Genomic DNA, 60,923 nt, shown 5'->3' on the forward strand with positions numbered 1-60,923 from the left:
TTAGGTTTTTAGGGGTTTAGGATTTGGGGTTTACAGTTTACGGTTTAGGATTTAAGGGATTAGGGGGTTAGGATTTATGATTTATGGTTTAGGATTTAGTGGTTTAGGGTTTAGGGGTTTAGGGGTTTAGGGTTTAGGATTTAGTTTTTTAGGAGTTTATGGTTTACGGTTTAAGGGTTTAAGGGTTTAGGGTTTAGGTTTTTAGGGGTTTAGGGTTTAGGGGTTTAGGGTTAATGGTTTAGGGTTTAGGGTTTAGTTTTTTAGGAGTTTAGAGTTTATGGTTTATGACTTTAGTGTTTTAGGGTTTATGATTTAGGGTTTAGAGTTTAGGGTTTAGTTTTTAGGGGGTTTAGGATTTATGGTTTATGATTTTAGGATTTTAGGGTTTATGATTTGGTCTAATTAATTCAAAATAAATTAGAATAATAAATATTAACATTAAAATAAATACAATTATAATTAAAAACTATTCAAATTTCTAAAATAACTATACTTATAAATATACCTCAAGCCGGAAATAAATATGAGTATCTCTCCAATTACTTTCGTCCATGCAAATTGTAAACCTGCACAATCAACATTAAAAGATTAATCAACACTTTAATTTAATATAGTTAAGCAAAAAGTAAAAAATCATATTTTTGTTCAGAATCAATTTTGAACTTGCCATAGTGACCACTGTTCGCGGCCAGCAGGTAGCCACTGATTGCGACCAGCAGGTAACCGGCGCGGCCAGTGGCCAGCATGGACAGCAGCAGCAGCCGACAGGGCCAGCAGACAGCGCAGCCAATGGCCACCAGCCGGCGCACCCAGCCGGCGCGACCAGCGGCCACCAGCCGACGCGGTCACTGGCCACCAGATGCCACGCCCACCGACCACCGAGCAGCGGCTAGTGGCCAGCAGCTGGCGCACCTAGCGGCTGTGCGTGGAGTAGATCGCACGATGGAGGAATAGAAGGGAGGAAGATGACATACCTAGCTTGGAGACTGCCTTCGTTGAAGAAATCCGGTCAAAAATGGAGTTTTCCGACGATGGATGACGACGAAAGGAGTAGATCGCGCGAGAGAGAAGGAGAGAAAGGAAAACCCTAAATGGGTAAGTGGGAATCGGGGCAGATGTAGGGTTTTGAGTTAATTTTGGTGATGAAATCATGTTTCATCGCCAATTTGGCAAATGGTTAAGAGGGAATCTGGGCAGATCTAGGGTTTTGAGTTAATTTTGGCGACGAATTCGACGACGAAAACGTGTTTCGTCGCCAATTTAGCGAATGGTAAAAGGGAAATCGGTGCAGATCGAGGGTTTCTGAAATAATTTTTGCGATGAAATAATTTAGTCGTCAAATTCGTCGCCAATTTGATGACGAATTCTAAGTTTCGTTGCTAATTTGGTGAAAAAACACAGTTTCATCGTCAATTTAACGAATGGTAAGAGGGAATTAGCGTAGATCTAGAGTTTCTGAATTAATTTTGGCGACGAACTATGTTCGTCGCCAAAATGGCGACGAAAATTTAAATTCGTTGCCAAATTGACAACGAAACACATATTCGTCGCCAATTAGGCGACGTACCATGTTTCGCCACCAAAATTTAGCGAATTAGCGATGAAAACTTGATTCGTCGCTAAATTTGCGACGAATATGTGTTTCATCGCAAATTTACGACGAAATATTTTTTAGTCGCTAATTTGTGATAAATTTTAGGATAAAAAATTATTTTTCAACGACATTTTCAACGAATTTTATATGTTGCAAAAGTTGCAACAAATATAGTTTTGTTGTAAATTTTGTTACAAAATAGCGACGAAAATTAATTTTGTCGTAAATTTCGTTGCAGATCTACGACGAAAAATTTTCATCCCTAAAAAATTATTTTTTTTAGTGCCTAGAAGACAATAATACACTACTATGACGACTTTCTGCACGTGAACAACTCATCCAGTATGTCGTCATAATATCGAGGAGCTGCACTGACTTCTACGTCTCATTTTTATTTTTCTAGTCGGTAATATTGTTATTTTATTTTTGTAGGTGACACATATATAAATAAGAGTAAAAAGCAAAAGAATATTTTTAAATTATATAAATCGTCTTTCTTTTTATAAAAAAAAAGTCAAGGACACCCATCATATATTTTTAAATAAAATAAGATCATTTTATTTTTTCTAATTCGATATTTAATTTTTAAAATTGATTAATTTTAAAACTGACAGTACAGTCTCCCATTCTGTCCAACATGTAAATTGAAAAATATTCATGATTCTCTATTCCGAATGATCAACGTTCTAAGTAGAGCTGTCAAACGGGCCAACCCATGGCGGGGCGGGCTAACCCATGGCGGGCCCATCATTTGGCGGGGCGGGGCGGGCTAACCCACCAATTTGGCGGGTTGAGAAATCTCCAACCCAACCCAACTCAAGGCGGGCCGCGGGTTAGGCGGGCCAACCCGCGGGCCTGTTAAAAAATAAAAAAATATTAAAAATATTAAAAATTTTAAATTTAAAGTATAATTTAAATTGATTAAGTTGAAAGTTTTAAGTTTGAATTGTAATTTTTAAACTTAAATTGTATTGTAAATAGATGAAACTCACTAATACATTAAGTTTTATACTTTAATTTTAAAATTTAAAATAAATAAATAAACTTTCTCAATCCGCGGGCCAACCCAAGTCCGCCGTGGGCCAACCCACGCGGGTCACGGGCCTAGGCGGGCCAACCCACCTCAACCCATCTTAAAATGGGTTGATAAAATTTCAACCCAACCCGCCTAAATTACTTAGCGGGGCGGGCCAACCCGGCGGCCTAACCCAACTTGACGGCTATAGTTCTAAGTTTATTATCTCATTAAAAATAATATTCTATAATATAATGTAATTAAAAATTAAATTTTAGATATATGATTAACTATTAGAGTGCTGGCCGTCGTCCAAAATCATGAGGATAAGATCAATCATCTATGAAGGGGCCCAAGCACGGGTTGATCTGCGTATGATTTTATGGACACTGCGCTGTGTCGAATTCGACCACGGACAATTTGTTCAACCCAATTAATATCTCTGCATATAATACGCATTTTTTTCTATGAAAAATTTCGAAATTTGGAAAATTTCACACGGTAAATTTTGAAAATTTAATCGCCATAAAATAGGCCTGATATATTTTTTATGTACGGACATCCACGTCAACCGTACATTTCGCATTCTACGGCCTCGATTCGACGACAACACGTGGCTGTGGTTCCTGCGCGATGCCGACGTACCTCTGTAGCTTCCAGTCCTCGATCGCGCTGCTCCACCACCCCCAATTTCTAGGGTTTCTTCCTCCATTTTTTTTTCTCAGATTAGCCCTCCCAGAAGTCTTGATGGTGGATTACCATCGAAGCAGATCTATCTCCTTGCTTCTCCCTTGTCTCTCCTTCCCTCGGAACCGAACGATTGCTCATATCCTTTAAAAGTTGGAACTTTTTTTTTTGGTCTACAGCTAGAGCTTTGTTCGTTTTTGATCTCAAGCTTTTTTTAGCTGAAGGAGGAAGAGGGATGGGTTCAAATCCTGGCCAGGCCTCCGAGTTGAAGACGGATCACCTTGTGCGTCAGTCGGCCGGTGGCGAAGGCCACTTGATCGCCGCCGCTGACGCCAGGGCACTGCAATCGTATGGACATGACAGGGGCAATGGCGGAGCCGGTGATGGTATGGAGGAAGATCTCGACGGTGCTGTTGAGGGGGAGGCTATGGAAGGTGATGTGGGTCATGATCACGGAGGCTTGGGAGATCAAAATGCCATCATCGTGCCTCCAGTTGCTAGCAATCAGCTGACGCTCTCGTTCCATGGGGAAGTCTATGTGTTCGACCCTGTGTCACCTGAAAAGGTGACAGTTTTGCGAGCTGCCACCGGTTCTCCACTAGATAGGCATCTTCTAGCGTTATGCGTTGTATATTTTATCGGTATCTACTATTTTTTTCATAGGTTCAAGCTGTTCTTTTGTTGTTGGGGGGACGTGAAATTGCTGCCACCTCGGCCTCAATGCCATCAGCATCTAATCAATTGAATAAGGTACCTGGTAGACAATTTTTTTTATGTATTGCTGGACGGGCTGGGAGGGTGCTTAATTTTGCAGCTCTCTCCTGGTGCATTACAGCGCTTGAATTTCCCTCACAGAGTTGCTTCACTAATGAGGTTCCGTGAGAAGAGGAAAGAGCGCAACTTTGATAAAAAGATACGATATGCTGTACGGAAAGAAGTTGCTCTTAGGTAAGAAGTGATCTCCCGCACCAGTTTTGTAATTATCACTTTCTTTAACAGAAAACATATTATGACATATTAACAAGATTATTCGTGAAAATTTTGTCAGTATAAAGTCTATAAGAACCTACTTTTTCGGGTCTTTATTGCCTTTTCAGGAACTTCAGTTTGGCTGAAAGTTTAATTTATTTCTCAATTTAGTCTTGCACTTTGATTGTTGCAAGTTAGCCTCTGAAACTTTCACATATTGAGAATGCAAACAAAACTGATGTGTCTTTTTGCCCAATTTCTCGTCATCAATGATAAATTGAAGGGGCAAGTGAATAAAAATTCATGATGAAATATAGTCAATCCAAAGTGATCGGTAAATTGAGAATATTATAGTTGAGAAATATTTTGGCACTATGCCCTAGGTAGCCTATTCTACCTATATGTCAATTATAATGTGGAAATTTACAAAAAATAATCCCTATATATTTACAATATAACAATTAGATCCTCAAGCTTTGCTCAAGTTGGTTTAAAGTTACAATAAAGTCTTAGATGAGTCAAATATACTTAGTTTTGGATCTCTTAATGATAGTTAACAAATATGCTAATAGCTCACCGGAACTAACAAAAGATGCAATCATCTCCTCAGATTGGATATTCTCTCAACAAAATAACAATCCATCTCTATATCTTTTTCCCTTTAATGAAAGATTGAATTGGAGATAATGTGCAAGATTGGTTGATTATCACTATATAGCTTTATTAATTTGGTAGGACCAAAACCTAACCTGCCTTAAACTTTATGAGCTAAATAAGCTCAAATGTCAAGGGAAATAGCCATGAATATTAGCCTTTGTTCTAGCCACTATAGTATATCTTTTGCTTTTCCAAGATATTAGACTCTCCCTAAAGAAATAACATGATGTGGATCATCACTTTGTGAGGGAATTTGCCCATGTTGCAATGTATGGGTGGCCTTTTTGTGGCATGGTCTTTAAATATCAAATAATCATTAGTATTGCCTCCTAATGACATTAAGATGGAGATGTAGGAAAGTTTCTAGTCATGTTTAGTAATGGTGACATAATTCAATTAACTAATCGATTGACAATATTTCCTAGATTAGATAATGACTTCCCTTGTCTTTCTATTAATTTGACATTTGGACCTATAAAATTAGGAAGAGGGTTAAGACCTAACATACTAGTCTCTATAACTAGAGGTTGATGAAAAAAATCAATAGATCCAACATGAACCAAAAATCAAATTGTTTTGACCTGAAATTTGAGATTTTTGGTTTGGTTTGCATTTCAGGGATGTAAAATGCTCCCTTTCGAGTTTGGGTTGTATAGTATATAGTGATTATTTATAAAGTAGTAAAAGAATCAAAATGATTGATTTTTTTAATGCTTTTGAAAAAAAATCCAAGTAGCCTAAAAACTCAAAATACCTAGAAAAAAAATTTAAAAATTGAAAACACATAATATTTTATTTGACTTGAGATTTTGTGTTTGAATTTTTTTTTGATAAATTTGAGTTCAAGTTTGTGATTGAGGATTTTTATATGCTAGACTTGACTTGACTATTTCAAACTGTGTCAGAGTTTTGGATTTTAACTAGAGCAATAGTGCTTTGGTACTGTGCCAATGTTTTGATGTATTAGTGCCGGTGGAAAATTGGAGAGGAAGGAGGAAGGACTTAGGAAATGAACAAGAAGAAGAGAAAACAATATTGTATTGACAAAATGTATTGTACTGACATTATACTGACAAAATGTACTGATAATATTCTATAAGTTTATTTGGAATTATACAGTTTTGACATTATATTGTACTGACAAAATGTATAAAAAATAACAAACATTATTTCAATTTATCTTGATACATTTTGTTGCATGTCAAGGGGTGCGGAATATACACATTTATTAACATGATTGATGCAATGACATAGCATAAATTAGCTGTATCAAGTGTAGCATATTATTGAATTTCGGTATTTATTAGGACCTTGTCAGTCAACATAGAGGAGAGAACATAACCACTATGATAGAATAATATGCAATCTTGGTTAATTGGTGTAATCCTTTAGATACATGCATTGCATCAATCACCTCTTAATATGCATATCTTGGTCCTTAAAACAATTCAATTATTTAGTGAGTTTGCTTATAAATAATAAGTTCAAATGAAATTCGAGGATGTAAAGTACATAAGAAAGTGATACAAACTTGGTGAAAATAATTTTCCTAATGCCCTTTATCATATAGAAGGATCATTGCCAAAAGTGACATTGCTAGGATGGCTTGTAGATGTAAGATTAGAGAAAGATGAAATGTTACTAGACGTATACTCAATAGCTCTGAATCTAAATGATATTTGTCATGCATGTCATGAGCTGGGAAGGTGCACTCTTAGAGGCATGTAATGTAAATACTCCTCAAATATTGCATTGATTTGGAGGGTTACTATCCTGAGAATTTTTGCTTAGACAAAGTCTTCTTTTAGAAGGGATACAAGGTGGAATTTTGCCCTCGCATGATTTTCAATGATGCTGTAAGTGCTGAGAATGTCATGCTAGAACTATGGAAAAAGGTGGGCTTGTTGAAAATCCCACACATATTGCTTTGTGGGCCAAGGCGCGATGCAATACTAAAATTGAACTCTCGAACCATTCAAGACCTAGTAATAAAGTTGATGAAACGAAGACGATGCCACCTAAGGGAAAAACTCTCATGCATAGATAGACAAATTAAAAATTATATTAATTTGAAGATAGATTTCTTTTATAGGATCGATTCAATAGAAACTATGTAAATAAATATTCTAAATAAATAAAATATGCTAATCTTAATAGTGATTATAATTATTCCTTATTTATTATCAAAATAAAAAGTCTAACTACCAAATGAAAAAAATCTCCAATTTATTATTGCACACACACCAATCTTGAATGTTTTTCAACTTCTATTCTTTTATTGTGCATGCATTAATTTGGAATTTTTTGAATTTATTTTCTTCAAAATTATATATTTTTTGCATTATTTGTTTTTGTGTCTGCATTATGATCATTATAGGGTCTTGCCATTTAAGCTTAGTGCTCAGCTTGGTAGATGGCTTCTAGGTAGCCATCCTTAATAACAAGGCCACATGAAAGAACAATCTATTATATGTTGAAGAAAGAATTAACCACCAACAAGTATCTTGAAAGAATTAGAATGTGGTTTGGTTTATCTATAAGAAGGTTTGAAAGAGATTGTAGAGGACTTGTTTTGAAAAAACAATCTTTGGACGAAGGCTATCTTATTCTAGGAGACTATTGTCACAAAGGTTCATTGCTAGAAGATAGCCTTGTGAGATTGTTTGGAGATTGTGGAGATTAGGAAGGGGTGAGGCGGGTTCCTTTATTGACATGTTTGCCTTGCTCACTCTGATGTGCATCATGGAGATATTTATATGTTAAGGGGGATTCCTCTTCTTCTCCTTGTGGTTTGTAGGTGGAACTCACAAGGATTCAAACAATGCATTTAGGGATCTATTTGATGTGGTAGAGAGAAGGCAACCAAGTTTAACTCGTACATGAAGCTTAGAATTAGCATATAACTATGGATCCTTCATTGCAACCTAGGCTATACTTCCTTTTATAGGGAGATACTCCTTGTTGTGACAATTCACTACAAAGCAATATCCATAATCACGATGGTAAGATGTAGCACAAAATAAATATCACAAGACTATAAAGTAAACATGCATTTTATTCATTTATGAGTTAAAATGTGTAACTTGTATAAGAAAGGAAAATGCTATGAGGAAACTATCACTTTGTAGGCAAAAGCATGGTTTAAAATTTCGACCTGTGTTGGAGTTTCGGTCTTGGATTAGAATAATACAGTTTTAGTATCGTATTGTGCCATGTCGATACAGTTTTGGTATTTTTTAATTTTTAAATATAAATGTATATTAATTTTATTAATATTTGATTATTAAATATTCTCATTATTGATGTTGTATTTTGAGGTGTTGAGTTCATATTTCAATATTTTTTTATAAGATAATGCCTATTAATTTTTAATAAAAGTTATTTAAAAAATAAGTAATTCTGAACATACAAAACTAAATCTAAAATTATAAAATTATTGAAAAGCTCAAAGATAAATTTAAAATTATTTGAAGGTCTTAAATTATTTTTTGAATGTATTTGTAAATTTTTAATTTTTAAAAATTTATTTGAAATGTTTAAGACTTTTCTTTTGGAAAAATTTTAGATTATTTTAAATTCACATTTAAGTTTCAATATATATTAAAAAATTTAAATTATTTTATAAATTTTTAAAATTATTTAAAAAATTAAATTAATTCTTAATATTTTAGAACTATTATTAATAATATATTATATTTTTTAACTATTATCTATAATTAACAGTTATATAACAATTGATAGTTTATTTATAATAAAAAATACCTATTTAAAAAATAAAAATTTAATCTTAAAAAAATCACGCCAATAATCGTGAGTGCTGCAACCTTGTGGAGGCTCCACATGGTCTCGGTACCCTCCACCCCTCGCAGAGGGTTGTTGTAGGGTCGCGACACCCTCCGTGACTTGCGGAGGGCTGCAACACTCTCTGCACCCTCATGAAGGGCCGCTGTGGGGTTGTCGCACCCTTCGCGAGGTTATTGGGTCGCGGTGCCGGAGTCGTGCCAAAATGGTAAGTACTGCCTATTTCGAGCGGCATGGATCCATATTTCAAACAATGGGCAAAAGTACATCAAGCTTTTGCATGAGTAAAATGCTAAAAGAAATTTAACAAAATTATTATTCAATAAAAGTAGTTTTTAGCATGTTTGGGAATTTCTAAGTGACTCTATTATGGCTAAAATTGATTGAACCGTAAATACTTGCCACTCTTGCAAATTAGAGGCCAAAAAAACATAGATTGAGCACAAAGTTGCTAAGTGGGAAATATAAGGGATTTGCATAAGTTTCAATTTTAATTAAGAATTCAAGGATCAATATGCGTTATGATTCATATATTAGCATTTGGGTTCCACTTAACTATATAATAATTTTTCTCTTAATATCACTTGTAATTAATCAAACATGTAATAATATCCATATTTATCTATTTTTACATTTGTTTAAAGTAAATAATTGATTAAGCAGAATTACTAGAGTCAAATTCATAGAATATAGAGTATGAAAAGTGTCGTTTAATATATATGTTGAAGCCTTCATTACTGAAAGAAACATAACATGTGTAAAAATAATTGCCCGTAAATCATACCATGTAGGCTGAACCTGTGTTGCTTGCATATGGTTAAAAGCCCTGATCATATGATTAGGTTTGAAGTATTCACTTTTTAACATTTGTTTCACCATTTTATAATAGTGGTCTATTCACTTTGGTGGTTTCACCATTCAAATGTATTTTTCCATTTTGACTATTTACTTTATATAGTATTTTTTCCACATTTAAGGTATGATTAGTTTTGAGGAATTAACCTATATGACCATTTAGTAAATCTTGCACTAATTTAACACTATTAAAAGATCACCATTTACTGGTTTATTCACTTTGGTGGTTCACATTTAGATGTGTTTTCCCATTTTGACTATAGTATTTTGCACATTTAAGGTCTGATTGGTTTTGAAGTATCATTAGTTTTGAAGAATTAACCTATATGACCATTTAGTATCTCTTGTGCATTTAATAGTGTATTAAACAATCACCATTTAGTAAATGTTGTGCTAATTGAACAATCTATTAAATGATGAGTTACAAGGCCTAAGTTTTAGCATATAAGAAGCATGAAGGCTCGTAATAAAAATCAACATTAAGCATGCAAGGTGAAGCAATTTAAAAAGATAACTCTCAAAAGATGAGCTGACAAATCATCATATAATAATTTAATAACTCACTCTCTAAGTCTCCCTATGTGAAATCCTATATGATAATCCACAATGGCAATATAATATCAAAGTTAAAACAACTTAGCATTAAACATTATCCAACCTTATAGACTCATGATTTGTTTAGTTTCACCTCTTTCGCTTATTAATTATCACTTTTATCCCCTTTTTAAAACAGGAACAACAATATAATGATCATTATTACACAATTCAACTTAATCATTCATGCAACAAATGGACAATAATTTAATGATTATTGTCACACAATTCTTCTTAATCATTTATGCTCAAGGATGGTTATTAAAAGATTAAGGAATTTACACATCTTGATTATGCACCGGTGAAAAGAGTGAAAAGAGTTGGAGAAAAAGAGTCAAATGAGATCAATGTGCTCTTGGATGAGCCTCTACAAAAACAAACATACAAACACCGAAGAATGAGTTTAAGATTACACTAATCAATACTAAACCTACACATCAAAACATTTAGTACATGGATCCAACCTTGATTTCAACTTCCACATCCTAACTTAAACTAAAATACAATACATTGGTGCATGGATCAAAATTTTGAGCTGTATTGCGTGATACGGCTTAGTGGGAAAACTTAGTGGGATAAGGCTTGGTTGTTGTTGTTGTTGTTGTATTGCGTGATACTGGCGAAATTTTTCATTCTGCCGACACCGACATAGCACCGGCACATCGGTTCCGGCCGGGAGACGCCTTTGGAGGCGTCGCCTAGGTGCGGCGACGCCTCCGGAGGCGTCGCGCGGCCTCGGCGACACCTTCAGAGGTGCCGCCTGGGCCCGGCGACGCCACCGGAGGTGCCGCCTGGGCCCGGCGACGCCACCGGAGGCGCCGCCTGGGCTCGGCGACACCATCGGAGGCGCCGCCTGGGCTCGGCGACACCACTGGAGGCGTCGCCCGGCCCTGCACGTGCCTGTCGCCCGGCGACGCCTTCGCGCGCGTGGCCTGCACACGATCGAGGGCGAAGTAGCGATTTTTTTTAGGGTTTTTTTAACTTAGGGTTTAATTGAGGTTTTAATAATCAATTCCTAGCTATAGTTGGGGATAATTTAAATATGCTTTATTAAAATCTATACAATTATCTTATTATTTTTAAAAAATATTTTATTTTTTATTTTTAAAAAATATTTTATTTTTTATTTTTATTTAGATTAAATTTTTTATTTTAGTTAATATATTTTATATTTTAAAAATACTGAAACCACACTGGCATGGTACAATACGGTACCAAAACTATATCGTTCTGGTTCGGGACTGAAATTTCGGCATGACTCAATATTTTAAACCTCGCACTGGTTTTAACAAAACAACCTATAAACCTTGTAAAATAACCATGTAAACATTAATGTGCAATGAAAGGAATGATTATGATCAAAAGATAAAACACTCAAGGATAATCCATAAGAACAGTGTCTATTCAACACAATTGAACCAACATTAACCATTGAAACAACCAAAATCAGCAATTTAAAGCAAAATATAACTCTTACCCTACAACTCCCTCAATCAAGGAAGCAATAGAAGGTTTTGATGAAGGATAACATTTTGATCTCAAATAGGGAAATAACAAATAGGGAAATAACAGCAGAGGAAACCTTATTTAAGTTTAATTAGTTTTGGTGGACCTCTAATTCAATGGATTGGATCTAGAAATCTACTCAATACTCCAAATCTATAATCAAAGGGAGGATAAATAAGATCAAATCCAAAAGGCAAAGAATCGACCATTGGATAGCTTGTCGATGTTGTCCATGACTTAAGGAGATGCTGCACTCGCAAGTAGAGAAGGAAGAGAGATTGAGAGAGAAAGATAGAGAAAGAGGGAATATCTAGGCTGTTGGAGGAGAGAGAAGCATTGTTGTTTGTTGGCATGATGATCATGCTACTCATGGTTGAGGTCCAGTGTGGTGTCGTGGGGACAACACGACATGAGAGATGAGAGAATAGGGATAGGGAAGAATAGTTTGAACCACTGGATGCATTGCCACTTGTTGGTGGCTTCGATTGCACTACCCCTTGATCAAGATCTGGGTGGTGATGTGAGGTGGGCTACATGACAAAATAGGTGAGGGAGATGGGTTGGGTGTGGGTTATGGTGGGGAGAGGAGAGAAGAGTAGATTTCCTAAGCGATCCTCTCAACTCAACTAAACCCAAATTGAGACATGATTGAACTAGCTCAACCCAAATCAAATTTGGTTCAACCCTAAACGTGTTAAAACAAATCCAAGTTGAGCTTGATTTAAACCCACTTAATCTTGATCACAATGTCCACTTAATGAACTTAATAAAACCCTAATTAGACCTCAATTAGACTCCTAAAAAGAAAATGTTGGTTTGGTGCAGCTTTAATGAATTAAAATTCAAAATTAAATTACAACTAGGAAATGAAATGGAATTGAAATACAACTTTTTTGGTGCTGGAGAACTTATGTGTTTGAATGAATAGGGAGACAACTAGGGTTGATGAAGGCTATTGTCACTAGAAAGAGATCCCTCAAGAGATGGAGGCATCTAGATCTGTGGGTACAATCTGTGGTTAAGAAATTCCAGCAAGAAGATCCAGTCGTGGGATCAAGGCATACCTAATGAGATGGACTTTGCAATGGAGAAGTATGCCAATGCTTGAAGCAGTTAGGCTATAGTACTCTGATAAAAAATATTTTGATACAATATCATAGGTACTGACATATGCCTTTACCCATATAACAATTATTTTGTGGAAATTTACAAGAGATTTTTGAAAATTAATGATATTACAATTAGGTTTTCAACTTTGGATATGGAAATCTAATTGGTCTGTACCTCCTCAATTTTATTGTGATGCTAATAAGCATGTGCTGCCAAATGTTTGAATAATTAGTCGATGGTTGCAAAGTCTTGGAACAAAATATAGAAGTTGGTAATCAATGTATTCAAAAGTGATTCTGGGCAATCAGCCCATTACCTAATGCCTAGGCAGTAAGTGAGCAGTGAGGTGGTTAACATTAAAACATTATTAAAATAGGATCATGCACTAAAATTTAAGATTGTAAAGATAATAAAATAAGTTTAATTGAATTCAAAATAATAGTGGAAAAATGCAAGGAGTTTAAAAGGATAAGATAAAAAATAAAGTATAAAAATAATGAAGAAGTGGATAGTGATACCTTGTTGTGAGGATGCTGAACTTGTTGAGAGAAAAATAGCCACAAATTTAGAAAAAAAAATTCTAGAGTAAGAATAAATGTTGGAAATTTAAGTATATATGAATGGAAAACAAAAGGGATAACAAACTTAGAAATGGCTAGAAAATGGCAGATGTTGGTGAAGAAGTTCTGACATTGTTGGAAATAGTAGGCTTGTGTGAAATTAGATGTTAGTGGAAAATAAGAAAATTTAGGACTAACTTTTATCATCAAACAAATTCAAAATAAAAAAAATTACCCTAAACATAACTGCCTAAATAGTTTGCTTGGGTCTCCTAGGCATCTGCCTGGGACACCTGGGCATCCATTTTGGGCTGCTTATGCAGTCTGCTTAGGCCACTTATGTGTTCCTTCTGTACTGCCCCGCAAAACTCCTGCCTTTTAGGAGCTACCTACCACATATGTGAAGTGCCTCTGGCCAAAAATGCTTAGGTGGCTGCCTAGGCTAATGTTGGTAATAGTTCATGAATTGTTTATAAGCGTTTCTTTTATATTGTATAATATGGTCATAATTGTAGTGCGTGAATCATGATGCAACCAGATTCTGAAGGATTGTATTTTGTTTTACTTAATGCTGGTTTGATGAATTTGCATTTTTTTTGTATATGTATCACGACCCCAATTTATCTTTTTGTAGGATGCAGCGAAATAGAGGTCAGTTTACTTCATCAAAATCAAAGCCTGAGGATGCCAATTCAGATGTCACAAATTGTGAGGGAACCCAGCATTGGGGTTCAATTGAAGGTCGGCCACCGTCGTCAGCTGTGTGAGTTTCTCTAATTTAGAAAGATCTAAAAATTGGAATGTGAAGTCTCCTAGTTGAATTTTCAGTAACAGTTTGCAGGCTTTCATTCAGTTGTAAACTTTCTGATGAAGTTGTACGTTATTTGTTAATTTCTTTCAAATTGGGAACTTCATGTCTGAATATGACTTGTCTATTAATCTAACATGTAACCTCATATTTATGTTATTTGTTAGTTTCTTTCAAATTGGGAACTTTGTGTCTGAAATGTTATTTGTTAGTCTATAAAAACTTTGCTTGCTTACATTTTTTCCTTATTTTGTAACCCTGGACAATATTTTTTGTCTGGTATCTGCAAGTTGTAATAATTTAGACTATGCCAATGCTGAAGGTTTTGTTTTGCTGTTTGATTGAAAACTTCAGTTGCCATCATTGTGGTATCAGCTCAAAATTGACACCAATGATGCGCCGTGGACCTGATGGACCAAGAACACTATGCAATGCTTGTGGACTCATGTGGGCAAATAAGGTAATCTCTTTGATTGTAGATCAATTGGCTTTTGGTGTGTCCATGTTAGATGCTTGTATTTTAATTTTTATATAATTGCTACTTATTCTTTACTTAAACCAATTGACCTTGTCTCATCTCTTTTATGTTCACGATTATATTTATTGTTCTTTTACCTCGTGCCCCTTTTCTTTCTCTCCGTTATCACGGCTAACAAGTAACAAGCACCAATACTCATGCCCCTTCTTTGGTTTTTAGTTAATTGTTTGTTTTTCCAGAGGTTGACAAATTATTGAGGTTGCTTAAATGGTAGTCATTGTGGTCAAGTTTACTGAAGTCTAGTGATAAATATGAGAGATTAGGCAACTAAAGTATACCTAGATGGATAATATGATGGGGTTGGGTTATTATTTTTGGACCTATGGTGTAGTGCTAACGATTTGTGTCCCTCAACCAATGATCTCACTAGGTTGGTTATCTTAGTCGACAATCTCATGAGAAAAAGGGGAAAAAAATACAATTAGAAAATTATATTTTTCTTGAATTGTCAAAACATGGTCACACATATTCAAGCAAAATTGATTGATTCAGTTTGTGTAAAAGTAGAGATATTAGTATTATTAAGTATAAAAAAATGTAAAATAATATGGAATCTTGCTTTATTACAAGAGATAAACCCCTATTTACACACGAATATAGAGACCTATTCTAGGAGAATTATTCTATAAAAAAAAGAGAAACGGAATATTTATCCCTAACAGAATATTTATTCCTAAATATTTTAACACTCCCCCTCAAGTTGAAGAATATAAATCATATGTACCCAGTTTGTTACATATGTAGTCAATTCGACGACCTCTCAGTGGCTTGGTAAATATATCTGCTAGTTGATCCTGTGAGTTAACAAAACTAGCAGATATTTCACCAGATATGACTTTTTCTTTGACAAAGTGACAGTCAACTTCAATATGCTTTGTCCTCTCATAAAAAATTGGATTCGAGGCGATATGCATAGCGGCTTGATTGTCACATATAAGTAACATTTGTGTAACCTCTCCAAATCTTAGCTCTTGAAGCAATTGTTTGAGCCATATAAGCTCTTGACTGGCTATGGTTATAGTTCGATATTCTGCCTCTGCACTGGATCTTGCCACAACATTCTGCTTTTTTACTTTTCCAAGAAATAAGGTCATCTCCGACAAATATACAAAAACCTGAAGTAGATTTCCTATCAATGGGAGATATTGCCCAATTTGCATCAGAATAGCTTATGACTCGAGTATGTCCTTTGTCTTCGTACAAAAGATCCTTTCCTGGAGCACCTCTGATATATCGGATAATGCGTGTCACAGCATTCCAATGTTTCTTTGAGAAACTGCTAGCTTGCTGTCGTTATTGGGCAGCTGAGAAGAGAAGTGGCTGATGTTGCTGCTTGTGTTGAGAAGAGAGGAGATGCAAACAAGCAGAAGAAGACGGTGCGATCCGTGCGTCGTGATCTGAAATCCAGAGACCCTAGCCGCGTGAGGAAGACGTGCTGCTCGTCATGTCGAGGAAGACGTGCGACGAGGAGAAGAAGACGACGCGATCCTTGCATCGCGATCTGAAATCCGGAGACCCTAGCCGCATGAGGAAGACGTGCTGCTTGTTGCGTCGAGGAAGACGCGCGACGAGGAAGCCGCTGCGATTGCTGCGTCACGACGTGGAAAACGCATGACAAGGAAGGCGGCGGAGGAGAAAAAAACGCGAGCTTCGCCTTCGCACGGAGGGAGAGATCACCCTCCTGTTGTTGCAGAAGGCGATGCGTCGTTACGGCGGGAGGAAGACACGTGACGAGGAAGACACACGACGAGGAAGCCGCTGCAATTGCTGCGTCGCGATGAGGAAAACGTGCAACGAGGAAGGTGGCGGAGGAGAAAAAAATGTGAGCTTTGCCTTCACGCGGAGGGAGAGATTGCCCTCCTGTTACTGCAGAAGGCGATGCGTTGTTGCGGTAGGAGACGCGTTGCTTCCCGTGATCCCGGTTCCTCTGCTCATGGGAGAGGAGACGCCACGCGAATGCAGGGATGCAGCACAGGAATTTCGTCGCGTCGAGGAAGACGTGCGACGTGGCTTCCTATGCTCGGGCTCGAGATTAGGAGGAGATGAGGGAGAGCGTTGACGGTTTCGCGCGCGATGGAGAGCGCGATCGGAGGTGTTCGGATTTGCAGTCGGTCGGGCGAGAAAGACTCGGTCGCTGCTGATGGAGGAGGCGGGGCGTGGCTTGCTGGGAAGAAGAAGCGAAGGTGGCGCCGCGACGTAGCTCCGTAGAAGAAGCGAAGGTGGCGCTACGACGTAGCTTTCCCTGGTCGGCGACGCTTTGGAGGGGGAGGCGCCGCGAGACAGGGAGGAAGAGACGCGCGCGTGTGCTCGTGTTTTTCCAAGACACGATGAACACGCGCGAGGTGGAAAGGGAAGAGGAGAAAGAGAAGGAAAAATCTAATTTGGTGGCTCTAAATGGAAAACCTAAACTGGAGGAGGGAGGAAAACCCAAACCTAACCAGGCTCTGATACCGACCGCGAGACAGGGCTGATCTCTCGCGGTTGGTAAAGACGGCGAACAGAAACGCACGCGAGGAAAACGCGTGGCGAACAAAGAGAGAGAAGGAAGAGGATTGGTTTGGGCGGATAACCCTAAACTTAGCCTCGCTCTGATACCATGTAAAATAATATGGAATCTTGCTTTATTACAAGAGATAAACTCATATTTATACACGAATATAGAGACCTATTCTAGGAGAATTATTCTATAAAAAAAAGAGAAACAGAATATTTATCCCTAACAGAATATTTATTCCTAAATATTCTAACAAAAAATAAAATTAGTTTTTGTATGAATTAATTTATTTAGTTGGATTGGTTTATTTGTTAGAAAATATTGTTTATCATTCTCCTTATCCAAGAACTATACCTCAACAAGTTAAAGAGGATTTGTCTCAAGGAACAATGCATATGCTTCATTGTCATCTCTTTTCTCTTCCAAAAAAGTAAGGAAACTTGAGATAAACTATGACTTTCATCTTTAAAAATGTTAATGTTGATGATCAAAAAACTTAAGCGGTGATGAAAGTGATTCATCTAAAGAGAAAACACTTGGATGTCTTTCCATGCAATGATGTTTAAGTTTGGAAAGTAAAAAATAAAATTAGAATTAGTTTTTCTAACATACATTGGCGGAGTGCTTCTGGAGGATTTTTTGGAGGATATAATCTTCTGTATTATAATATTTTAGTCTTGAGATACTTTAGTATATATTTTATAATAATGATTACTTAGCATCATTCTTCTAACATTAATGTGATTTCTCTTTTCTACAAATTTTTAGTTTTGTGGAAATAAATAGACAAAGAAACCAAAATAATAGGTTAACAAGATTTAATCTCTCTAGATATGGGTAGTGAGCTAGAGAATAGAAAGTTGTGTTGCTAATCTAATTAGATTATGGGGATACATACCTCGTATTGGAAAGTGACTAGTTGTCCAAGCCAAAGAAAAGAGGTTCAACAAATAAGATTAGATTCTTCTTCAGATGCATGATTCATGAATCACACATTCACTTTTCTTTTACATTCCTCTCAAATTTTTGGATATATATTAATTATATAATGTCTTTAAATTTTCTTCTCAAGCTTAGTCCAAGACAAGTCATCAAAAGACCAATTCTTTGGACTCATTTAAAAGTTCTTTAATATTAAATGAAAGGTGACTAAATGAGATGTGGCTCCTGCTATTGTCTTGTAGGATATTAAGGTTGACATCACTTCCTCTGGATTTTTTTTTTTTTTTTTTAGTTTCACATTTAGTTGCGCCTGAGTGGGAAGCTGAGGGGTTTAATTTGTTGTTTGTGGTTTTCATTTTGTTACATGTTTATGTTTTTAGAAATAAGCATAATATTTCTACTGTTGTGTTTAAAGCCATAGGTGTCCTTTTTTTATTGCATGTGATAGGAAGGCCATACTATTAGGCATGTCTTTTAAATGGCTCAAACTGACCAACAACAAACTGTTCTTTTAAAGCAAATTGGTATGGTTCAGTTTGGGTTTACTGAAGCATGATAAAAGTTCAGTCTGTTTGATTAATTGTATACCATAATCATAAAACTAAATTTATCTTTTTTATAAATAATAAATAATATACTTATCATTGAGATTCACATTGAATAATTCATTGTTCGTAAACTTTATGTAAAAGTACACAAAATAACATTCAATTCGACATGTTATATTTAAATTGAAAATTCTGTCAAGAAAAATAATTTAATAATAAAATTTTAAACATTATGATGTTTAGTTGCAAATTTTGTTCAGTATGAACCAAACTGAACTAAACTAACAACTCCTTTGATTCAGTTTGGTTGGATCTAAACTGAATGACCACCCCTGCATAGAATCAACTTAGATCAAGGATGATGCGTGCTGCCTTTGTGGAATACATCGTACCATATTATTGCGATAGTCTGATAGTCTCCCATTTGGATGGGCATTGAGTACTCGAGGACTGATTAAGAGGTTTGGTCCACTCAGGGAGCTTGTCCTAGTGATTACATTAGTAAAATTATATTCATACAACTTTCTACATTCAATGGTATTTTTATAATTATTCCTAGATTTGATAAATGTATGAGAGATGCTTATGCACTTGTACATGTTATCTAGAGCAGGTATCAATAAATATTATGCACAACAATCTTGTAATATCTTCATTCTTTGATGATTCATCTAAAGGATAACTTATTTCTGTTTGGTCCTTTTCATGGTTCACTTAAATGATTGACTTCTCTTTATATCTCTAATGGTTCACCTAACTTACTTTTTTTTTGCTTGAATTATACTAGTATTATATCTTTCTAAACATGTGAATTGTGAGTCAGGATGCATGCTAGCTTTTGAGATAGTATGTTGAGGCGCTCTATTTTTGCAAATTCGACAATGTATCATTCTATCTCCATCCCCCATATTGGATTACTTGGTTCTAAAATTCTCTCTTTTTGCAGCTATATCTTTCACACTGGATGATGGTATTTCTCATCATACTAATATAAGATTTTATTTGACAATTAAAAATGCTCATAAAGTAAATTGCACAATAAATTTGAGCAGATAATTTTTTTAAAAAAATCTGGACACTATCTGAATCTTGTACCAAAAAAGGTATTTGCCACACTTCCACTTTGCAATTTGTAACAATTATCCTAAAAATTAACATGGCATTGCCTTTGCAGCTTAGAATGAGAAAATGCCCACATAAGTATGATTTTGCAACTTCATTTTTTTTTGTCTAATTTCATTTCTTTGCTTTTGAGAATGAAGAGAGGTACTTCTCTCCATTTTGTATGTCTTAATGCCATGTGCCCATGGGAACATCCTTCTCCATCTTTAACATTGGCTCTTGATGTGTAATCTCAGTCTCTCACTGAGATATTTGTGCTTTCTAGGCTTCCTTCCTCAAGTATCTACACTCCTCTTCGATGTAGCTTTGCGTTTCCTTTTCCTTTGTGATCCGGTCTTGGTTGTGCGCACATCCAATGCCTCCTTGAGAGATAGTATCTTCTTGAGTTATATATTCTCTTGTGGAAACCGATGAAAAAACAATGCAGTCTGGTAGCCTAGAGTAGTAATCATGGGGGATGAACATGTGGGGGTAAGGAGCACAAGCTAAGTCAGTCTCAAATATCACTAGATGTGTCACCAACAAGATCCAAGCCTCAATTGGTTATCTCACATAGTTATGTGCTTCGATTGGCCATCTTAGGAAAATTGTATTATTGCTTTGAATGATCAAAACAATGAAAGAGGATCTCTTTAATTGGCCTTACAATTTATCTTGTCCCATGTGATCAAGTAAAATTGACTATATTTGCTAGAAAAATAAAATTACAAATAACAAAATGATTCCAAGTTGAAATAAGATATAAAAATTAGACTATTGGGTTTGTGAACTGGTTTATTTTATTTAGTAAATTTATTTAGAAGTTGTATCAAATTGTCAATATGTGGAACTTTAACTTCACTACTTTTGAGCTTCTAAGCTCCCTCTCTTCTGCATTCTAGTAAATTTTGTATGTTATCAAATCAAATTATTATCGCCAGATGTTTGTTAGGAACACAGCATTTTCTGGAAGTGTTTTCTAATTATGTTGTATGGTTTGTTTAATCCTGCAGGGTACATTGAGAGACCTCTCCAAAAGTCCTTCACTGATTCTACAGAGTGGCCCTCAAGAAGGAAATGAAATGGTAGGCTGTCTGATTTTCTGAAAAGATGATAACATTCACTTAGTTAAATAATTATATCGTTGTTTTGTTTTCCACTATTTTTTTCCCATCCCCATATAAAAAGAAGCCCAATGTGCAACAACCAATAAAAGAGGGAGGACTGATTTTCTATCACTTATTTCCGACTTCGTTCCTTATATATATATATATATATATTTTTCTTCAGATACTTGTTTCTCCCCAGAATGAAGCCTCTGCAACAGTAGTTGAGCAGCAGCCTCTTGCTACTACTGCTAACCGTCCAGAATCGTTGTCGCCATGAGGAATCCTAGTTGCATATACTATTTGGGAGCTCCAGTAGTAGTCAGTAATAGTAGCATACATTTGCCCTGTATTATATCCTTTCACTAAGTTTATCTTGTGTGGATGACCAAGAACTACTTAACTTTAATGAGGTTTCATCTGCAGTTACTGTTTCTGATTAGAGTGCTCTTGATTCTCTGTTAGAACTTTTTCTTCAGGCTATCACGTATCTGACACTTTTACATCTATATGTGAATGATGCGATACATGAAATTGGTCCCAATGGCTGGACCAACACAACTTATCGATAAGGCCATTTAGGACAGACAAAAATATCTGTATATCTAACATAGCCTGTTTGATAATGTAGCTGATATGGTTGGTTATCTACTGGGACATAGTGAAGTGAAGGTAAGTAATTTTTACAACCTTTTTTGTTTTCACAGTGACTGCATGATATGTTCCCTTGACAGCAAGCTTTTGCATGTGCATGGGAGTTGTATCTTTTTAAATTTTGCTTTCTCTAGTGTTTTTTTATTTATAATTTAGGTATCTAATTTTTTGAATCGATTAATTCTAGAGATGATCAATTTGTTCTCATGAAAGTTTTTTATTTTGAATGTGTGAAAGATGGAATTGATCCTTGCTAACTGTGTTCAACTTGGCGGGATTCGAATGACTTGGGTTTGGTCACAATTATGAGAAATCCCAAGGTGGTTTGGATAGCCTTGGGCTTTGGTAGGGTTTTGGAATTCGAGTATATGAGAATGATGTGGATCATTGTAGATTGAGGCTACTTGTAAAATCCTTGAGGTGAATGTTTGACTTGTATGATATGAAGATTGATTCAAGGCCCCTGGGGCATAGGTGAATTGGTTACGACGCAGCAGACTTGCAGAAGAGGGCAAGGGTTCGAATCCTGGCGAAGTCAGACAATACCCTCCTGCGTCGTAACCAACTGTATTTTCTCGATTTACCTTCTCACAGTTGGTCGTGGGGCCGATCGTGTGGGGCCGCTAAGGTGGCGGATCCACCTTTTGCAGAAGAAGATTGATTCAAGGAATTTAGAGCATCTCCAATGGTAGTTGTTGGAGAGGTTTTTTGTGATTATTTTTTCTTATACATATCAAAAGTAAAAATTTGTATATCTCTCTACTATAAAAAATCTTTCAATAATTTCTTTATTGATTTTATTCTTTATTGATTTTTTTTTCTTTATTTATATTTTACATTATTTGGATAATTAAAATTTTATAAAATTAAAAACAATGAGTATAATATCAAACAATATTTTTTTATAACGGCTATTTTATAAAAGTTATTTTGTAATTGTTATTTTTTAATAATTAGTTTATTAAATCTATTTAATTGATAGTATTGAATGTTATTAATAATTAAAAATAGATTACATAAATAAATACTAGTACATCAAATAAAAGATAAAAATTATAATAATATATAAAAATTAATTTAAACACAATTTTAGATTTGCCTTTTCTCTTTGTCGCCTTTTGACTTATTGAACGAATGTAAATTTCACAGTCGTCTATAGCAACACTTATATTCAGATTTGATGTGGAAGTGTCTTGTCCTTGCTTTTTTATTAAAGTAATAACTAATTAATTATGGAATATATTTTTTATACTCTTTGAGAATCCTTTGTACATGTATATATTTGAACACTTCAAATTCTCAACACAATTCCAATGGGGGCAATGCTTGTTGTAGTAATCAACAATACATTTTCAAAAAGTTTAATCTTTCTGGTCATTAACAATGATTGCATCGGTGCTGATAGTAGCCTATGACTTCACAAAGACCACGTCTTCATCGAGAGATCAAACTGTTTGTTTTAAGTCATTTATCTCTGATTCATATTCGCACTCTATATGTGGAGTGTAGTAGCCACTGAGCTCTTGGAACAAATGATAACATTACAAGTTCTTTGTCATTGACAGATATATCGACATTATCTATTCTTGTTTCATTCGAAGGTATGACCGATGGTTGAGAAGGAAAAAATATGTACGATAGAGTTGACATTCCAAATTAGTTGCCCACGAGCCAGCATTACTCAGATTTATCAAAATTTTTTGAAAACTTTAGAAATTTGAAGAATATTGTTGGACATATTAAATATTTTAAGGTTTGGAGGGTATTGTGTGTGAGAGGAAAATTGAGAATATTGGATATTTAAATGAATGCGAGTATTTTGAGAAGATGTATTTTCTTCCATATTTGGAGAATTCAAAGATTTGCAAAAGAAGGATGGAAAGATGTATTTTCTTCTACATTTAGAAAATTCAAAAGATTTATAAGAAAAAATATTGATATTTTCATCCATCTCGAATAAAAATACAAATAGAATGAAAATAATAAGAAAGAAGAAGTAGAAGGTGGTAAGCTGAATGAAAAAAAAAATATCGAAGATGTAATTTATATACAATTTTTTTAAAAATAAAAATAAAAATTAGTCGTTGAACAACAATTAATTTTTATATTCTATTAATTTTATTTTTTCAAAAAAGAGTTGTTATCCAAAAAATTAAATAATTTTAATTTTTTACAAAATAAAAAATAAAAAGGGGAGCCAATCCCAACCTTTAATTAAACGGAGCTCCTTCTTCCATTTGACATGTCCCACTATTGCGGATGCTCTTAGAGCCTATTTAAGGTTAACAAGACTACCATAAGCTTTGAGAGTCCAAGATGAGAATTCTATTGCCATTAGAGTCTTTGAGGTGCATACCCTAGGGATCAAGAAAGAATTATAAGACATGTATACACAAAAGTTTAGTCCCTAGGTAGATTTTGGATTTTAGATCTAAGTTTTGAGAGTTTACACATAAGTGAAGAATTGAGAGTCTATAAGTCAATTTTAACTTAGGTGAAGACTTGACTATAGTTTGGTTATAGTCTATGTTTTAGTTTAATAGAAAGACAAACAAGAAGGTGGTAGATGATGAAGGAAAATCAAAACTTCTTGGGTCGGCCTTGGCCCGTTTCCATTTGCAAACGCCACCCCAGCCTATCATCTACCCGTTAGTTTCCAGGATGATGTAGGCTTCGCCGGGAGGTACCTCCAGATCCGGAAGCTGCTGATCTGGGTCTTTATTTCTTTTACTAAGGCCTAGTCAGAGGCCTTCATTCTTTTGTCTCTATGGGGAGACGTCTTCTCGTACAAAGGACCTAATTTGGCACTTAGATTAGGTATATAGGTTCTTGCATAATTAAGAATACCTAACTACGACCGTAGTCCTTTCTTTTCCTTCAACTGCTCCTCCTTGAACTCTGAAATTTTCTTTATTATGTGAGGCTACAGTCTGAGCTTTCCTTCTCCAATTTCTGCACCAAGGAATTCAATCTTGGATACCGCCAATTTGCATTTTGTTGGAGAGACAATAAGTGCATGCTTCTCACAGATATTAAGCATGCCTTCCAAATGCTTTACATGCTCCTGTTCAGTTTTAGAGAATACTAATATATCATCAATATACACAGCAATGAATTCCTCTGTACCTTTGAAGCAATCATCCATCTTTCTCTGGAAAGCTGCAAGAGCGTTTTTCAAGCCAAATGACATTACTAGCCACTCGTAGAGTCCGGACGAACATATGAAGGTCGTCCATTCCACAGATGAAGGGTCCATGACAATTTGATGAAAACCAGACTTTAAATCAAACTTAGAGTAAATTTTTGAATTGCCTACCTTCTTCATGATGGTGTTGATACTGGGAAGACTATATTGGTCTTTATACGTATTGTCGTTCAATGTTCTATAGTTAAAGACCATCCTCTTCCTTTTATCTCTTTTCCTGTCACAGGATCAATACTTGTTCCTGACTGCACAATCATGACCATTGTCCTATGCTGACTCTTGCTAGGTCTGATAACCTTAAGCTTCAATAGTGCACCCACATGTCTTTCAAAGGCTTGCTTCTGTAGGATCGGGTTGGACCGGCTAGAGGGGGGTGAATAGACGGTTTAGTAGAATGACACTCGTCTTTAAAAAAAAACTTGGTTGCAACTGGATCGTTGCTTCCAAGGCAGTGAATGCTCAATCAAAAACTCCTTTAGGCGGAGAAGCCTTTACAATTATAGCACTGAGACTTAGAGAGAAGATTTACAAAAGTAATTGATGCTTTAATTCTAAAACTCTAAGTCTATTTATAGCCCAAGAGAATAGATCTAGATCGTTGATTGTAGATGAACTTTCTCCTGACCGTTAATTAGTTGATGCGATCCAAACCATTGATCGAAGATAACCTTAAATCACAAGCATTGATTTAAGCCATGCAATCTTCATGCAACGTTCACATGGATGGGAGATAAAGGATAAACTTTATCCTATTCTTTAATCCAACGTTCATGCAACGTTGTGTGTTTTATCTCCATGCAACATTTAGCCATGTAATGCAACGTAATTAATTTCTCCCTTAAGCCATGCAAGCCACGTTGTTTCTCCAATTATAACGTGCAATGCTTTCCAATTAAGCCATGCAAAAAGTCTCCAATGCACATGCAAACTTCCAACTTGGTCAACCCTGGTCCAAGTCAAATGTTGACTTGGTCAAAGTCAACATAGTTGACTTTTTGTAGGTGGATCTTCTGGGTGATTTCTGGTCAACCGGAGTTAGGCTCACCCGAACCCGATTCCGGCCTTTCGCCCCTCAAGCGTGCTTCCTTCCGGCTTCTCGTCCCTCGGACGCCGCGCACGTCCTTCTCGCTCCACCGGCGTACTCTTCCGTAGCTTTCACGTCCCTCGGATTGCACTGAGCCCGTCGGCTCACTTCCCCGCGCAACCCTTCTCGTTCGCTACGTCTTACGCTCGACTTCTTCCGTACCTAAGTTCCTGCACACTTAGCAAAGGGATTAGAATAACGCAGGACCTAACTTAACCTGGTTGATCACATCAAAACTAACCGGGGCACCAACAGCTTCATGGCAGGTGTGACATGGGATAGAGGTTTATCCTGAATTGTTATATCAGGTTTTATTATCTCTATTTTGCATAGTATCTGATTCTTCAACCAGTGCTGGAGGGGGTTATCACCTATGTACCCTTGTTCCTTCAACCTGCTTAACAACTAAGAATGTTTTGCCAAAATGTTTGAATTTGAGGGGGTACTAGTATAAAATACATTCTCCTATATTTCAAGGTATTCCATTTCCTCCATCTCCAATTCCTGTATGGCCGCTACTGTTGATTGATTGGTGGTTATTCAAGTACTAGTTGTGCAATAGCTTCTCTGTTTCTGATTGTCAAAACGTTAGAAGTCATATTGAAAACTAGGATTCTAAGCTCACCTCGGTAATCGCTGTCAATTACTCCATCTCCTATCTGAATACCTTCCTGCCATGCCGCACTTGATCGTGGTGCTATGCGGCCATAAGTGCCTTCTGGAATAGCCACAACTAATCCTGTGGGGAGTAGTGCTTTGCTGTTAGCACCCGCTTGGAGTTTCTTTGCAACCCTTGCAACCTATAAAAGGCTCGAGTGACAAAGAATTTAGGCAGACTTGAGCAATACCAAGCCTCTTATTTTCTAAGTGTTCAGAAGCTTGTGTTTCTTGGAGATCTTATGAAATAAATTGTTTGGGCCTCATCTCAACTTTTATTTTTGAGCAAGATCCTGTTTAATCTTGGTATCAGAGCAAGGTTTTCTCAAATAGCTGGCTAATTAAAAGGAAAATCAAGGTAAAGCAGGTAAGGGCTCTTTGTTTTACCACGTTGTTTTGCTTAATTAGAGGACGTAGGCTAGTTAAGCTTGTGGAAATCTTAACTTCCCTTTGAAAAATTCTTGGACTAGTATTCTCCAAAAAATTCCTGGACACATTCCCGCCATGGAAGGCACCTTTCAAGGATGAGTAGAAGAATGAAACAAATGATGAGAATAAGGAAGAAGACTTGGACGAAGCATTTCAACCATGTAGATCATACAAATCAAGTTCAAGCTATTCAATAGAATAAGTCGTGGGAGATATATCTCAAGGGGTAAAAATTAGATCCTACTTGAGGAATTAAATTTTTTTTCATTGATCTCCCAAATTGAGCTATAAAAAGATGAGACATGCATGACCCAAATTGGGTACTTGATATGCAAGAGGAATTGACTTTGAGAGGAATTAGGTTTACGAACTAGTTCCAAGACTTGAGGATTGGTCAATCATTTATACTCGTCGGGTAAAGAACATATTAAAGGATTTGTGCTTTGAAACAATGCTAATTAGTGGTCTAAGCTTTCGACCAAGTAGCGGGTTTGAATTATGATAATTAAAACTTATAAATCCATGGCTCATTTTTAATCCATCTCTATGCTTTTAGCTTTTAGCTTTGTAGCATTTAAAGGTTTTCTATTTTATCATATGGATGTTAAATTGACTTTCTTAAATGGTTCTGTCATAAAAGAAGTTTATTGTGAACAACCTCTTAGTTTTGAACATTTGGATTTTCCAAACCATGTTTTTGAACTTAAAAAGACTATGGTTCGAGACAAGTTCTTATACATGACTATTCAACCAAAAAAATATAATATTTTTTGTGGCTTAGTTGATTAACTAATCTTGAATCAATTAACTGATGAATTTTAATTGATTGATGATGGTTGAGTCGATCAAATAGTTTACTTAAGATGATCAACTAGTGAATAAAATATTTTCTATTAGTACTGATTGAGATGATAAATTTAAGTTGATTAATGACAACAGAAATGGTATAAGTAATCATTGATATGATAAATTGAATGGAAATGATTAGATGACCTAAGAGTTACAAGAAAACAATTAACTGATGATGGAATTCAATTAATTAAGGTAGTTATTAGTAGACCGGGAGCTATTGTGATTTGGAGAATATTTGACTAATAGTGAATTCAATCAATTGATCAATAACATAACAACATACTAGGAACTTGTTAGGAAGTATACTGAAAAGACTAGTTCTTTTGTATGTAAACATTTATGAAATAAAGTATCATGTATTGATCAAATGATTGCAATAGTGTATTTTGTAATAAAGTTCNNAAAATGTAAAATAATATGGAATTTTGCTTTATTACAAGAGATAATCCCCTATTTATACACGAATATAGAGATCTATTCTAGGAGAATTATTCTATAAAAAAAGAGAAACAGAATATTTATCCCTAACAGAATATTTATTCCTAAATATTCTAACACTCCCCCTCAAGCTGGAAAATATAAATCATATGTACCCAACTTGTTACATATGTAGTTAATTCGACGACCTCTTAGTGGCTTGGTAAATATATCTGCTAGTTGATCCTGTGAGTTAACAAAACTAGTAGATATTTCACCAGATATGACTTTTTCTTTGACAAAGTGACAGTCGACTTCAATATGCTTTGTCCTCTCATGAAAAATTAGATTCGAGGCGATATGCATAGCGGCTTGATTATCATATATAAGTGACATTTGTGTAACCTCTCCAAATCTTAACTCTTGAAGCAATTGTTTAAGCCATATAAGCTCTTGACTGGCTATGGTTATAGTTCAATATTCTGCCTCTGCACTGGATCTTGCTACAACATTCTGCTTTTTACTTTTCCAAGAAATAAGGTTATCTCCGACAAATATACAAAAACCTGAAGTAGATTTCCTATCAATGGGAGATATTGCCCAATCTGCATCAGAATAGCTTATGACTCGAGTATGTCCTTTGTCTCCGTACAAAAGACCATTTCCTGAAGCACCTCTGATATATCGGATAATGCGTGTCACAGCATCCTAATGTTCCTTTGAGAAACTGCTGGCTTGCTGTCGTTACTGGAAGAGGGCAGCGGAGAAGAGAAGTGGCTGATGTTGCTGCTTGTGTTGAGAAGAGAGGAGACGCAGACAAGCAGAAGAAGACGGTGTGATCCTTGCGTCGTGATCTGAAATCCAGAGACCCTAGCCGCGTGAGGAAGACGTGTTGCTCGTCGCGTCGAGGAAGACGCGCGACAAGGAGAAGAAGACGGCGCGATCCTTGCATCGCGATCTGAAATCCAGAGACCCTAGCCGCATGAGGAAGACGTGCTGCCTGTCGCGTCAAGGAAGATGCGCGACAAGGAAGCCGCTGCGATTGCTGCGTTGCGACGAGCAAAACGTGCAACGAGGAAGGCGGTAGAGGAGAAAAAAACGTGAGCTTTGCCTTCACGCGGAGGGAGAGATCGCCCTCCTGTTACTGCAGAAGGCGATGCATCGTTGCGGCAGGAGACGCGCTGCTTCCCGTGATCTCGGTTTCTCTGCTCATGGGAGAGGAGACGCCATGCGAATGCAGGGATGTGGCATAGGAATCTCGTCGCGTCGAGGAAGACGTGCAACGTGGCTTCATGTGCTCGGGCTCGAGATTAGGAGGAGGAGATACCTCAGAAGGGAGAGCGCCGACGGTTTCACGTGCGACGGAGAGCGCGACAGGAGGAGGCGGCGGAGGCGTTCGGATTTGCAGTCGGTCGGACAAGAAAGACTCGGTCGCTGCTGATGGAGGAGGCGACGCGTGGCTTGCTGGGAAGAAGAAGCGAAGGTGGCGCCGCGACGTAGCTCCGTAGAAGAAGCGAAGGTGGCGCTGCGACGTAGCTTTCCCTGGTCGGCGACACTCTAGAGGGGGAGGCGCCGCGAGACAGGGAGGAAGAGATGCGCGCGTGTGCTCGTGTTTTTCCGAGACACGATGAACATGCGCGGGGTGGAAAGGGAAGAGGAGAAAGAGAAAAGGAAAAATCTAATTTGGTGGCTCTAAATGGAAAACCTAAACCGGAGGAGGGAGGAAAACCCAAACCTAATCGGGCTCTGATACCAACCGCGAGACAGGGCTGATCTCTCGCGGTTGGTAAAGACGGCGAACAGAAACGCACGCGAGGAAAACGCGTGGCAAACAGAGAGAGAGAGAAGGAAGAGGATTGGTTTGGGCGGATAACCCTAAACCTAGCCTCGCTCTGATACCATGTAAAATAATATGGAATTTTGCTTTATTACAAGAGATAAACCCCTATTTATACACGAATATAGAGATCTATTTTAGGAGAATTATTCTATAAAAAAAGAGAAACGGAAAATTTATCCCTAACAGAATATTTATTCCTAAATATTCTAACAAAAAATAAAATTAGTTTTTGTATGAATTAATTTATTTAGTTGGATTGGTTTATTTGTTAGAAAATATTGTTTATCATTCTCCTTATCCAAGAACTATACCTCAACAAGTTAAAGAGGATTTGTCTCAAGGAACAATGCATATGCTTCATTGTCATCTCTTTTCTCTTCCAAAAAAGTAAGGAAACTTGAGATAAACTATGACTTTCATCTTTAAAAATGTTAATGTTGATGATCAAAAAACTTAAGCGGTATGAAAGTGATTCATCTAAAGAGAAAACACTTGGATGTCTTTCCATGCAATGATGTTTAAGTTTGGAAAGTAAAAAATAAAATTAGAATTAGTTTTTCTAACATACATTGGCGGAGTGCTTCTGGAGGATTTTTTGGCGGATATAATCTTCTGTATTATAATATTTTAGTCTTGAGATACTTTAGTATATATTTTATAATAATGATTACTTAGCATCATTCTTCTAACATTAATGTGATTTCTCTTTTCTACAAATTTTTAGTTTTGTGGAAATAAATAGACAAAGAAACCAAAATAATAGGTTAACAAGATTTAATCTCTCTAGAGATGGGTAGTGAGCTAGAGAATAGAAAGTTGTGTTGCTAATCTAATTAGATTATGGGGATACATACCTCATATTTGGAAAGTGACTAGTTGTCCAAGCCAAAGAAAAGAGGTTCAACAAATAAGATTAGATTCTTCTTCAGATGCATATTATTCATGAATCACACATTCACTTTTCTTTTACATTCCTCTCAAATTTTTGGATATATATTAATTATATAATGTCTTTAAATTTTCTTCTCAAGCTTAGTCCAAGACAAGTCATCAAAAGACCAATTCTTTGGACTCATTTAAAAGTTCTTTAATATTAAATGAAAGGTGACTAAATGAGCATGTGGCTCCTGCTATTGTCTTGTAGGATATTAAGGTTGACATCACTTCCTCTGGATTTTTTTTTTTTTTTTTTAGTTCACATTTAGTTGTGCCTGAGTGGGAAGCTGAGGGGTTTAATTTGTTGCTTGTGGTTTTCATTTTGTTACATGTCTATGTTTTTAGAAATAAGCATAATAGTTCTACTGTTGTGTTTAAAGCCATAGGTGTCCTTTTTTTATTGCATGTGATAGGAAGGCCATACTATTAGGCATGTCTTTTAAATGGCTCAAACTGACCAACAACAAACTGTTCTTTTAAAGCAAATTGGTATGGTTCAGTTTGGGTTTACTGAAGCATGATAAAAGTTCAGTCTGTTTGATTAATTGTATACCATAATCATAAAACTAAATTTATCTTTTTTATAAATAATAATTAATATACTTATCATTGAGATTCACATTGAATAATTCATTGTTCGTAAACTTTATGTAAAAGTACACAAAAGGGTCCTCACGCATGACAATCATAGAGACTACATATCATGTAGTTGTAAAAAATTTGAGTTTGATGGCATTCCTTGCAGGCATATGTTAGCTTTTTTCCGTGTAAATCAAGTATTTCATTTGCCTGACAAGTATATACTCAAACGTTGGACACAACATGCAAAGGTTGGAGCAATATATGATTTGGGAGAGCATACTTTCATCGATGATCCGGAAAAATTATTGATGTCAAGACATTCAAAGTTGTCATATAAAGCATCGGTGTTAGTTGATGATGCATCTTTGACTGATGAGGGAACAAATTTCTTAGATGAACAATTCGATTGTATCTACAAAAAAATTCAAGAGATGAATAATGGTAAAAAATGTGACCATGGAAGTCAAAGGAATAAATCCACGGATGGGACTCCTGTTGTTAGTGATCCTTCTTTAGTAAGAACAAAAGGATGTGGGAAGAGATTAAAATCATCAAAGGAAAAGGCAGTTGCAAAGTCCCGGCTTTGTCATGGATGTGGGCATCGAGGTGTTTCACATGACAAGCGCAACTGTCCACTTTTACAGCAAGGGTATGTGTCGAATACTTTTGTATTTATATAATTTTATTTGTAAATCAATTTATTTTATTAAATGTTGTAAATATGATAATGTCTTTCTTATTTCCAGATCAAGTATAGATGATCATAATATCATTGACGACGACACATATGAACCCTTGGCATCTATGGCTGGTATGTTTTGGTTTCATTTTAAAAAATTATAGTGGTTGATTGATTGAGAAATGAAAGTTAATAATTGTCTTTATTGTTGTAGGTTCTAACAATATGCTTTAGGATTCAATGTGGAAAGGTTCTGGGTAAATACTAGGATAAATTGGATGTTGTATCCTTTAAATATCTTGGAGTAGCATCCTTTACATATTAATTTTCTTGAGGTTGTATGTATTTGACTATCTTGATTTTCCTTCAATTTTACAGATTCGAAGGTATGAGGAAGTTATCAAATTCTGTGAGCAAACTATGGAACATGTTGAAGGTATGAAGAAGTTTTTTTCTGCAAACTATGGAATATTCTGTGAGCAATTTTAAAAATTTTCTTTCAACAAACAAGCATCTTTGATGTTACTCTAGAGACATGAAGTTTTCTGTCAATTTTTCGCAGATTTTCTATCCAAGCTCAAAATGTATGGAGGACTGATCATGACTGATGGTTGTATCAAGTTACTTGTTATATTTTCTTTGCCAGTATTACATCGGAGACTTGACTTGGTTGTTTAACATTATTAGTTTGATTAGTATCTTGTTTTGTTGAATGGTTAATGCATTGAACCTGTGTTTGGATGATCACCATAAAACTCAATCGTATTGCATTTTCTAGTTTTGTTTTGTTTGTAATGAACTGTGAAAAGTATCAGAGTTGGATACATTCTGGCTAGCCTGCTACAACTTTCAAGACTGCTTATGAGAATAAGCAAGGTAAGAGTATCATGCACTGAAACTGTGTTTCTTAAGTTCTTCGGAAGAGTATACAAATGGAGGGGGTTATGATCCAACAGGGTATAGTAATTTTTATGTCTTAACTCCCTCATATTTCCTTGCAGGAAGATTGCTCCTACTCTCTTGTTAGATATTCCACATGATTCACTGATAATGGATGAAGAAATATTTGGTCCTTTGCTTCCAATTCTCACTGTAAGAGGCCCTGTATACTTCAACGATCTTATATACCTCAATGTTTCTTTCTCACTTTTGTTGGAAATCCAGTTGATATAATACAACAATGATAACAAGTCATAAATCCTAACTGTTCAAGGTTGCTGTTTCGTAGATATATGCTATGTTTTCTGATAACCATTATGTACTTCTTTACACAGTTTGACAAGATAGAACAGTGCTTTGATTTTCTGCAATCAAAGGAAAAGCCTCTTGCAGCCTATCTCTTCACGAAAGACAAGAAGAGAAATTCGTCAAAACTGTATCTGCAGGTGGCATTCGCCATTGAATTCATACTCTATGCACCTCTGTTTCTTCAATTTACTGTTTTAATATGCATCAGATTGACTAATTAGCAAACCGAATTAATAGAAAATGTGTTGTTAGTTCTTACTGACATCGAAATGTGTTGTTAGTTCTCACTGAAATTGAAATGTGTTCCATTCACGCAGTTTGCAAATCCGCATTTGCCATTCGGTGGTGTAGGCGAGAGTGGCATAGGCGCTTACCATGGAAAATTTTCTGACTTCTGAATGTGAGATCTTATTCTGTTTTTCAACAGTAATTTTTGATGTCAAGACATTTACTTATTGAATACGTTGATAAGAATCATGTTGTTGGCATTTCATTCTGCTATAAACCTTATTTGGACATCTCAATTTAGAACCTTCAAGTGTAGAACAAACTGTGTACAGTTACCATTCTTATATCTAAGATTATGATGAGCCAACATTTTACTTTCATGTTGCTTGTACATGTTCTACTCGGTCCAGACTTTGAACCCCAGGTGGAGCTTCAGCTAAACAAAATATGTTAGCCAGATTGTGTAGGCTTGATTCCCTTCTTGTTCTTCTTGTTTCACAATCATTCAAGATTTCTGGACTTTGTTTAGGACATGGGAATCAATCATCAATTTGTAGATTGCAAACAACAGTGATACTTATTATCTCATTTTATTGTCACTGTTGTCATTCAAAACTGATACCCCTGGAAGGCACTTTCGGGTATCTAGATGCACCAAAACTACTTCATGGGCAAAATCACCAGAGAAATTGCTGCAGCAGGATGGTTATCTGGCACTCGCAAGTTGCTTCCTGTTAATGAGGCTTCTTCATCGCTTCCTTCCAAGCCTTAATGCTTGTTTCCAGAGAGCTTGGAGGCGGCAGATGCGATATGCAAGCTTGAGGAACATATGGAATTCTTTCAAGGCATGCCTGGAACAAGCAAAGCAGGGCTTCAGTAGGTTGTATCCGTTGAAGCAAAGCAATTTGCAGGAAGGTGCAATGAATGCAAAAGCTTGGGCTTCCAAGTCGTTAGCATCAGTGTCGCTAGGCGAAAGTAGTTCCGGAAAGACCATGATTCTGCGGAATCACTGATTTGGAAAATCCCTGAGTCACAAGTGGATGAGATGACTGATTACACTTCGGCAGCAGACTGTTATATCGATGACTAGTTTATGTTTTTGTTTTTTTGTTTTTGAGAGAGAGATTTGATTTCTTTGCTTGCGTTCTGTGTTATTTAGTTTAGTGTTTGACTTGTAAATTATTTGATCATGATTCTAGTGTGTATTGCTTCATCAGATCACCAATAGTGTGTATTTGATCATGATGTCTAGTTCGCTCAATGCATGTTAGATCTTCGTCATCAGATCACCAATAGGGAAGGAATTATTTGATCATGATTCTAGCGTGTATTGCTTATTTTAGGCATACGCTATATAACGCGGAAGAAAGGAACAGAGAGAGGAACATCGTTATTACATCTTAAAAGTTACAAGCGGCCATCGATCGTTGTTACATCGTTGAACAATCTAGATTACTAATTTGGCAATCAAATTAGCACCTATGTTTTGTTTGTTAATGCTACTTTCAAGGTTTAGAGTTTCATTTTGTGTTGGAACCTCAGATCTCCATTTTGTTACCGTGTAGTGCTGACACTTAGCACACTTCAATACTTAAAGGGTTTGGTGATCAACTCATAGTTTTCATCCTATAATTCCCTTCCACTTAACTTGTTTGCCACCGAAAGCATAAACATATAGCAATTACTTACCTCTAAATATAAACCTATGGTACTTAGAATCTACATGGTTCAAACAAGTGTTCAATAGCTTGCGTAAAGAAAAGGCTCAAATTTTACCACATCAAGATCCATTTACATATAGAATAATTCAAACAAGTGTTCAAACAAGTGTTCAACACACCATTTACAAATAACATAGATAAATCACACTTACAACAATTTAGATATAATCAATATTTACAAGATAACACTCCCTAACAACTTGAAATAACTTATCTAATCATCACTACTCATTTGTAGAGATTCTATTTGTTGCATTATGTCTTCTACCGCATCTTTCAACTTAGCTATTTGTTCAGCCTTCGAAAGACTTCTCCTTGAATTTGAATTTGAACTAGTAGTTGTCTCTGAAATTTCTTTTCCCCTTGATGTTAAAGGAGTGAGTGTAGATGCTTTATTCAAATGTTTATAATAAGCTTTTTCAGCCTCTTCTCTACTTTTAAAACCTTGGTGTATAGCACCTTTAAAACCGGTCACTTGATTAGAAGCTTCTATCCATGTGTCATAGATACCTGGTTCGCGTCCAACAAAAACCACATATGTTTTTCCCTATATAAAAATTAACATTCATAATCTTATAACAATAAAATTTTAGAACTTAAAAATAAATAACATACCATTTGCAAATTTCCTGCAAAAAAAAAAAGACAAATCAGAATAGATTTACTAAAAACTGAAAACAAACAATAGCAAGACGAAATAGAGGCATCAATTTCATGTGAAAATTGCAATAATATGTTTCCCTTCCATTTCACTTAATCACTCACTTTGTAATTTTTTGTGCTTTCCTGTTAGTGGTAATTCAATGTCTTCAAATGCTATTGAAGCAAGTACATTAAAGGTTCAATTGATCACCATTAAAAATAACGACTAAACCAGTTGTAGGAAAGTTAACTCAAGTAATCAAAACCATTAAATAGACTGAAAAGCTCAGACCAGTTCTAATTGCTGTCTAAAGTTCAGACCAGTTCTCAAGCAATCACATTTACGACTCCCCGTTGAAACTTAACAACTAGTAAGAAAAATTTGTGTATAAATTATATACGAGAACAAACTCATAAGAAAGATTTTTTCCAATCACACAGACTTCATTACACCATAAATTAAATGCAAAAGAAAGCCAATCCTAAACCATACCAGAATTTGAAATCAAATGCTGTAAAAAACCCTAAATTAAATGAAATGCAAGTTAAACCCTAAATTATACCTTAGTCGAGAGGGAGCAGTGCCGGCGGCGCAGGGAAGCAGAGAGCAAGAGAGAGCAGCAGGATGCAGATCCTGGCGGCGAAGAGGCGGCAAGCAGATCCTGGTGGCGAGCAAAAGGCACCCAGCAGCTGGCGGCGATCAGTGCCGGAACAAGTGCAGGGGAGAAGAGAGCCGGGAATCACTTGCGCCGGCGAAGAGGGCAGCGCAGAAAAAGGAGGCGGAGGGGAGGCTTAGGGCTGGGCCGGCGAAGAGAAAGGAGCAGCGGCGGAGGGGAGGCTTAGGGCTGGGCCGGCGAAGAGAAAGGAGCAGCGGAGGGGAGGTTTAGGGCTGCTGCGGAGGGAGGCTTAGGGCTGCGGCGGCGAAGAGGAAGGAGGAGATCGCGAAGAGGCGGAGAGATTAGAAGAGGCGAAGAGGCGGAGAGGTTAGGGTTTCTCGCACGCGAAGAGGCGAAGAGGCTGCGGCGGCGAAGAGGAAGGAGGAGATCGCGCACGCGAAGAGGCGAAGAGAGGCGGAAGGAGGAGATCGCGCACGCGAAGAGGCGAAGAGAGGCGAAGAGAGGCGAAGAGAGGCGGCGAAAGCAGCGAAGAGGAAGGAGGGTTTCTGCAGGAAATCGAATCGCGAATGGTTATTTCTCGCTCTTCGGACGCACGCGAACCGCTGACGTGGACGTCCAGCTCAGCTGTCGCCCAGGCGTCGCCCACGAACAGACGCCCAGCAGAACGAACCCCTATATATATATATAGTTGTATATCATAAATTATTTTAGTTGAGCATCAAAATATTTTAATTTTATTTTAACAGTTAGTCATATTTTATAAAATCTTAAGGATTTGAAAGAGAGAGACTTTTTTAACCTTCTCCTCTTCTCTTCCCGCTCTTTGTTCGTTGTCTCTAAACCCGCCGCCAGCCTTTTCATCCTGCCATATTCTTCGGCTGCGCCACCAGTTGATTTGATTAAGAAGCATAATTGTGGATTTAGGGTTCTGATTGACAGGAGAGTTCTTCGTTCTCATCTCCTTATTTCTTTAAAAAGTAATGATCAGACATATCCAGTTCTCAGCAACCAAAACTTGGCCAATACACTCACTTATACGCCAAACAGTTCCTTTGGTTTCTGTCCCTCGATGGAGTTATCAATCGGAAGCTGTGTTGTTAGCTGACGAAGAAGAGATCTATGTAAGTCGTCCTGCTAAGTTTGATTCTTACGCTTATGCACGAACATTTCAGGAATGCATCAACCAAGGGAACCACGCCAGGGGAAAAGCTGTTCATGGGCATTCCTTGAAGTCTGGTGGCTGTTTGGACTTGTTCTGCCTTAACATCTTGCTTAACATGTATGCAAAATTTGATGTTGTTGATGAGTCATGCAAGTTGTTTGCAGAAATGCCAACAAGAAATATGGTTTCTTTTGTCACCTTAATTCAGGCTCTCACAAAGTGTGGTCGGCTTCTAGAAGCATCCCAGCTTTTTAGAAGGCTTCATAAAGAAGGCCATGAGCTTAACCAGTTTGTTTTCACAACAATTCTAAAGCTCTCTGTGGTCATGGAGTTGCCAGAATTTGGTTGGTGTGCGCATGCTTGCATTTCTAAACTTGGACATGAGTCCAATGTATATGTTGGTGCTGCTTTACTCGATACTTATTCATTTTCTGGTCATGTTTTTTATGCAAAGAAGGTGTTTGATGGAATAGTTGGAAAAGACATTGTTGCTTGGACAGGGATGATTTCTTGCTATGCTGATAATGCATGTGCTGAGGATGCCTTGCAACTTTACTCTGGTATGATTCTGGTTGGATTGCAACCAAACAACTTTACACTCACTAGTCTGATCAAAGCAGCCGCCTCTCTTTCATCAGTGGCATTGGGAAAGACCCTCCATGGCTATTCAATCAAAACTAGCTATACTTTGGATCCTTATGTTTGTGGTTCACTGCTTGATATTTATGCCAAATATGGGGATATTGAGGATGCCAGGGCGGTCTTTGATGCAGTTCCACAGAATGATGTAATTCTTTGGAGTTTTATGATCGCACGGTATGCACAAGCTGATCAAAATGAAGAGGCATTGTCACTTTTCAGGCAGATGATGCACGCCTCAATAGAGCCCAATGAATACAGTTTTTCTAGTGTTTTACAAGTATGTGCCAATATTAGAGGCTTGAATATGGGTAGGCAAATCCACAGTCATGTTGTTAAGATAGGTTTCGATTCAGAGTTTTTTGTTGTGAATGCTTTGATGAATGTTTATGCCAAGTGTGGGAATTTGGAGGCTTCAATGGAGATCTTCTCTTGCTTGTCCAATGGGAATGATGTGAGTTGGAATACCCTTATTGTCGGTTATACCCAACAAGGCTTTGGGGAGGATGCACTAAGGCTTTTTTATCAGATGCATATTGCTCAAGTACCAAAAACACAAGTCACCTACTCTAGTGCACTTCAAGCTTGTGCAACTATAGCTTCTGTTGAGCAAGCTAGGCAGATCCATTCATTGATTTCAAAGACTAACTTTAGTGATGATGTTGTTGTTAGTAATTCTCTGATAGATTCATATGCCAAATGTGGGAACATTAAAGATGCCCGTAAAGTCTTTGATGCAATGATAGAACATGATTTGATTTCTTGGAATGCTATGATCTGTGGATATGCAGCACATAGTCTTGGTAACGATGCTTTAAGCCTGTTCGATCAAATGAAGGAACACAATATTAATCCCAATGGTGTGACTTTTGTAGGCATCTTGTCTGCATGCAGTAATGTGGGTTTAGTGCACCATGGTTTAAGTTATTTTGATTCTATGAGTGAGGAATATTGCATCAATCCTTCTATGGAGCATTATGCTTGCATGGTGAGGCTTTTAGGTCGTTCAGGTCTTTTGAATGATGCTATGGAATTTATCGACCAGATGCCTGTAGAACCTAATGTCATGGTCTGGCGTGCACTACTAGGTGCTTGTTTGGTGCACAAGAATATCCATTTAGGGAGCCTATGTGCAGAAAAAGTACTTGAGATCGATCCTCAGGATGAAACAACATATGTGTTGATGTCAAACTTGTATGCTTCAGGAAGAAGTTGGGAACATGTAGCCCTTGTCAGGAAATCTATGAGAGCTAAAGGAGTAAAGAAGGAACCTGGTTGTAGTTGGATTGAGATTCAAAGTGAAATCCATTCTTTTTGTATGGGAGACAACTCACACCCTGATACAAGGTTGATCCATGCAATGCTAGAATGGCTAAATGTTAAAGTTAACAGAGCAGGATATATTTCCGATGTTAATGTGGTCTTGCATGATATTGATGATGATCAAAAGGAACGTTTGGTGTGGGTGCATAGTGAGAGGTTAGCCTTGGCTTTTGGGCTCATAAAATTGCGACCTGGAAGCCGAATTTGTATAATTAAAAACCTGCGGTTTTGCCAAGATTGTCATGCTGTTTTCAAAGAAATATCTAAAATTATTCAGCGCCAGATCACTGTAAGAGATATCAACCGCTTTCATCATTTTGAGGATGGAATTTGCTCCTGTGGTGATTACTGGTGATGCTTTATTAATTTATTTTCTCCGGGGATATTAGCAGTTGCAGATGAGAATATGAAAACCTAGTATGGTGTGGATAATTATGGCTGCTCATCAAAGGAGAAGCACCATGATAAGGGTGTAAAGTACACCTTTGTGCTAGCTTTGGTGCTTGCAATACAGGTCCCGGTCAGAAGGGAATTTAAAACTGCATGTAAATAATGTATACAACTGCAGGAAAACAAACAAGATATTCTCTCGGTTATATGCTGTAAGCAAAATGCAAAATAATAATCAATGGCTGACCCCTCTGTTAATTCATAATCATTCTTTCTTCAAGCTCAATCAGTGTTACCTTTTTTATTAACAAATAATGTTGATATTTCATGTCTTTTGTCTGCCTGGTAGGTCCAAATATCAACCATCAAATGAAGTTCTGTTCTTTGTTCATGGAAGATTTCAGGAGACTTCAGGTAAAACCAATTTAAACTTTCTATCACTTGACTTGTATGTCCTTTTACCTCACCCATAAATTTATTGTGTCCTAACATCTGTTCAGAATACAAATTCTATGGATTTCCTATGGATGGACCCATTTCGGTCGTTAGATTATGACATGTTTGATTTCAGCCGTTGATGGCTTCACCATCAATGGCAGAGATAAAACCCATCCCAATTGGACTACTGAAAAGGGATGCTCCATTGAAAATATTATGAAGGTCTCTTCCATATGATTAGTGTTCGTGTTTGCATGTGTTTCTGTACGAAAAGTCAACATTGATCATCTCTGGTTATCAACTCTTCTCATATTCTTTCCTCAAAATGTAACATGGAGAAACACTCATCACAATAAGCAAGGATATCATGCAGGGCTTCTTGGCAACAAGGCCATAAAATATGCTTCCTTTTCAAAAAGTTTCTATTTATTGTAATTGATACACATCTTCATCATTCTGTTCTATAACTAAAGCTTTACGACAGATTCCTGTACAATTTAATGTATAAATATTCTGTTTGCCATTTTACTTGTGCACCAAAGAACCAGTAGCAAATTTGATATCTGTGTTCTCTAGCTTTGTATTTGTATATGGTTCCGTGCACTTTCATAGTTATAAATGGTCAGTATTTGTGTTCTTTGACCTTCTATTTGAATCTTCATCAGTACTCTTGCTGAAGTCCAAAAGCCACAATCCATTTATTAATGTATCTCTTTTTGTTCTCTCCTCAAAGCCTGTTCAATGCTGAAATCTCTAAAGCGTATTATTTCAGAGCATCTTCCTTATTTTCTGTAGAATACATTTAAGCGAATCAGCTGATAATTTGTTCCATGACCTAACTTCTATTCTTAATATCTGAGTTTTTCAGTGACTTGAAATTGTTGCTAAATGCAGATTTATTTAGCACTCGCTGCCATTCTTTCTGGCTCTTCCTAGCATTTTGGCAAGTTATTATCAGCACAATATGAAATGAAGTTCAATATTCTATTCCCGAACATGATTAAGTTGATTATTACATAGTCGATTTGTTGTAGTAGACAAGGATTAAATTTCGACAAAGCTGAGGCAATATCCTCTTCCGTAGTAGTCAACTACAACTTTCTTGATTTATTCTCTTCATAGATAGTCATGGATGATCGACCGTGTGAAATCGTTGGGATGACGGATTCCACTGCAGAAGTTCAACATTCTCTCATTACATGAACAAAAATCATAGTTTAAAAGATAGCCTAGATAGTTGCCTAGGTGGCTTTGCAAAGCGACCGTTTCGCTTAATGGTTACTAATGGTACTACACGACTCCGGTTAGACAACCTTTTTAAAAAGTGACCCAATTGGACATTAATATCTCATCTATATTTTGCTATTGTGGTACAATATTAATTGTAAACTAGCTAAGTGTTTTCTTACGATTATATAGTAGTTGTTGTTTGTAATTTAGTTTGCTTCTCGTTCTTATTTTAATATTAATTTTTAATGTTGATTAGGGGGAGCATGGGTAAGCTTAGTTTTTCAAAAACACTCTAACTTTATATATCCGATTTGATTTGGATACACTCTAACTCATACCCAATCAGAAATCATATCTTAAAAAATTAAAAAACAATCAAGTCTTATCCCATTATTTGTGATCGATTATATGTATCTTCTTACGCTGTTTAATTTTATTCTCTATTATATCAATCTATATTTAAATAATTTTATTATATTTTATTATCACTAATTAATTTTTTTTAATTTTTCTTTTTCTCAATTAGTATGTGTATTTATTATAGTTTCATATTATTTAGTTGGAGTTTTTATTAGTTATCTAAGTACAATGTGTATTATTTTAAACTTGTCTTTTGAAATTTTTCCTTAATAGGCGCAATTGACTCTCTCTAATATTTTTATTTCTTAATTTATTCATTCTCTCATATATATATATATATATATATATATATATATGCACATTATTTTAACATTCACATTTCTATAACTCTCATCTTTAAAAATAAAAAAATAAATTTAAATTTTTTTCAGTTTGGTTTGGATTTACGAGATTCTAGATCTTTTATCATTTTTGGAAATTTATTTTCTAGTTTCATTATAAATTCATGAAAGTGAAATATTAAGTGTGATGTGCAAAGAATCAAACTATACAAAAACTTTGTTAAAATGATTATAAAAAATATAAAAGAAACCTATAATTCTTAGAAACTATACAACAAATGTCTTATTGAATGCAAAACTTGCAAGTTTAAAATAACTATTTAGCAACTCCACTAGAACTATGTGAATATAAAAAAAACAAATATCACAATACTTGTTATGATTAAGATGCAAACTATCACTACTAATGAAAAATAGCAAGTATCACACGCTGCTACGGGAGTATCAGTAATGAGTAATGATGGTTATGAATTATCACAGATATATTCTAACTATCCTAAACGAAGGTGTTAAGATGAACACCGAATGAGACATTGCAAATGGAATGAATGTTGAGGTGTAGATTCATGTTGTTGACATGAACAAAGGGACAATAGAAGGGTGGGTAAGGCAAGCAATAATCTCGTGCAATCAGCGAAAGAAGGGATGCTGAAAGAGATGCTTAGTGCTAGATACAAGCAAGGATCTCATGAGATCGTGGAAGAGAGCTAGAAGGGTTGCAGGGATGCCAAACATGGAAGGATGCCAAACATGGAAGGAGAAGAAACACACAAGAGAGTGGTGGGTGATGAAACGAAGCAGTTGATCTTGTGCGAATATTGAATGGTGGAAGGCGAAAGAGAAACTCCAAAGTCAAAAAGAAGAGAAGCAAGTCACGGCTACACAACCCTTCTAAATTAGCTAGGTTATTCAACAATTAGATGTATAATTGATATTTCATAACATATAATTATTAAATCATTGCTATATATATAATTATTTTTTAAGATTTAGAATTTAAAAGAATTTAAGAATTTAGAGTATAATATTATTGAGGTTAAAATAAGTGAAAATTAAAAGAAAAAAAAAGTTAATACTAAGTATTGTTGCTCACGAATGAGTATGCAACTAAGTATTGTTGCTCACGAATGAGTATGCAATGTATCATCTCTCTTTCCATTATATAATAACCTTTAATTTGGATTTTACGTATAAACCTAAAAATATAATCTACCCAAAATTCAAAAAACTCTGGATTTTTTGGATTTGATTTGGCCCTCTGCCTACTGCTTACGGCATTAATACCTTACTTAAAACTATAAATATGATTCTACGAAGCCTTTTCGTTTTGTTCAATTTCATTGGTCAAAATTTGACCACTGAAGCTTATTAATCTAGCTATATATATTATCCTCGGTGAATGATATGTTGAAGGACTGTTGTTTGATCAGTATGATGTAAATTAGCACAAATGTCCATGTTGTCTTTCCTACAACACCTATTTAGTAATGCACCATTAACAGAAATCACTGTCAACTTTATTATCTGCTAGGACCTCTTTTTCGTTCTTTTGACAATTCTTGGTGTGATATGAATGCAGAATTTGTGTCACCTACTCTGATCGAGATGCTTGCAATGTCACTATGATGGTCCCGGGAACTAATGTCACTGCCAAATCTGCTGCTTTACAGTGTGCCTATGCAGTGCTTAAGACTCGAAGGGAGAAATTATTGCATTCTAATCCTCTTATATTGCCCACAGAAGTCACCATCAAACTTTTTTTTTAAAGAGGAAAGGCAACTATCAAGCTTCGAATCACTTCGAATAATTATTGTTGCTTTAGTCACGATTCAATGCACCACAACTAGGTGTCTATAGTTGCAATAACTGTTTCTGTTCATCCATCCTGCAACATTTGGTTTGAGAAGCAAGCCATTATGAAGAATCCAGTGACGAAGATACACAAGGAGATTGCTTGCCTACAAAGCACATTGCTTAGTAGTAATCACTCAAAAACATGCCGTCGAGTCTTCAGGAGCATCTCTGAGCAGCCTGACCCCTTGAAAGCTCAAATGTTCATGTCCTATCTACAAGGTCTATTCATAGATTCATGCATCTCAAACTAGTTTCTGAGCTCAATGAGGACATTTGCAACTATGAGGACCTACACAACCTCATTCATTGACATAATATGTAGTGTCTAGAAATCATAATCAAATGTTATATAAGCTCTTGGTGCTGCCATTCTTCTACTATGGACATCTGCTAACAGTAAGTTGATAGTGCCAGACTTCCAATCCTATCGAGATCTTATGTTTTTGACATTGACAATTCCCCCCAAGGATCGTGGGCCAATTGGTAGCTAGATGTCCCAATGAATGGAGAACTCATTAAGATAAGATTGACAATTTGTGGATTGCACATTGAACAAGTAATACCCAACTGAAACGTGAGCTGTGATTATCTTAATCTACTTAGGAACTGATACATCTTCATATTTCTTTTCAGGTGTATATATATATATAAAAGAAATGGGGGATTCAAATGGAGTTGGAAGACAGAGGAAACACGAGGCATGTGGGAATCAGGCATCCATCTGTTTCAAGGACAGCCCATGCCTGCATGAGGACATGGTGCCATTAAATCTATTGTCACCCTCCTCCCCCTCGACAGGGTCACGTCCTGCACCATGCAGCCATGCTCCAACAAAATTTCTATCTATTAAAGAAACGCATTCCTTGAAGAAGAGATCAGCAAGGTATTTCTTATGGGAGATCTTCAAGTTTGTTAGCCAGTAACAGTTGGTCTTCTAACTTGAACATGAACCTGATCGATCGAGAACGCTCTCATGGTGGAATTAATCAATGCATGGATGCCAACATATGGGGCCGAGTTGGTGTTGATCTTATCTTTTTGGCTTCCAAAGTAACAGGAAGAGCCATGTCTGAACTGATTCCTACCGTCTATTACCTGTAGCCTTGACAAGCCTTGTCTTTGGCATCTTTTGCTGCTCGCTGGCAATTTCCATGGCCGTGCTCCTGCCGTAGCTGACAGCTTTTCAAGTTTACAAGTTTTTCTTTCCACCTTGGAGAGTTGAGGCCAATGCGTCGGAAAACTGGATCGGGTCCGGCCGGATCCATTCTCCGGTTCGAGGGTTCACTGGCAGGTTCAGTTCAGCCATAAGCATGCACACACTTGGATTTGTACACCCATTTACACCAAGGTGGCAGGCTCCTCAAAACACTTTTACCACCAACTAATCACACTATTGCTTCACTTAACCGAACATTAATTTGATTGAAACAGTATCATGTCTTTCAGTTAACATTAAAGATCCGAGAAGGGTTTAAAATTTTGAATTTTTTTATATAATTATAAAAATTTAAGGTGCATTAAAAAAAGAGTAAGTTGTGATGATTTTGCTGATTTTGCTCCTGTTTGTAGTATGTTATGGTTTGATCTATATCTATATCTATAGAGATAAAAACACCACATCAAAAATAACTGGATTGATTCAATGACTCAAACTGTTTCTGTGCTAAAAGAAATGAATAAATAAAATTTTCTTTTAAAAACACAGATCATTAATTAACTAGCTTGCTTCCATCAGACTGAAATAATTTTTTTTGAAATACAAAATATCAATGCTATATGAAGAATTAATTACTTTTATTTTTTAAAACAGAATATTTTTCACTCAATATTGTTTCGTCAAACTGAGTGGCTCAGAGAATGATGATGCTATTCGAAGGAACAGTAGAATATAGTTTGGTCCATAAAAATGCTGAATTGAAGGTTGGCTTTAGAATAGAGGAGTCCAGTTCATATAATTGCTCTCCTAATTTCTGACGTGCCTGATCACTATGAGAGACCTTTTGATTCCTGAAGAAAAAAAGTGTAGTGTCCCTTAAACATGCACCTCAATCTCGAATGAGACTAGTCGACACCACTTAATCCGCTGTCGACTTTTGGCGTGAAAGCGAAGGTGAAAGCATCACCCATAACCTCAAAAAACTAAGGTCAAAATAATTGAATGCGCTGTGGAAATCGTTGGACTATTTGCATGGCCGCATTCTCGTCGGCAATTCAATAATCATCTATTGTTGAATTACTAGTTGCTCACAAACAAAAGACAAGAGTCTTTCACTGGTTCAATGCTCATCCCGCAATGGCCTGCTCTGCTAAGATTAACAAGTATTGGAGAGTGAGTACCACTGCAAATTTCTTTTTCAGCTCTTACACAACTTTTGAACACGGTATCAGAAGCAAAGCCTCACTCAGATCAATATACGCTCAAAGTCCAAGATGACAAATTTCTTCCTTTCCTCTCCCTTGTTTGGCTTTCCCATCCCTCTTCAACGTTTCAGTACGGGATTCGTAGTCTGTTGGTGGCCATGGCCTCCTCCTCTGGAACTCTGTTACTAAATAAACACAGACAACGTTTATAAAGTGCATGGGAATAATAATAAGCACAAGGCCAATACACTTCTCCCTCACCAGTGTGCAGGTCTCCATTAATTGTTTACTGGAAGTGGCACATGTTCAGAAACCCTACTTGATCGAGGAACCCTTGTCTCGGTGCACCCACTTGCAGTTGGCTGCCATTGGCATCCTAAAAATAGACGTTCACCATTTGGTTTTAGTTCTTGAGATGGAGTTTAAAGTCTGTGCACATATCGAACCTGAGAGAAGCTTGTGTGTGCCTGGGCATGCAGCAATGGAGCTCCAGTTGCATGGTCCATCAGTTGGTAACTGGTGAACGCTTCATTCGCATAAGCTTTGGCCTGAGGTTGAAGGGGGTTACTTAGCTCAATACAAGGCTGCGGTTGCTGTACTATGCCTCTTATCAGTTTCTGAGAGTTTGATACATTATTAAAGCTTTAGTTATGTCTGCCTCTGTGTATAAGCAGCTAAACAAGAATGTGAGATTACCTGTTGTTGATCGATGCAATCAACAAGGTCCGCATTGAAGTCGTATAACACAGGACTCAAGGATGCAATCTTCATGGAGAGAAACTGAGAAACAAATTTAGAAGATTACTGCTGAACAAATGAGGACCTCAAAATGGTGTGTTGGTTCATTGAATACCTCAACTTGGTTTTGCAGGGACTGCACATAGTTAATTATCTCATCCAGCATTAGTGCTTTTCCTGTTACCTACCCCAAAAGTAACAAGTATTATTATTATAATAATAAAGAACTAAGATAAAAGATTGTAATGTTATTGACTTGTTAAAAAATTAACCACCTTGTCACAGCCAGGAACGAGGCCTTGCAGCATCTTCATCCTTTCACTGATCTTCTCCCTTCTCACCTGGAACCATCAGACGCAGTTATTTAGTAAAATAAATTGCGTTATGCAGCTGGATTATTATTTTATATTATTTCAGCTCCTCACCCTCTCTGCGAGACTGTGGCTATCTGTTGCTTGGCCTCTCTTTGCTCTCACATATCCATCTGAGTTTGAGCTCTGTTTCTTTTCCTCTGTTTTCTTTGCAACTCTCTTCTGCTTCTTGCTCTTGCCTTCCTTGGTAGATTCCTACATAAACAAAAAAAATCCTTCGATTTTTCACACACAAAAAGAGAGAGTTCAGATAGTAACGGGAGCATACAGTTTGACAAAATTTTCTAACCATGCATTGAGTTGACACAGCGGCCAAACAGGTCTCATCTGATCTGCTCTTTCTTTTGTTCTCCGTGGTAGGTGAAGCTTCTTGATTTGTCATCGCTGAACAGACCAAGTGGTCATCAAATGAAGCCGCGGCGACGTTTTCGTCAACAATGGCAGAGCTGCTGGCGCCGTCAAACGACGAGAAGAGGAAACTGGGGAAGCAAGAGGAGTCCAACAGGAAACCATTAGACGGAGGTTGTCCTTGACATGCCATTAGACCGGAGGAACTGAAGGAGGAGATGAGCAGCGGGTGTGTGGCAATGTTTGGGTTTGGCTGGCTGGCTGGCTATAAATAGAGGTAGAAGCCCCGCATTGAGTTGTATTCACTACAGTAATTGCATTACTCAATGAAAAGTCGGATTGGGGATTGATGGTAATGGGAATGGATGCAGGAATGGCATAATGGAGCAGTTGACCGAACTCCAAACAAGAAAGGAATGGGGTATGGCAAAGGACTTGGAGATCACTTTCAAGCCTGTCTCGGATTTGGCAGTACAAGGTGGGGGAGAAAGCTTGTATAGGTGCTGAGGTTGAAGAGAGAGAGAGAGAGAGAGAGGCGTGAGCAGGTTGCTGAAGGAGAAGGTGAGTCGTCTCTTTTGGTCTGTTGGAGACGACCACGCGGGGCTTCGTGGTCGGGTGCCGACTTCGTTCTCGGCGCAGTTCAACATGACCCACACTTGGGTTAGGATTTGGGATTTCACATTTAACCGATCCGACCAGACCGACTGAGTGAATCCGACCAGACCGACTAGTTATGCAACATTAATGTTCATATCTATTACGCTACTTTTATCAATTTGAAGTCTAAAAATAAAAATAAAATCTAATTTTATGATTTGTAACATCTTCACGTTCAGAATTGACAAGTCAAAGATGTTCAAAGTCAACAGCACAAAGTAAGGACGAGCGTTGGTGGCGAACATATGAAGCTCGTATATCCGGTAACTGAAGAAGTTCTTTAAACAGTGGAATGCAGACGGCGGCTACTCCGGAGTCTTCGCGCAGTCGCTCAGGACCTCGACAGCGGCAGAAGAAGCTAAGGAAGTTGGCAAAATCAAGTTACACCTCGGGCGGAGCGGGAGGAAGCAACGCCGATCCTCTTCTAACTCAGATTCAGGCTCACCTTATGCATGCGCGTAGTGTTCGCACTAGAAGAGGGGAAAGCCGAGGAAGGTGACTCAGATGTCTCGAGCGAGGTCATCTAGTCTACGCATGTTGGAATCCTCCGACATGTTGCGATTGCTTGGGTAAGGACATGCCATCGGCTATTAACAGGGACTAGGTTAAGCATACGACGGATAGGCTTAGTGAAGCATGTGTTTATTGAGCTTTCGTTGGTCGTTTTCAGGGACTAGGTGAATTCCTCATAGGGCTGCTTGACAGCTAAAACTGATTAATGGAGGAGCCCAGATTGATCACAAGTTGATCTCGAACCTCGGATTGTCTTCCGATCCTATCTTTCTCATATTCTTTCCTTCTTTCTTCTTTGCAGCCTTCTCCTAAACATCGTCGGCCCCTGCCTAAAGCCCGAGTAAGCTAATGTTGATTCAATGTATGAATAATTAAAATAAAATTGTAAATGCATAAGTGATTGAATATCGATCCTTGAATCTGTTCTTTTTACAAACTGTCTTTTGAACTTATTGGTCGTCATTGGAAGGACGATTACAAACTCGAAAAATCCTTCATGATTCCATAAATCAAATCTCTCTTGATAATAACTGTTCCTCTTTCGGAGAGGTTTCTGTAGGATACACAACCTCCAAAAAATTCAGCAATGCTTCCACAGCACGCACATCCTTGATCTTCGACTTGGACACAATTTAAAGGCACACCTCAACCAAGGCATACCTTAACCATGTATGTACAACGTGCAAACGTGAGTTGAGAATTATCTCCAATATCTTTCACTCATCCAAGTTAAGTCACAAAGATAAATTATCATAAAGACCATATTAGAACATCCAATTCATATTTAAGAGAAAATAATTTGTGCGACATCAAACATATTAACCAATTAATGCTAAAAAAATCATTATACTTTACATAGTCACTCTTCAAAAGACATATATTTTGCATTTATCTAGATTAAATTATTTATATCAATATGAACATCTCTAATATCTAATAATGACTATTATGTTAAGAGCATGTTTAATATTTCCAATCAATATAATTATTCACAATCATATTTTATGTATGCAATAAAAATGTAATTGATCGACTCGTGAATAAATGTCAAAGATGTAAATCTATTTTAATCTTCCTTTTTAGCTTGACCATTTATTTTAATCAGTTGTTATCCTAGTGATGTTTTATAAATCGAATCATCCATAGTCATTAAGATATATGCTAAAGTAGTAGACCTTGATTAAAACTTCGTGTAGACAGCTAAATAATCACTTATAGTAAAATTGAGATTAACTTATAATCTCAAGGGTCTCACGTAGTAGGGAAGCAGGAATCCATTCTCCTACTATCCTTATTGTTGCTATAGCATATATGATATGAATCACATATTACGATGTTATTATTTTTATTAATAAAGTGCACATATTTTTTTAATTAAATTTTAATATCGTACATATTTTGATGTAGATATTCCCAATGCTTATTCTTGAATTCAACTCATGAATTCTAATCTGACTTTTAGTAGATTTAGTAAATGGTGGGTACATTTACTCCGATTATCAATTTTCAAATGATCTCATCTTGATACAACTATCAAGACAACCTCAACTTACAGACATGTCTCCAATCACAACTTCATTAGTTGTTGTAGAATACCAAAAATTGTAGGGCTAAATCCGTTAACCCGATAACCCAAACCCGTTAGGAATTCTTAAAAAAAGAGTCACGAGTCGCATGAATTGCACGATTTCGTCGGGGGGTGATCGTGACTTCGTCGACAACCGTCGCGGAAGATGGGGATAAGAGGAGGGGGGCGCTGGCCGAACGGGAGAAAAACCCTAAACGTCAAGTCGCTTCCCCTCTCTCACATGTCTGGTTACTCTCTGCTTGAGTTCTCTGCCTCGATCCGTAGTCGCCGCAGCCGAAGCATCCTCTGTCGAGATCGTTGGTCGCCGCCGCCGAGCAGTCACCACCCGCAGCCCAGTCGCCACTGTCGACTCTTCTTCGTCCGAACAAAGACCTTCGAGTGCCACCTCCCTCACTCACGAGTCCAAGAGCCGGGCTTGGTTTTAAAATCGAGGTAAGAATTCAGTATTGGTGTTGCTGGTTGGATGTGTGAGGTTTGCATTCATTGGGAATTTCTTTAAGTTGATGAGATTTCCATGATCCACAGGGCATTGTGGCGGGTCGGTGTGGCATGACTCCTACGGTTGAGCATGACTCCCAACCACCTCAAGTACAAGTGCTAATAAGGAGATCTATTAGAGAAAGGAGATCTACAATGTCTCATGACTATATATATCTCCATGAGCATGAGTTTGACATTGAATTGGAACATGAGTTTTCACGAAGTCAAATAATGCTCTCATCCGAAAAAGTGGATCAAAGCCATGAGGGAAGAGATGAAGTCTATGACCGACAACAACGTTTGAAAACTTATTGAATTATATAAAGAGATGAAATCTATTGGCTGTAAATGGATATTTAAAATCAAATGAAATTCACAATGCAATGTCAAAAAGTATAAGGTTCGTCTTGTCACTTAAAAGAGGATATTGATTATAAGGAATCTTTTTCGTTGATTTTGACGAAAGACTCTCTTAGAATAATTATGACACTTGTAGCTTATTATGACCTAGAGCTACACTAAATGGACGTTAAGACTACATTTTTCAATGAAAATAGTAAGGGAGTGCTGCCTTCCCTTCGTTCCCACTAGTAGCTTAGTAGCTTCGTGACTTTAACTTCGGCATGCGGGCACTCTTCTATGCTTCTCTTCTTCCCTCTTTACGTCATTGCATTCGTTCCTTGGAACCACTTCTACCGTCTTCCCTTGGCACCAGCTCCCTTCTACCTTAGGCTCGCCCCATTGAATGGAGCTCTCTTCTTCCCTCGTTCCAATGGCGGATGCGAGCGTAGACTCCTCGCTCAGTTAACGGAGAGCTAGGACCCCACGTAGCGTTCGTAAATCCCTATTCTTGAACGCAGATTCACAACACATTAAAGTAAGGAAAGATAAACTTTCAACTTATCACTGAATTCTTTATTAATTAAGAAGAAACTTCTCTCTCGGAGCTCGGGACATCGGGAACCATCTACCAAGAACACTCTTTAGGCCACGAAGGTTCTTGACATTAGCCGCGTCTACGAACCCCCAGCTTAGTCAAGGGAGCCAACCAAGCAGCGTCGTCAAAAGCGAAGACGAGATCGAATGCATGCCGAAGCAGACTTGAAACGAAGTCAGAGAAGGCAGACGAGCGAGGGAAGCCGATGAGGGCTCAAACCAACTTGCGGGTGACCCGGGGCTAAAGGTGGGGTCCTCCTCTGAATGCGTAGCGTAGTGGGAGAGCAAAGTTCGACCAACGGGAGAATCTTTGCCATTACTTAAAACCGGGAGCGCCCAATAAAAGCTCCATTATTTGCCATCATTATTCCGATAATATATCGCGCCAGCTAAAGATTTGAACCTACTGAGTGCATATGGAATCAGAATTGAACTTCCTTAATCTGAACTGCCTATAGCGAGCTCTGATTCTTTCTTATTATAAGGCGTTGGAGTCCGTCCAAGCCCTGTCCTGGCTCTGAGCCTAGTTGTGGTGCAGTATGGAAGTCGTTATTTGGGGTACAGGATGGCCTCTTTGGAGCGCCCCCCATGGTTCATAGAGTCCTGCTGAGAATAGCTTAGTGTAGCTTAGTAGCGCTTAGGCTTCTTTTGGCTATTCCTATCAGCTCTTTCCTCTGCCGGGCATCATTGGCGTATTTTGAGTTCAGGGGTGCATCTAATGGGTCTTTCGGTTGGGCGAAGTGTTTGCATCTGTGTCATGAAGTTTCTCTGAGTTCTTTATTTTTTAAAGTATTTCAGCGGTTGAAAAGTGTTTTAATTCGTGGTTTTTGGCCCAACTTGGCACTTGTTCGGTTGTTCGTTTGTTGCATATCTGGTTCGGTGGGGATATATATAGTCTGGCCGTCTTTGAACTTATTTAATAGGTGCGTTTGCCTCCCTAAAAATATAAAGAAATTGTCCCTTGGTCTCGTGGGAGGAACTTAATTTAAGCCGCGTCGTGTCTTCCGTCGTGTCTTTCCTCCTACTGGTCGTTCCTCCTACTGGTTGCTTCGGGCAGGACCAGAGCGAGTGAATCAGAGCTTTCTGGCCCTGAAAAACTACGTTGCGGAACTGACCACTGAGTTCATAGTTCTCTAGGGCTTCGCTCTATTTCATGGAGCTCACTTCTGAATTTATCATCTAACGATTCCGCTCACTTCTGAATTTATCATCTAACGATTTCACTCTTCTGAATTTATCATCTAACGATTTCACTGGTTTCAACTGTGCTTGTTCTTGGTTGGTCACCCTACGCCCTTCATATGGGATTTATCTAACTTAATCCGCCCTGCTTATAAAGAAAGTAGTAAAATTCAGAATGAAATGAAGCTGCATCCACAGAAGTATTTGAATGCCGAAGCGACGCGACCTCAGAAGTGAAGAAGCATGCCGAAGCAGACGAGGAGCTCATGAAAGGAGGGGCGGGGTTGGGGTACGCGCCCTGCTAGTCACACAGAAAGCAGAGCTCGGAGGAAGGAGCAGAGGAGGAGTCGGAGGCTATCTGCAGCTAAAGGGTTAAAAGAGAAAAATCACTCCCGGCAAGACCCATAGGTCGGAGCGATCTGCAGCTTGAAAGACCTTGTTACGCCTCGGTTCTTCCTTAAAGGAAGCCCGCTTTCTTAAGTGCTTGCCACATGATGAACCGCCCACTTGATGTGCTTGATTATAGTCCAGATTGGGACCAGCAGTTAGGCACTAGAAGAGAGAAGTTGATCTGAGCTCGCCCGTTGTTCCCACTGCGTTGGACCTCCGCTAAAAGTCTCCCAGTTATTTCGCTCCATGAACACGAGATTTGGAGCGTTCTCCCGTGTTCCCAAGTTCATCTGCGACAAGGAAAAGAGGGTACGGTTCATCTGCGACAAGGAAGAGACCGAATGAAGGAAGCAAAGTCAACCGTTGAAGGGAGAGGGAAGAAGCGGCTAAACTAGAGGTGCTCAGGCGCTGCTGATGTCATTTCCAAGAAAAAGAACAAGTAAGAAAGTCAGAGTAGAGAATGAGTGCAACTAGTGAATGGAGGGGAGTTCAGGTCGAGGGTTGACCTTCCAAGGTGAACCGCTTTAGATAGGTTCGCTCATGGAGCTCACACGTTGTTCGTCGTAAACAACCCTCCTGTGGGGTCCTCCTTCCAAAGCTAACTACATAGCTATGGAACCAAGGCTGCCAGAACGAAGTAAGCAAAGGAAAAGAGGTGCGTGATCGGTCGGAAAGAAAGAGTACTAGAAGAAGAGCCCTGAGAGGCGTAAGGGAGGTGACTGCGCTTCAAGGGACGAGGTAAGACCCGACCAGATGAGTCTAGGAAATGCATATCAATAAACTGACACCCCTTTGGGGATAATAAACTAAACAAAAAACACAGTAGACCACTTAAAAAGGCATAGTACAAAATTAGGGAATGCATCCCACTACTGAAGTCAGCCACTATTGGTATTGGCATGCAAGAGAAGATGCTTGAGCAAGATCACTATCACTGACTCTAGGAGGCGAGAAGAGCTTATCATCTGCGTCCGCGTGAGAAAGTCAAGTCGTACAAAGCCATATTAGTTCGACTTGACTTTCTCAAGGCACCAGTCGCTCCTAGCAACTTACTGGCAAAGGGTATAACGAACTAATATGGCTTTGTACGACTTAACTTGATCTTCGGCTATCGGAAATACCATGAACTCTGACGCAACTTAAATACGAATAAATAAGAAATACGAACTAATATGGCTTTGAAATATATAGTAAGGTGACTCTTTGGATAGAAATTTCATGGTAAGGGGCCATTCACTCTACCCCTAACCGAAGGCTAAGTTCTTCATCTAAAACGAGCTCGATTTATCCTCTCCCGAGTGGACAACACCTATTGAACACTTCGCAATCCCTTTCCGAACTCCCTCATAGTTCAGTTCAATCTTTGACTTCCCTTAAAGGGGCTTCCCTATGAGCACTATTACCTAAGGTTCGTTACCTTTCCTTTCGATCGAATGAACCCAACCTTAACCCACGGAGCGGGAAGTTCAAAGTAACAACCGAACTTATTTGGCCGGATAAAAAACTATAGAGATTCTTCCCTTCGCTTGAGGTTCACTTGATGCCCTCCCTTCCCTTTTCTTTCCCTCTCAGAACCATACAACTTGAACGGCTTTAGTTCGATCCCACTCCCACTCATTCGCTCTTCGATCGCACGCGAGAAGCTGACGTGGACGTCCAGCTCAGCTGTCGCCCAGGCGTCGCCCACGAACAGACGCCCAGCAGAACGAAGCTGTATATATATATATATATATATATATATATATATATATATATATATATATATATATATATATATATATATATTCCGGCTCGATGTTGATCACAGTTAAATTATCCGTCAGTAAAATGTCATCTCAACTTTTGTTAATTCGTCGATGAGAAGGACCTGAGGAAGAAATAATTGAACGAACGGATTAGTAAGGCGTCGGAGATTCCCGACGAGACCACTTCGACGCTCAAATCAGAAATAGAAAAAATAGAAGTGGTAGTATGCGTAGAGAATTCAAGCTGGTTGTCTTTCATACCTATGGGGTTTATATAGATGTAGCGGGGACGTGATCTTCGGATCTCGCTTGCTTATGATTGGTTGTGACGACGCCATCAATGGACAGTTTTATGACAGTTTCCAAACATCTAATAGCTCAGAGGTATTGATTATTTTCATTTGACGGCTAGGATTGTCGAGGACCAAGTCTGGGCACTTGGTCTATATCTTATCCTTTTGGATGAGTTGATAAGTCTGGTGAAGGAGTCAACATAATTGTCTGTTGATGACTGACCTGATGCTTGAGGTCGGAAGATATATGACCGATTTGTATGAGTGGCCGGGCCGTGCGGGCATTGTCCGAGCTTACTGAAGCAACAAATTAAACTAAGTATGCGTCTGTGCTCTCCTATGTGTGCCCGAGCTGACTTGAGCGAGTGACCGAGCTTTCCTATACGTGTAGCCAAGTTGAACTAAGCGTGTGACCGAGCTATCCGGAGCGTATGACTGAGCTTATTGTGTGATACTAGGACCAAGTCATGAGGTCGATCGGTTCGTAAAGCCGGGACCAAGTCATGAGGTCGGCTCATAAAGCCGGGACCAAGTCATGAGGTCGACTCATGAGGCCGGGACCAAGTCATGAGGTCGGCATATTCTGTATTATATGTCGATTGAGGCTAGGAAGAGTTTGACGCATGTGCTAGGGGACGGGCCGACCTCCGAAAGAGGTCAGTCTACTCTCAAGGTTGGGTATCGTGACTACTAGTAGAGAGGTCGAGGCTCTCCGAATGAGTGTTTTACCGATTTTTTCATATCCCCTTTCTTACCCCTCATCCACGTCATCACTACATATTCTCGCCGGATCATAAGCCTCCCGACCTAGTTTAGTCGAAGGAGGCGAAGTCTGACTGACTGAACTCAAGTCTAATCCTGACCCGCAAAACCTCTTTAGCTATTATCGATTTCGTCTTGGTTCGCGCCATTCTTATAAGCTTCCCATGGATTATTTATCGATTTATCGTATCCCTTAATTTGACTTTCAACGGCTGAGATCAGATAACCGTTCAGCTTAAACTCCTTTCTCTTCTTCTTCCCCGCTACTTGTTTTGACAAACCCTAACTCTGTCCTCCTGCCTTCGTGCTCTCTGTCGTCTCCTGCTTACACTTCATCAGCGACCTTCGCGTTCCCCGTAAGTCGTCATTGTCTCTTCCAAGTTCGTTTAAGAGTTAAGTCTGTCCCTAACATCGTCGGTTTTTTTTTTCTCCAAACCCTAGTTTTTCCTACGATGATTGACCTTTTCATTTTCCCGCTGTGCCTGTTCATCTTTCCCCTGTTCCACCTTAGCGAACTTAATGATTACCCATCTTATCCTCTGAGTAGCTCGATTAGGTTCATTGTACTTGTTTCTGAACCCTAACCTAATCTTAATCCATGGGGGTTCTCTATGGTATGAAACCCAACGATCATCCCTGTCCACTGTGGATGACGTGATTTTATTGAGAGCTCAGTTCTGCATCCCTTCTGATCACCTAATTTAGCTTCCCTCTCTCGATCAGTGGCCTCACGAACCTCCTCTGGGCTATGTCACCTTTTTTCAGGGACAGCAAGAAGGAGGGCTCCAGTTTCCCATCCCTCCTTTTCTACAAAGTTTAGCTACTTACTTCCAGTGCTCTCTTTCACAGTTTGCCCCCAACTCCTATGATTTTATATATAGTGCTTCTATCCTTTTTCAAATCTATTAGATTCCCTTTGACTGTCCTACCTTTCATTACTTTTTCTTCCACAAGAAGGGTGAGGTTAGAGTCATCTATTTCGCTGCTTAGCTAGGTCTTAAGTTTTAGCTAAGTGTCCGATTTCACATAAGGGTTGGAAGCATATATTTTTTTTATGTGAAACCTCCTAGTCCTTATACATAGCCTACTTTTTGGCGACCAGAGATGCCTCTCAACCCCTCTAGGTCAGTATCAACTAGGACTATCTTTCCAGAATACAGCTGAGATATTGTCAGGTCTAAAATTTGATGCGAACGTCTTAGTTGCTAATGAAGCTCTTCTATATCGGGCAAGACTGAGCCCTAATGCCATTCCTTTAAAAGAGCCATTGAGTAAGCTTCCTTACCTTTCTGACTAATTCTTTCAGCTTTTGCACTGACTAATTCTCTCTTTTTTACTTCAGGTCAAATCATGTTGGGTGCCACGGTGAAGAAAAACTTGAAATGAGATTTGACTACTACTGACAGCTGGTGGGTTTCTGAGGATGCAGCAGAATCATCAGCAGTTGCAACAGAGGCAGAAGTGGCACCTCCTGAAGTCCCCTCAGATCATGTAGTACATATCTATGCCTCGGTCGGTCCTTGTGAAGAGGAAACGTCTGACACAGTGATAGAGATGCCTAATCTGAAGGCTTCTACTTCTGAACTTGCCCTAGAAGCTTGCTCTCCTTCAACTGTCTGTGAGACTAGGTCTAAAAAGAGAGCGAGGGACAAAAGTGTTAATACTTCTCTGAGCCCAATCCTACCTGCGCAAGAGCGTATCCCTATTGATGTTCCTGAGGTTCTTACTGATGTTCTTGAAGTGACTCCCTTAGAAGTTCTTCCTTTGAGATCAGTTCCCTCCGAGGCTAGGACCAAGAACAGGCATGACAAGGGCAAGTCTCTGATGAGTTAGGGTTTTATGTATTTTTAATCGATTCAATTTTGGATTTTTGCATGAAAATAAATTGTTAAATGAATCAATTTGATTATATTTATGTCATGTGGTATAATTGAAGGTTTGATTATAATTTCTATGATTTAATGACAAATTTTATATTAATTGAGTTTATTTGATTTTAGGGCTCAAATCAGATCAAGTTCGAGCTCAATCGTGATCAAATCGAGTCAATTTGTCCAAATTGATCAAGCCCACATGGAGGACATGACCTAGCTCAAGCCTGATCAAGATCCCTGAATTTTTCACAAACCCTAGGCTATCCTAAATCCCAGATCAAAGCTGCATCATCAGATCATAAATAAACGGCTCAGATCATTTGATTAATCAGAAGGATATAAGCCGAATTTTGAGAAGTGAACAGTGGCCGCTACTGTGCTTCGTTCTCGACGCGCCTCCCCTGCTCATGGACGTAGCTCACGGTGTGCCCCCATCCACCCAATCTTCTTCCGTTGCAATCCTGGATCCCTGAGGAGCTTCAATCCGATTCGTTGAGCGACAATCGGCGGCTGGACGACGCATGCCGGTGGGGGTTCTTCCGGCGGCGCCAAGCTCTGTTCCTTCGAGTTTCGGCGAGGTGCTGAGAAATTCGAAGCCGCCAGCTGACGAGGAGTTCTCTGAAGGTTGCGGAACACATCCAAAGGGTCAGAAACTTCACCGGCGCAAGGAGGAGGAGAGATTTCTGGTTTTGCCAGCTGAAAACAAGGTTCTGCACGAGCTTGTTCTTTTCGGAGAGGGTTTCTTCGGTTGTTCGTGGCTCGGGCAGCAAGCAAACCGCACCAGCAACCGACGTGAAGACTCCTTATGGATTATTGAAGCCACATTGTTGGATTCAACAAGTTGTTGACACCAATTTGAGGAGAAACAATCGGACAAGGGAGGATGGATGAGTTTACTGTTTTCGTTTCTGATTTCATTCAGCATTTCTGATTTCTGCATTTAGTTTCAGTAATTTCTGAGTTCTTGTTAATTCAATCTTTAGCAACCTTGTGAATTCGTTTATTTGTCTATTGTTTAGATTTTGATGAATGTTTTGATTGGGTTAGAGTTTAATTAGCTTAAACTTCGAGTTCTGTTAACTTTGCATTTACTGTTCTGTGCCATTTCTACATGTACTATTTCGTGCCAAGAATTTGCTGTTCTAGGGTTTTTGTTTAATAGCATTAGTCTCAAAAATAGGTTTCTTACTATTTCATAGTTTCATTTGAAGTCATTAAAACACCAAAACCTCATTTTTATAGAAAACCCCAAAAAAGAACGACACACGTAAGCTCAATTCGCACGATTTTCTACTAGTCCTTGGAAAAATACGACTCGAGGCCCCTATACTTCATTTGTTTGTATTTCTCGTGGGTTTTTTTATAAATTTATAAATTCTAATTTGCAACCCTACTCGTGACACATAGCAAATCTAGGGTTGTCAAATTTTGGCGCCGTTGCCGGGGAACACTAGTAGAAATTGTTTGATTGGAGCTTATGAATAATTTCCTTTATTGTTACTTGGATCATTGTTGGGTTCTAAAATGTATAAAAATTCATTTTATCAACAACTATCTTATCAACAATCTGAACAGTAAAATTTTTATTTACAGGAGCCATATTAAGGTTTTCAACATGTGGATCATCAATTTCAACCTCAAAATCAGAATTTTCAAAGTGGGCAGTTTCAACAAGGTTTCCAACAGCAATCAAATCAATTTCAGCAACCATATCAACAACAACAAAGTTTTCAGCAACAATACAATAATTTTCAGCCCCAATTTCATCATTCACAATCTCAATTCAATAATTTTCAGCAAGCACAATTTCAGCTTTCAAACTAGAATTTTTCACAGCCTTATGGTGGTTTCCAACAACCCCTAAATCAAGGTTTTCAAGGCACAAATTTTCAGCAACCTCCCTTGAACTTTCAAGCAAGTTTCCAACATCAAAATGCATCATTTCAAGTCCAAAATCAATGTCAATTGTTATTTTCTCAAAGTGGATAGATTTCAAGTAATTTTCAGCAGCCCACCTATTTTCAAGATTCAAATTCAAATCAAGAAGACTATGCGAGTTCTAGTGGAATCTTTCAAGAACAACTAATCTTGCTATAACAACAAAGTCAAAAAAATGTATTTGCTTTTCAAAATCTTGAAAGACAACTTGGACAACTTGTAAGTAGCATGAATCTAATACAAGCTCAAAGATCATGTCCAATATCTTCATCAATTAATCCTACAATTTTTGTTGAAGAGCAAGAGCAAAATAATAATTTTGAAGAGCTTCACA

The 60,923-nt window shown here is 37.8% G+C and overlaps 4 protein-coding genes and 1 long non-coding RNA gene across 7 annotated transcripts; 3 read left to right on the top strand and 2 right to left on the bottom strand.

Annotated features, from left to right (window-relative positions):
* Nucleotides 1-3,304: 3,304 nt before the first annotated feature.
* Nucleotides 3,305-21,327, top strand: LOC141845982 (GATA transcription factor 20-like). Of its 3 annotated transcripts, XM_074733973.1 has the most exons (8): nucleotides 3,305-3,448; nucleotides 3,515-3,861; nucleotides 3,960-4,046; nucleotides 4,132-4,244; nucleotides 13,983-14,111; nucleotides 14,511-14,616; nucleotides 20,793-20,864; nucleotides 21,070-21,327. In XM_074733973.1, exons 2-8 carry the CDS (start codon nucleotides 3,532-3,534, stop codon nucleotides 21,163-21,165), a joined length of 933 nt encoding a protein of 310 aa, XP_074590074.1. In that variant the 5' UTR covers nucleotides 3,305-3,448; nucleotides 3,515-3,531; the 3' UTR covers nucleotides 21,166-21,327. The 3 variants fall into 3 exon arrangements, with proteins under 3 accessions (XP_074590074.1, XP_074590066.1, XP_074590080.1); XM_074733965.1 differs by having other exon boundaries at nucleotides 3,305-3,861; XM_074733979.1 differs by having other exon boundaries at nucleotides 3,305-3,861; nucleotides 21,088-21,327.
* Nucleotides 21,328-31,633: 10,306 nt separating this feature from the next.
* On the top strand, nucleotides 31,634-32,639 carry LOC141814253 (uncharacterized). The gene is made up of 3 exons (XM_074702510.1): nucleotides 31,634-32,190; nucleotides 32,288-32,352; nucleotides 32,435-32,639. The coding sequence occupies exons 1-3, from the start codon at nucleotides 31,709-31,711 to the stop codon at nucleotides 32,452-32,454; spliced, it is 567 nt and encodes a 188-aa protein (XP_074558611.1). The 5' UTR covers nucleotides 31,634-31,708; the 3' UTR covers nucleotides 32,455-32,639.
* A 2,873-nt stretch (nucleotides 32,640-35,512) lies between these two features.
* On the bottom strand, nucleotides 35,513-37,178 carry LOC141848547 (uncharacterized). Its single transcript, XR_012603527.1, has 3 exons — nucleotides 36,623-37,178; nucleotides 36,033-36,046; nucleotides 35,513-35,964 (listed from the first exon to the last, which is right to left on the bottom strand). It is a non-coding gene; the product is annotated as an uncharacterized LOC141848547 (long non-coding RNA).
* Nucleotides 37,179-37,656: 478 nt separating this feature from the next.
* LOC141813850 (putative pentatricopeptide repeat-containing protein At5g13230, mitochondrial) lies at nucleotides 37,657-40,339 on the top strand. The gene has a single exon (XM_074701845.1). The coding sequence runs from the start codon at nucleotides 37,657-37,659 to the stop codon at nucleotides 40,153-40,155; it is 2,499 nt and encodes an 832-aa protein (XP_074557946.1). The 3' UTR covers nucleotides 40,156-40,339.
* A 6,721-nt stretch (nucleotides 40,340-47,060) lies between these two features.
* On the bottom strand, nucleotides 47,061-48,455 carry LOC141814339 (basic helix-loop-helix protein 80-like). The gene is made up of 7 exons (XM_074702285.1): nucleotides 48,173-48,455; nucleotides 47,938-48,078; nucleotides 47,788-47,853; nucleotides 47,628-47,696; nucleotides 47,471-47,554; nucleotides 47,221-47,391; nucleotides 47,061-47,150 (listed from the first exon to the last, which is right to left on the bottom strand). Exons 1-7 carry the CDS (start codon nucleotides 48,422-48,424, stop codon nucleotides 47,061-47,063), a joined length of 873 nt encoding a protein of 290 aa, XP_074558386.1. The 5' UTR covers nucleotides 48,425-48,455.
* Nucleotides 48,456-60,923: the final 12,468 nt, after the last annotated feature.

Source organism: Curcuma longa, chromosome 1 (genome assembly GCF_044706935.1).
Source record: "Curcuma longa cultivar G26 ecotype Majalengka, Jawa Barat chromosome 1, ITB_CL_G26_1.1, whole genome shotgun sequence".
Lineage (NCBI taxonomy): Eukaryota > Viridiplantae > Streptophyta > Magnoliopsida > Zingiberales > Zingiberaceae > Curcuma > Curcuma longa.

Bases quoted from the DNA above. Each gene is read 5' to 3' on its own strand.
- LOC141845982 (XM_074733965.1), top strand. From the start codon at position 3,532: ATGGGTTCAAATCCTGGCCAGGCCTCCGAGTTGAAGACGGATCACCTT. The intron at 4,047-4,131 runs GTACCTGGTAGA...GGTGCATTACAG, and splicing joins CATCTAATCAATTGAATAAG to CGCTTGAATTTCCCTCACAG. The intron at 20,865-21,069 runs GTAGGCTGTCTG...ATTTTTCTTCAG, and splicing joins CTCAAGAAGGAAATGAAATG to ATACTTGTTTCTCCCCAGAA.
- LOC141814253 (XM_074702510.1), top strand. From the start codon at position 31,709: ATGTTAGCTTTTTTCCGTGTAAATCAAGTATTTCATTTGCCTGACAAG. The intron at 32,191-32,287 runs GTATGTGTCGAA...TCTTATTTCCAG, and splicing joins TGTCCACTTTTACAGCAAGG to ATCAAGTATAGATGATCATA. The intron at 32,353-32,434 runs GTATGTTTTGGT...TTATTGTTGTAG, and splicing joins ACCCTTGGCATCTATGGCTG to GTTCTAACAATATGCTTTAG.
- LOC141813850 (XM_074701845.1), top strand. From the start codon at position 37,657: ATGATCAGACATATCCAGTTCTCAGCAACCAAAACTTGGCCAATACAC.
- LOC141814339 (XM_074702285.1), bottom strand. From the start codon at position 48,424: ATGGCATGTCAAGGACAACCTCCGTCTAATGGTTTCCTGTTGGACTCC. The intron at 48,079-48,172 runs GTTAGAAAATTT...TTGTTTATGTAG, and splicing joins CTGTGTCAACTCAATGCATG to GAATCTACCAAGGAAGGCAA. The intron at 47,555-47,627 runs GTATTCAATGAA...TTTGTTTCTCAG, and splicing joins CCCTGCAAAACCAAGTTGAG to TTTCTCTCCATGAAGATTGC.